Genomic DNA, 72,089 nt, shown 5'->3' with positions numbered 1-72,089 from the left:
ATCACCTTTTTTATGATCCCACTTGTGTTCGCAGTTTATTTGATCCATCATTTCTATTTTTAATCCTGCTAACTCATCAATTAAATCTAACTCTTCATCACTTGATTCTTTTTCTTCATCATATTAATTTCATCTGTCTCTATAATTGAATATATTGATTCATCGTCCATTATATCATCATCACAGACTAAAATATTTTATTCACACTATCTATTATTTGAACTATTTTCTTGTTCTTCTTGCTTATTGGAAGTACCTTTTCTTGTCTTTGTTAGGACATGTTTTGCTTAAGTGATATGGCGAGCTTACAAATAAAGCATCTACATGTATTATCATAATTTTTTCTAGGACTATATCTTTTACATTCCTTTTATGGAGGAATAGGAGCTCTATTGTCTGATCATCTAAGAAAATAACGTCTCTTTGTCTTTACATTTCCTTTCTTATAATTCTTAGGATATTTCTTGTTTCTAGATCTCTCTTCTCCATATGTCAATGGTATTTGGACTATTTTATTGCAAAAATTATAATCTGATTGCTTCATTGATCTTTGGGCTTGTATGTTCGTGCATATTTTTCTTAGCTGTTTGAAAACAAATGTTATAGTTTGAGAGATATTATATTTTTTACCAATAGTTTCCTTTTTATATTCTTCGAATATCATAGAACCTAAAGGCTCTGGTAATTTATTAAAATAATATCCAGAAGGATACTATCCGTGCGCGATGGAGGACAGCGCAAAAGGAATATACCGTCACTATACTATAGCCAGGACAATTATTCTATGTCCAGCTGTCCAGGCAACAGTAAGAAGGGATAATTGAAGACTTCGTCTCGAAGGCTCCTTCAGATGATAAGGCTCGCTCCTTCAGATGATAAGCATGAAGGACGCTCCCTTCGTGCTATAAAGCGGGACGCCGGGTGCATTCATTCATCATCGAAAGCTCAAGGAGAAAATCACCGAAGCCTCGGACACGCACTCTCATCCACCACCCACTCCACCAACTCTCCACTCACACATACACCATGAAGACATGATTTCAGAAGTACTCTGAGAATCATCCACCATTAGTAGCAATCACCCATCACCACTGTATCACTCAACCTTTGTAAATTAGAGAATAAAGGAGGTCACAGTGATTTTTCTACGCTTGTAAGGTAATCCCTAAGGCTTGTGCTAAGTACTTGGGGTTTCCCAAAAGGGAAAGCCGTATGTAAGCTTGCTCTGTAGAAATGAATTAAGCTTTTCTGTTTTAATCTCTGCCTTCCTTCAAGCTCGTTCATATGGGATGATGTCTCTATGCTAGGGACCCTAGAGGAGAAGCCTCTGCGTGTGTTGTTCTCATGTTAGCCCTGGTAGCGGCGTTTGTAGAGAACCCTGTGTGCGTAGAGAAATGTTCCCTTCGGCTGGAACTGTCTGGGGAGACGATAGAGCCTGAGTCCTGTGTGTGCGTGGCTGTGGATAGCGAGGGAGTAGACCGAGTTAGCCTAGTTCTGAAGCGAGCTAGTGATGCATACGGTGAGTACCGAGTAGGACTGTCACAAGCATAGTCGCATGACCGGTTGAACTGTTGGTCTCGCCAGCCTGCAAAAGATCCTTAGAAATATCCATCCGCATACGCATATTCACTAAGCACTAGCTTAACTAATCGCGAAAGCGACATATCAATATTTATATTCGCTAATCACTCGTTCACTCATCCAACATCCATAAAATATTCGCGCGTGAAAGCGACGTCACGCCATACTTGTAGAGGCCTCGTGCCTTGAATAGTAAAGTGGTTGAGCTGCTCTCGTGCACTGTTCATAATCCGAATTTGAATAGTAACCATGAATTTGAATAGTGAACGCCGAATTTGAATAGTGCTATGAATAGTAACTCAAGATCTCAGAATTTGAATTTCAAATCCGTTCGAGTTCTTGTCAGAAGGTACCCCCGATCCTAGTGCCTTAGACACGCACTCTCATCCACCACCCACTCCACCAACTCTCCACCCACACATACACCATGAAGACATGATCTCAGAACGACTCTGAGAATCTTCCACCATTAGTAGTAATCACTTATCACCACTGTATCACTCCACCTTTGCAAATTAGAGAATAAAGAAGGTCCCCGTGATCTTCCTGTGCTTATAAGGTAATCCCTAAGGTTTATGCTAAGTGCTTGGGGTTTCCTGAAAGGGAAAGCCGTATGTAAGCTTGCTCTGTGGAAATGAATTAAGCTTTCCTGTTTAAATCCCTGCCTTCCTTCAAACTTGTTCATATGGGGCGATGTCTCTATGCTAGGGACCCTAGAGGAGAAGCCTCTACGTGTGTTGTTCTCGGGTTAGCACTGGTAGTGGCGTTTGTAGAGAACCCTGTGTGTGCAGAGAAGTATTCCCTTTGGGTGGAACTACCTGGAGAGATGATAGAGCCTAAGTCCTGTGTGTATACGTGGCTAGAGATAGCGAGGGGGTAGACCAGGTTAGCCTGCTTCTGAAGCAAGCTAGTGATGCATACGGTGAGTACCGAGTAGGACTGTCACAAGCATATTCGCACGATCGACTGAATTGTTGGTCTCGCCAGCCTACAAAAGATCCTTAGAAATATCCATCCGCATACGCATATTCACTAAGCACTAGCTTAACTAATCGCAAAAGCGACATATCAATATTTATATTCGCTAATCACTCGCTCACTCATCTAGCATCCATAAAATAATCGCGCGTGAAAGCGACGTCACGCCATACTTGTAGAGGCCTCGTGCCTTGAATAGTAAAGTGGTTAGGCAGCTCAACCACTTTACTGTTCAAGGCACGAGGCCTCTGCAAGTATGGCGTGACGTCGCTTTCACACGCAAATATTTTATGGATGCTGGATGGGTGAGTGAGTGATTAGTGAATATAAATATTTATATGTCGCTTTCACGATTAGTTAAGCTAGTGCTTAGTGAATATGCATATGCGGATAGATATTTCTAAGGATCTTTTGCAGGCTAGCGAGACCAACAGTTCAGCCGGTTGTGTGACTATGCTTGTGACAGTCCTACTCGGTACTCACCGTATGCATCACTAGCTTGCTTCAGAACCAGGCTAGCCCAGTCTACTCCCTCGCTATGCCTAGCCATGCACACACAGGACTCAGGCTCTATCATCTTCCTAGGCTGTTCCACCTGAGGGGAACACTTCTCTACGTACACAGGGTTCTCTACAAACGCCGCTACATGGGCTAACACGACAACAACACACGCAGAGGCTTCTCCTCTAGGGTCCCTAGCATGGAGACATCGTCCCATATGAACGAGCTTGAAGGAAGGCAGGGATTAAAACATGAAAGGTTAATTCATTTCCATAGAGCAAGCTTACATACGGCTTTCCCTTTCGGGAAACCCCAAGCACTTAGCACAAACCTTAGAGATTACCTTACAAACGTATGAAGATCACGGAGACCTCCTTTATTCTCTAATTTATAAAGGTAGAGTGATATAGTGGTGACAGATGATTACTACTAATGGTGGAAGATTCTTAGAGTTATTCTGAGATCATGTCTTCATGGTGTATGTGTGGGTGGAGAGTTGGTGGAGTGGGTGGTGGATGAGAGTGCATGTCTGAGGCTTTGGTGTGATGTCTTTCTAATTGAGCTTTTGATGATGAATGAATGCGCCCGGCATCCCGCTTTATAGCACAAAGGGAATGTTTTTCATGCTTTTCGTCTGAAGGAGTGAGCCTTATCGTCTGAAGGAGCCTTCGATGTGAAGTCTTCAATTATCTCTTCGTACTATTGCCTAGATAGCTAGACTGAGAATAATCATCCTAGCTACAGTAGAGTGACTGTATATTCCTTTTGCGCTGTCCTCCATCGCGCACGGTGGATATTCTTTGGTATGTTCTTTGGTATGGTCTTCCACGCCTGAATGATTGATGTTACAAATATCAAATCAAAGATAGGCATGTAGTATTCAATCATGGCTGTAGTGTTATCTCTTCCCCCAGCCAAATTGTTGATAACACCTTATCTACATAGGGAATATATTACTTGTATAGATATATTGATATTGAACTAAGTCTATATTGACTCTTTAATATTTTCTTCGTTGTCCACTTCTTCAGGTTGCCATATTTCATATCAGGACAACAATTCACGATATTCTTTTTGTAATTGACATTCTTTGCCATAACTAGGCTTTATTAGCCTACCAACTTCTCTCTGTATTATACTATATCTTCTATAGTATTCTTGTAAGAATACTTTTATTATTTTATTTTGATACATCATATAATATTCAGAAGCAAATTTGGTATTTCATCATATTGAAATCTAATATTTTAGTCTTTGTCCATGACCACGGATATCTAACATCTCATCATCATTTTCATCATAGTTTGATATCTGTATATTCATTTTTGACTCATAGTCCTTCTTAATATTTGTTTCATAGTCTTTAGCTGCTGGCTCTAAGTAATAGTTTACTCCCAGAATAGCTCCTGCATATGAAAGAGCTTGATCAATGTCTAAATATTTTTTTCAAGACACTCCTCCATCTTTTTCTTTTTCTATCTGCTGAGCTATAACTTCTTCAAATGATATATAAATTCCTAGTGTTTTTCCCCTATATATAACATATATGGGTTTTTTCTCTATATTGCTAGATGGTTCTTTTGGTTGTATTTTCTCATTAATCATATGAAAATATTCAGCCAAACTATTTAATATTGCTAGCATGTAACCTTTATCTTCTCTTTTATTGTTATATTGAAACCAGAAATTATCTAGAATGCATTCTTGTATGTCATCTAGAATAATATGGTCTCGAGGCTTGAATTTATACGTATTTGGTGGGAAAATTCTTAGCTTATTATTAGTTCTAAAACTAAAACATTCACCCCCAATAGGGCTTATTCCTCTCTTCATTCCTGTAAAATAGAAGATCGTGAAAATATATCAGGCAATGTATTATCTTTACTTTTTATATGCTCAAATATTACTTTATAACCATTTCCCGTAATAATATCTTCAAATAAAACTAATCGCCTAGTTGAACTCTTCTTACTATTGACTTTATTATAGTATCTGCATATAGCTTCATAGTCTGTCCTAACTGTGAACTCTTTAAATCATAGATATAATCTAAAAGCATTTATTGTATTTATAATAGCTAAAATTTCCCTATCTGTATTATTTATTGCTTTTAGCTTGTATTTTTCTGAAGCATACCTATATATTTGTTCTTCTAACTTTGGAGAGTACTTGTGTGTTTTTGCTTTAATATTGCACCCCATCCTAACTTAGACGTATCTGTCTCTATAATGAAAAAATTATCATCTAAAGATAACTTTAGGGGTTTTAAATCTTTGACCTTTTTTTAATAGTTCTTACTAACTTTATATCTTCCGAATTAAAATATTTTTGCCTATTTTTTCTTAATTTTGCATACAATGGACCAGCTAACTTAGCTAATTGACTATTCCTAAGAATTGTTGTAGGGTTTTCTTATCATTCATGACATCTGGAAATTCTAAGATTTTCTTTACAATATGATCTTGTAAATAGATTTTTCCCTCTCCTATTTTATGACCTAAAAAATTTATCTTTTTCTTACATATCTCCATTTTCCTTTTAGACAATATTAACTCATGCTGTTCTACCTTTCTAAAGAAGGTTTCTAGATGAGCTATATGCTTTTTACAGGATTCTGAGAAAACTAATAAGTCATCAATGTAAACTAATATGAATTTTTGATTTTCATTAAAAATATTTTGCATTTTTCTTTGAAATAAAGTAGGGGCATTTTTTAATCCTAAGGGCATTACTAGCCAGTCAAAGTATCCTTGAGGATATGTGAAAGCGGTCCATTCTATTGATTCTTCTGTTATTTTTTACTTGCCAAAATCTAGTTTTTAAATCAAATTTTGAGAAATATTTACTACCTTGTATTCTATTTATCCATTCTGGCTTATTTGGGATATTATAAGCATCATCTATGGTATTATCATTTAGTCTTTTATAATTAATAACTATTTTTGACTTTCCTCTTGCTATTTCAGCATGATTTTTAACTATAAATGAAGTTGATCTATGAGGACTTCGGCTTTCTCTTATAGCTCCTAATTTTAGTAATTCTTCAGTATGCATCTTAAATTCTTCTATATCTTTAGGTGTTGCTTCTATAGGACTTGTCTTCATTATATAATCAGGATTTATTATGTTAATTTTACATATTATACCATTCTTGTCCCAATGCTTCATTGGTATTTCTTTGATTATCTGAATATCTTCCAATCTTGTTACAATTTTATCTATATCATTTTTAGATTTTATATCTCTATACCAATTTCGTGCTAATGATTGAAGACTGATGCATTCTATGCATGAATTTGCTATATAAAATTCTTCTATATTTTCACCTAGCTCTTCATCTACATAATTATCAGGGACATTTTCATTAGATTCTTGGAGTTCTAAATTGGTCTTTTCTGAAGTAGAATTTATAGTCTTTCGTACTTCTGTTATATATGGAATGTTGTCTTGGTAAGGAATAAATGTTATTCCTTGCTCATGTATGATAGTTGTTTGTAAAGAGAATTGTAGAAATCTTAATCCTAATATCATATCATCATGTATCATAGATAGATCTCTTATTGTAATTTCATCCATTATATATTTTATGTTATTTATTTGTACTTCAACATCATAAGCTAGTTGATTATAAACCTTTTTTATCCCAGACATATCAGTAGATATTTCTGCTTTATCTTGATCTATTGTATGAACTATTTCTGGACACTTTACAAAATATTTATCATGTATAATATTTTTTGTACAATCGGTGTCTACTAACGCTAATATTTTATAAGATATATTAGGTATTAATTTTACTTTTATAGGTACTCTTATTCCTATAATTTCTTTAAATCTACCAAAGTTTATTATGGCTTCTTTTAATTGTATCGCTTTATCATTTTTTCTATTTATCATTGCTTGATCCTTTAACTCAGTAAGACCTCTATGATTATCTTCTATCTTATTAACTTCATTGAGTTCTATTTTACTCTTTAGCTCTTCTAGTTCTGCTTCTAAGCTATTTACTCTGTTCTCTAAATTTCTGACTCTACTTGCTAATAATTTATCATCTGATTCTAGTTCTACTTCTTGTCTCCATTTTTTGTTAGTAATTCTTAGACATGAAGCACATGCTTGCTTTAAACATTTAATACATGTAAGTCTATTTTCTTAACTGGGGTAGAATATACAAAAAGCACATTTTATATTATAATAACCTCTTCCTTTTATCCAATAATGTTCACAGTCTTCTTGATTCATTAATTCTATTTTTGTTTCTTTTGAACTATTAATATCTTTAGATATTATATCTAATCCTTCTATAGCATTATCAAGATTGAGTAACTCTTCATCATCTAAAGAGTCTATAAAATCTTGGTAACTTTGAGTATTATTTTCTTCTTCTTCATAACTTTCTAATAAAATTTTATTATTAATCTCCCATTACTCTTCTTCACTGGTAATGTATTCAATATTATTTGTCTACACAACTTCTTTAACTTTATGAGTCTCTTTGTCTTTAGTTTTTAACTCATCTTCATGTTTCTTTATCACAACAGGTGTTGTAAAATATTTATTCTTTAGTTCTCTATCTTTCTTGATATTATCAAGTCTACATATTTCTCGTCTAAAGTATAATTTTTTTTCTCTTATGGCAAACCATTCACATAGCATAGATGTATTATATTCTTCAGGAATCTAACTTAATTTTTTCTCATAATATTGAATCTGACTATCTAAATTGTCCATTATAAGTAAAGTATTGGACTGAGGCTGTACTAACAAACTTTTTTAAACTTGACAATATAAGTAAATCTCTTAAATTCAAAATTTAAAAACCAGGCTCTGATGCCACTAGGATCAGGGGGTACCTTCTGATGAGAACTCGGACGGATTCGAAATTCGAATTCTAAGATCTTGAGTTACTATTTATAGCACTATTTAAATTCGGCGTTCACTATTCAAATTCACGGTTACTATTCAAATTCGGATTATGAACAATGCACGAGAGCAGCTCAACCACTTTACTATTTAAGGCACGAGGCCTCTGCAAGTATGGTGTGACGTCGCTTTCACGCGCAAATATTTTATGGATGCTAGATGAGTGAGCGAGTGATTAGTGAATATAAATATTGATATGTCGCTTTCGTGATTAGTTATGCTAGTGCTTAGAGAATATGCGTATGCGGATGATTATTTCTAAGGATCTTTTGCAGGCTGGCGAGACCAACAGTTCAGCTGATCGTGCGACTATGCTTATGATAGTTCTACTCGGTACTCACCGTATGCATCACTAGCTCGCTTTAGAACCAGGCTAGCCTGGTCTACTCCCTCGCTATCCCTAACCACGCACACACAGGACTCAGGCTCTATCGTCTCCCCAGGTAGTTCCACTCGAAGGGAACACTTCTCTGCGCACACAGGGTTCTCTATAAATGCCGCTACAAGGGCTAACACCAGAACGACACATGCAGAGGCTTCTCTTCTAGGGTCCCTAGCATAGAGACATCGCCCCATATAAATAAGCTTGAAGGAAGGCAGAGATTAAAGCAGGAAAGCTTAATTCATTTCCACAGAGCAAGCTTACATATGGCTTTTCCTTTTGGAAAACCCCAAGCACTTAGCACAAACCTTAGGGATTACCTTACAAGCGTAGGAAGATCACGGGAACCTTCTTTATTCTCTAATTTACAAAGGTGGAGTGATACAGTGGTGATGGATGATTACTACTAATGATGGATGATTCATAGAGTCTTTCTGAGATCATGTCTTCATGGTGTATGTGTGGGTGGAGAGTTGGTGGAATGGGTGGTGGATGAGAGTGCGTGTCTAAGGCTTTGGTGTGATGTCTGCTCTATTCTTTGGTGATTTTCTGATTGAGCTTTCGATGATGAATGAATGCGCCCGGTGTCCCGCTTTATAGCACGAAGGGAATGCCCTTCATGCTTATCGTTTGAAGGAGCGAGCCTTATCGTCTGAAGGAGCCTTCGAGGTGAAGTCTTCAATAATCTCTTTGTACTATTGCCTAGATAGCTGGACTGAGAATAATTGTCCTGGCTGTAGTAGAGTGACTGTATATTCCTTTTGCGCTATCCTCCATCGCGCACGGTGGATATTCTTTGGTATGTTCTTGACTCAGGCTCTATCGTCTCCCCAGGCAGTTCCATCCGAAGCGAACACTTCTCTACGCACATAGGGTTCTCTACAAATGCCACTATGAGGGCTAACACAAGAACAACACATGCAGAGGCTTCTCCTCTAGGGTCCCTAGCATAGAGATATCGCCCCATATGAACGAGCTTGAAGGAAGGCAGGGATTAAAATAGGAAAGCTTAATTCATTTTCACAGAGCAAGCTTACATACGGCTTTCCCTTTCGGGAAACCCCATACACTTAGCACAAACCTTAGGGATTACCTTACAAGCGCAGGAAGATCACGGGGACCTTTATTCTCAAATTTACAAAGGTGGAGTGATACAGTGGTGATGGATGATTACTACTAATGGTGGAAGATTCTTAGAGTTGTTCTGAGATCATGTCTTCATGGTGTATGTGTGGGTGGAGAGTTAGTGGAGTGGGTGGTGGATGAGAGTGCGTGTCTGAGGCTTTGGTGTGATGTCTTTCTGATTGAGCTTTCGATGATGAATGAATGCGCCCGGTGTCCCGCTTTATAGCACGAAGGGAATGTCTTTCATGCTTATCGTCTGAAGGAGCGAGCCTTATCGTCTGAAGGAGCCTTCGAGGTGAAGTCTTCAATTATCTCTTCGTACTATTGCCTAGACAGCTAGACTGAGAATAATTGTCCTAGCTATAGTAGAGTGACTATATATTCCTTTTGCGCTGTCCTCCATCGCGCACAGTGGATATTCTTTGGTATGTTCTTTGATATGGTCTTCCACGCCCGAATGATTGATATTGCAAACATCAAATCAAAGATAGGCATGACCAACAGTTCAGCCGGTCGTATGACTATGCTTGTGACAGTCCTACTCGGTACTCACCATATTCATTACTAGCTTGCTTTAGAACTAGGCTGGCCTGGTCTACTCCCTCGCTATCCCCAACCATGCACACACAGGACTCAGGCTCTATCGTCTCTCTAGGCAGTTCCACCCGAAGGAAACACTTCTCTACGCACACAGAGTTCTCTACAAACACCACTACTAGGGCTAACATGAGAACAACACACGCAGAGGCTTCTCCTCTAGGGTTCCTAGCATAGAGACATCGCCCCATATGAACGAGCTTGAAGGAAGGCAGGGATTAAAATAGGAAAGCTTAATTCTGTTGCCTAGACAGCTATACGGCGATGCCTCAGACATGCACTCTCATCCACCACCCACTCCACCAACTCTCCACCCACACATACACCATGAAGACATGATCTTAGAAAGACTTTGAGAATCATCCACCATTAGTAGTAATTATCCATCACCACTATATCACTCCACCTTTGTAAATTAGAGAATAAAGGAGGTCCTCGTGATCTTCCTACGCTTGTAAGGTAATCCCTAAGGTATGTGCTAAGTGCTTGGAGTTTCCTAAAAGGGAAAGCCGTAAGTAAGCTTGCTCTATGGAAATGAATTAAGCTTTCCTGTTTTAATCCGTGCTTTCTTTCAAGCTCGTTCATATGGGACGATGTCTCTATGCTAGGGACCCTAGAGGAGAAGCCTTTGCGTGTGTTGTTCTCGTGTTAACCTTGGTAGCGGTGTTTGTAGAGAACCCTATGTGCATAGAAAAGTGTTCTCTTCGGGTGGAACTGCCTGGGGAGGCGATAGAGCCTGAGTCCTGTGTGTATACGTGGCTGGGGATAGCAAGGGAGTAGACCGGGTTAGCTTGGTTCTGAAGTGAGCCAGTGATGCATGCGGTGAGTACCGAGTAGGACTGTCACAAGCATAGTCGCATGACCGACTGAACTTTTGGCCTCGCCAGCCTACAAAAGATCCTTAGAAATAATCATCCGCATACGCATATTCACTAAGCACTAGCTTAACTAATCGCGAAAGCGACATATCAATATTTATATTCACTAATCACTCGCTCACTCATCAAACATCCATAAAATAATCGCGCGTGAAAGCGACGCCATGCCATACTTGTAGAGGCCTCGTGCCTTAAATAGTAAAGTGGTTGAGCCACCCTCGTGCACTGTTCATATCCCGAATTTGAATAGTAACCACAAATTTGAATAGTGAATGCCGAATTTGAATAGTGCTATGAATAGTAACTTGAGATCTTAGAATTTGAATTTCGAATCCGTTCGAGTTCTCGATAGAACGTACCCCTTGATCCTAGTGGTACTTTAGACGAGAAATATATGGACTTGATAATATCAAGAAAGATAGAGAACTAAAAAATAAATATTTTACAACACCTGTTGTGATAAAGAAACTGGAAGATAAGTTAAAAACTAAAGACAAAGAGTCTCATAAAGTTAAAGAAGTTGTGCAAACAAATAATATTGAATACATTACCAGTGAAGAAGAGCAATGGGAGATTAATAATAAGTTTTTATTAGAAAGTTATGAAGAAGAAGAAAATAATGCTCAAAGTTACCAAGATTTTATAGACTCTTTAGATGATAAAGAGTTACTCAATCTTGATAATGCTATAGAAGGGTTAGATGTAATATCTGAAGATATTAATAGTTCAAAAGAAACAAAAATAGAATTAATGAATCAAGAAGACTGTGAACATGATTGGATAAAAGGAAGAGGTGATTATAATATAAAATGTGCTTTTTGTATATTCTACCCCAGTCAAGAAAATAGATTACATGTATTAAATGTTTAAAGCAAGCATGTGCTTCATGTCTAAGGATTACTAACCAAAAATGGAGACAAGAAGTAGAACTAGAATCAGATGATAAATTATTAGCAAGTAGAGTCAGAAATTTAGAGAACAGAGTAAATAGCTTAGAAGCAGAACTAGAAGAGCTAAAGAGTAAAATAGAACTTAATGAAGCTAATAAGATAGAAGATAATCATAGAGGTCTTACTGAGTTAAAGGATCAAGCAATGATAAATAGAAAAAATGATAAAGCGATACAATTAAAAGAAGCCATAATAAACTTTGGTAGCAAATATATAGTAAGATTACCATTAAAGAAATTATAGAAATAAGAATACCTATAAAAGTAAAATTAACGCCTAATATATCTTATAAAATATTAGCGTTAGTAGACACCGGTTGTACAAAAAATATTATACATGATAAATATTTTGTAAAATGTCCAGAAATAGTTCATACAATAGATCAAGATAAAGCAGAAATATCTACTGATATGTTTGGAATAAAAAAGGTTCATAATCAACTAGCTTATGATGTTGAAGTACAAATAAATAACACAAAATATATAGTGGATGAAATTACAATAAGAGATCTATCTATGATACATGATGATATGATATTAGGATTAAGATTTCTACAATTCTCTTTACAAACAACTATCATACATGAGCAAGGAATAACATTTATTCCTTACCAAGACAACATTCCATATATAACAGAAGTAAGAAAGACTATAAATTCTACTTCAGGAAAGACCAATTTACAACTCCATGGATCTGATGAAAATGTCCCTGATAATTATATAGATAAAGAGCTAGGTGAAAATATAGAAGAGTTTCATATAGCAAACTCATGCATAGAATGTATCAGTTTGCAATCATTAGCACCAAATTGGTATAGAGATATAAAATCTAAAAAGGATATAGATAAAATTATAACAAGATTGGAAGATATTCAGATAATCGGAGAAATACCAATGAAGCATTAGGACAAGAATGGTATATTATGTAAAATTAACATAATAAATCATGACTATATAATTAAGACAAATCCTATAGAAGCAACACCTAAAGATATAGAAGAATTTAAGATGCATATTGAAGAATTACTAAAATTAGGAGCTATAAGAGAAAGTTGAAGTCCTCATAGATCAGCTTCATTTATAGTTAGAAATCATGCTAAAATAGCCAGAGCAAAGTCAAAATGGTTATCAATTATAAAAGACTAAATGATAATACTATAGATGATGCTTATAATATCCCAAATAAGCAAGAATGGATAAATAGAATACAAGGTAGTAAATATTTCTCAAATTTTGATTTAAAAGCTGGGTTTTGACAAGTAAAAATGACAGAAGAATCAATAGAATGGACCAATTTGACATGTCCTCAAGGACACTTTGAATGGCTAGTAATGCACTTAGGATTAAAAAATGCCTCTGCTTTATTTCAAAGAAAAATACAAAATATTTTTAATGAAAATCAAGAATTCATATTAGTTTACATTAATGACTTATTAGTTTCTCAAAATCCTATAAAGAACATATAGCTCATCTAGAAACCTTCTTTAGAAAGGTAGAACGGCATGGGTTAATATTATTTAAAAGGAAAATAGAGATATCTAAGGAAAAGATAAATTTTTTAGGTCATGAAATAGGAGAGGGAAAAATCTATTTACAAGATCATATTGCAAAGAAAATCTTAGAATTTTCAGATGTCATGAATGATAAGAAAACCCTGCAGCAATTCTTAGGAATAGTCAATTATGCTAAAAATTATATTGAAAATTTAGCTAAGTTAGCTGGTCCATTATATGCAAAATTAAGAAAAAATGGGCAAAAATATTTTAATTCTGAAGATATAAAGTTAGTAAGAACTATTAAAGAAAAAGTCAAAGATTTAAAACCCCTAGAGTTACCTTTAGATGATAATTTTTTCATTATAGAGACAGATGCATTTAAGTTAGGATGGGGTGCAATATTAAAGCAAAAACCACACAAGTACTCTCCAAAGTTAGAAGAACAAATATGTAGGTATGCTTCAGGAAAATACAAGCTAAAAGCAATAAACAATACGGATAGGGAAATTTTAGCTGTTATAAATACAATAAATGCTTTTAGATTATATCTAGGATTTAAAGAGTTCACAGTTAGGACAGACTATGAAGTTATATGCAGATACTACAATAAAATCAATAGTAAGAAAAGTTCAACTAGATGATGAGTCTTATTTGAAGATATTATTACGGGAAATGGTTATAAAGTACTATTTGAGCATATAAAAGGCAAAGATAATACATTGCCTGATATATTTTTACGATCTTCTATTTTGCAAGAATGAAGAGAGGAACAGGCCCTATTGGGAGTGAATGTTTCAGCTTTGGAACTGATAATAAGCTAAGAATTTTCCCACCAAATACGTATAAATTTAAGCCTCGAGACCATATTATTCTAGATGACATACAAGAATGCATTCTAGATAATTTCTGGTTTCAATATAACAATAAAAGAGAAGATAAAGGTTATATGCTAGCAATATTAAATAGTCTGGCTGAATATTTCCATATAATTAATGGGAAAATACAACCAAAAGAACCATCTGGCAATATGGAGAAAAACCCATATATGTTATATATAGGGGAAAAACACCCGGAATTTATATATCATTTGAAGAAGTTATAGCTTAGCAAATAGAAAAAGAAAAAGATAGAGGAGCGTCTTGGAAAAAATATTTAGATATTGATCAAGCTCTTTCATATGCAAGAACTATTCTGGGAGTAAACTATTACTTAGAGCCAGCAGCTAAAGACTATATCCAAAAATATAGGAAGGCCAATAAAATAAAACCAATATGGGCAGGGCCAAATATAAGAGAAGAAGGATCGTCTAGACCGCATACATATAAAGATGCGGTAAAAAAAGATATAGATCCATTGAATGAAGAATATGTTAATACTAAGATGAAAGAAAAATTGGAGTCAATAACTCTTCAATGAAAGAAAGACATAAAGGAAGAAATCTTACAAGAAGTAAGAGGTGAAATAGATGAAAAAATTGAAAATATAATAAAAGACTATGAAGCAAATATTAAGAAGGATTATGAGTCAAAAATGAATATACAGATATCAGACTATGATGAAAATGATGACGAGATATTGGATATCCATGGTCACCGTGATTGAATACTGCATGCCTATCTTTGATTTGATATTTGCAACATCAATCATTCGGGCGTGGAAGACCATATCAAAGAATATCCAGAAGGATACTATCCGTGCGCGATGGAGGACAGCGCAAAAGGAATATACAGTCACTCTACTATGGCCAGGACAATTATTCTCCGTCCAGCTGTCTAGGCAACAGTAAGAAGGGATAATTGAAGACTTCGTCTCAAAGGCTCCTTCAGACGATAAGGCTCGCTCCTTCAGATGATAAGCATGAAGGACGCTCCCTTCGTGCTATAAAGCGGGACGCCGGGCGTATTCATTCATCATCGAAAGCTCAAGGAGAAAATCACCGAAGCCTCAGACACGCACTCTCATCCACCACCCACTCCACCAACTCCCCACCCACACATACACCATGAAGACATGATCTCAGAAAGACTCTGAGAATCATCCACCATTAGTAGTAATCATCCATCACCACTGTATCACTCCACCTTTGTAAATTAGAGAATAAAAGAGGTCCCCGTGATCTTTCTGCGCTTGTAAGGTAACCCCTAAGGTTTGTGCTAAGTGCTTGGGGTTTCTCGAAAGGAAAAGCCGTATGTAAGCTTGCTTTGTTGAAATGAATTAAGCTTTCTTGTTTGAATCCCTGCCTTCCTTCAAGCTCGTTCATATGGGGCGATGTCTCTATGCTAGGGACCCTAGAGGGGAAGCCTCTGCGTGTGTTGTTCTCGTGTTAGCCCTAGTAGCGGCATTTGTAGAGAACCCTGTGTGCGCAGAGAAGTGTTCCCTTCGGGTGGAACTGTCTGGGGGAGACGATAGAGCCTGAGTCCTATGTGTGCGTGGTTGTAGATAGCGAGGGAGTAGACCGGGTTGTAGATAGTGAATGCCGAATTTGAATAGTGCTATAAATAGTAACTCGAGATCTCAGAATTCGAATTTCGAATCGGTTCGAGTTCTCGATAGAATGTACCCCTGTGTGTATATATATATATATATATATATATATATATATATATATATATATATATATATATGCAGTTGGTTCGTTCGTTGGTTTCAGTCAGAGCTTATTAGCCAGTCAAGAGTGTTTTCCTCTCGTAAGAAACCCGCAGTAACCGGGTTTATCAGCTCAGAAACTAACTAGCGAACAGGTCGAGGAAAGGAAGATGCTCCTAGCAGCTGACTGGTGGCTAGTTGTGGTTGCGGCGATTGGCCAATAGTGAAATTGTTCCAATTTTCACGCTCCATAGTCAATATATACAAGGACACGATTGGTGCAGGCAACATTTTGCGTTTGGACGAAATATATTTTTTCCCTCTCACAATCATTCCCTTAAATTTAGTTTTCGGTTTAGAGAAATGGTTTTTTCTATACACATGCACAGATCTTGAAATTTTTGCCTTGCTGTCAGATGAAAAAAATGGCAAAGTCATTTACTTATATATTATAAAAAAGAAAAGATGTCAAAAGCATCGTCCGAGGCTGAGTCACGTCGTTCCAGAACATTGTTTGGTGAGCTTGTCAAGTCAGGGGTCAGTATAATGGACTTTTGTTCAATTCTCGATCACAAATACTCCGTCTAAACATGTGTAGATTTATCTATAAAAAATATGTCATCCCAAAAATGAAAGAGTTACATGTTATAAAATGATTTTTATTATAAAACATATTAATACCAATCTTGTGTTGCTAATTTGTAGTAGAATTTTTTAGTGGTTAAAGCTTTATGTACGGATGACAGGTTCGACAATGTTCAACAAGTGGGTAGTGTCTGAAATTCTAGAAGACAAAGACATGACGAAAACCGGCGGGCCCCGTGCGGCCGTGCCTGCCTGCTTGTGCTAGCCGGCCGCACAGTGGAAGTGGGTAGTGTGGGTGTGGCGGTAGATGACTTTAAGATTCCATCGAAATAATTTTGGAACGTGCTAATGCACTCCATAAAAATAAATTTTGAACGTAATACTTCATCAAAATAATATAATACTCATGGGACCGGGAATCTGATGACCCTAGCAGGTCGGTAGGTGAGGTGGTTAGTGCTGTACTGCTAGTGCCACCGGACGCGGGCTGTGCTCGTCCGATCCGCTCCGCGATGAACCTGTCCGTGTTCACGTCCTAGTGAATCAGTCGACGTGTCCAGGTTCACGAGGGTACCTGTGATTGACTAGGATCCACTGGGAAAGGTCTGGCGTAACTGATGGGCTCGTGGGTCACTTTCGGCTTTGCTTAGAAGTCGAGTGGTCATCACATAAAAATCACGACCGCGTGACAGCCATCAGCGTGTGCGGGCCCAGCAAGGACACATGGCACACAGCTATTGGACATGACATATTAAACAGTACTCCATCCGTCTCAAATTATAAGTCCCTTTGACTTTCCAAGCGACTTAAAATTTGGAACAGATAGAGTACTCCATCCATTCCAAAATAAGTGTCGTGCCGATCAAACTTTCTTAAGTTTGACTAAATTTATAAAAAAAACTAAAAACATTTGTATCTTTAAATAAGTTTGTTATGAAAATAGATTCAACGATAATCTAATGATACTAATTATGTATTATAAATATTAATATTTTAAAGGTAACCTGTTTATTATAAATGGTAGGAATTTGCTTAATAAAATAAAATAGGTATAAATTCATAAATATAGTTGAAAAGAAACTTGAAACAACATGCACCAGATATGCTCCCTCAGTTCTAAGTGCTTGTTACCGTGACCATATACCAAAGGAAATCAAATTTTTCAAAATTTTCTTTGTTAATAACTCAATCTGGGTATTCCCACACAATATTAGCTTTTCTGCATTATTCTATTTAAAATGTTTCCTGTTGATTTAGTTAGTATATTGTATTGTGGATGTGACACTTTACTTGTTGGTACATTGATGTTTTATGGTTTATCATTTAATTATTTTTTCAATAATGATATCAATTAATTATTGGGTCACCGAAACTGATTCAGATTATGTTTTTGATATTGTCAAGATTGTTTGTTGCTTCTCGGAGGCAGCGGTAGCGGCGGCTCCAAGCTCTATGTCGTTGGGTCTGCCAGGGCAGGCTATCAGCTGCTGCTCGAGGAGCTTAACGCGCAGCTCATCGACATCAGGCTGCTCAAGGATGCATGGGATGCCATCACGCCTGATCTGTACAACGGGGAGGACAAAAACGGATTCATTAAAAAGCTGACACTAAGGTTCAAGGACCCGGAGAACACCTGTAGATACTTCTAATTATTCCCCGGTTGGATTGATTAACTCCTTACCACAATTTAATGAACCAACAGCGTGTCTAGCATCAAATTGTTTGTGTGAAAATAAGAATTGTATCATCAAGATGGAAAGAATAGAGTTCATTCAGCCCAATCTGTTAGCACACTTTTGATTTGTTGGTCTCCAAAATTTTAAGCCAATGATGATATTTTACAGTATTGTCAAGAGTTTTTCGATAATAATATTTAAATTCTATTTTGCATTTGCCCAAATGTTGCCGTAGAGCTAGCACAGCCAATAGCATATGTTTCTCATGTTTTGACTGACATTTTGTACACAAGTGAGCTTATGGGATGCCGAAAGAAGAAGCTATATTGGCATTGGCAAAGGCCATCTGAGTGTTGTTAGTTCTTTTGCCTTCTCAAAGAAAACAAAAACTTTTTTTTTTTTAGTGGTGGCAGGTTTGGTTCATTTTAGTTTTGTTATTTTTTTCTAGATATCACCGTAGCGTTAGCACGGGCAATATTATAGTCAAAATAATATAATACTCATGGGACCGGGAATCTGATGACCCTAGCAGGTCGGTAGGTGAGGTGGTTAGTGCTGTACTGCTAGTGCCACCGGACGCGGGCTGTGCTCGTCCGATCCGCTCCGCGATGAACCTGTCCGTGTTCACGTCCTAGTGAATCAGTCGACGTGTCCAGGTTCACGAGGGTACCTGTGATTGACTAGGATCCACTGGGAAAGGTCTGGCGCAACTGATGGGCTCGTGGGTCACTTTCGGCTTTGCTTAGAAGTCGAATGGTCATCACATAAAAATCACGACCGCGTGACAGCCATCAGCGTGTGCGGGCCCAGCAAGGACACATGGCACACAGCTATTGGACATGACATATTAAACAGTACTCCATCCGTCTCAAATTATAAGTCCCTTTGACTTTCCAAGCGACTTAAAATTTGGAATAGATAGAGTACTCCATCCATTCCAAAATAAGTGTCGTGTCGATCAAACTTTCTTAAGTTTGACTAAATTTATAAAAAAAACTAAAAACATTTGTATCTTTAAATAAGTTTGTTATGAAAATAGATTCAACGATAATCTAATGATACTAATTATGTATTATAAATATTAATATTTCTTGTATATGTTTGGTCAAAGTTAAAAACATTTGACTGCTCGAGAAACGAAAACGACACCTGTTTTGGAACAGGGGTACTTTTTCCATCCCAAAATAAATTAATTTCTACAAATGTTCTAAGTCAAAAAATTTATGTTTAATTGACTTTGCAGAAAAAACTAATATTTATAACACAAATTAGTATAGCCACATACAAAATGCAATATATTTTTATGCTCCATCTCTCCCAAAAAAAATTTGATAGATTCAAAAAATATACCAAAAATTTGATGCTCTTGGTATTGGATATGCGCTTTTCTCTGCATGCCTCCTTGCAACACACTTTAATTGGAAAACTTAATCGTTACATCTCTTATTTTTAGGAAATTTCCTGTAACAAAACAGGAGTACTAGAGTCATTTCTCTCCTCTACTAATTCGTCTAAGAATTCCTTGAACATCAAAATTTTTTTAGACGGAGGGAGTACTATATACTATATTTTTTAGTGTCATAGATTTAGTACTCTTTCATATAAAATTGGCCAAACTGAAAAATGACTTAGAACAACTCTAGAAAGTTGATTTAATTCGAGAGCTGAGGGAGTAGCCGAATAGTAGCACTGTAACAGAGCCAATTCTAGGGCGCATGTGAGTTTGGTGGACAATTGGCGTGCAGTTCTTGGCTATGGCGTCATAAACACTCCAATTAGCGGCGTGTGAGAGTTTTAGAGCAATTTCAACCGAACTCCTAACTGAAGCCCCATCCTATTTCAAGAGACCAAAACATAAAATTTGCTCTCCAACTGAACCCCTATCTGGACCTTGACGGATGAGAGGCTCTGATTCTCTTGTGAACCCCCAGACGTAGGAGCGCCTCATCCTATCCCTCCTTGTTTTTTCTCTTCCCACAAAGCTGACAAGTGAGGCCGATGAGTAAGGTCCATGACAATCTAATGTGAAGTGAGAAAAAATTAGGAGATCGGTTGAAGTGTTTTGAGAAGTATGAGGTGAAACATGGATGAGATCATTCGAGAGATAGGGGGGCAAAATTTGAGCTAGGTTAGAATAATTTGAAATGGCCAAAGTATTAGGTTTTTATTGCTATTTGGAAAACTCTCACCCAATGAAGTTTTCGTTGCTGTTGGGCCTCAGTCTCACCTAACGTCGTGTCGGAGGAAAAAGACTTGCTTGCAGTACCCAAAAAAAAAAAGAGGCAACACGTACATACGGATCTACCTGCAGGTGAGTGGGTGGGTGGGTGCATCAGCCACTCAGCCGTTAGTTCCTGTGCTTTACTTGCAGTTGCAGTAGTACTGGTAGTAATTTGGTGACGATAAGATGGCATGCATCCCACCTTGACGAACTGTGATGGAGCTCACAAAAAAAAGGGAGGACCCGTAGGAAAGAGGATAAACCGTTCGTTCGTATAACAGTCGACTTTTGAGCTAGCTCTAAGTATTTTTTTTATATTTTAATAGAAGAGAGAAAAACTAGTTCTTATCAAGAGTTACTCTCACTCATATTCCAAGTTCATGTGAGATGTTTACGTGGGCTTAATCATACTCAAAATCATTACTAAAGTTAATATTATTAGAGATGTTAGCTTAGATGTAGTAACTGGCTCTTAGTATTGCAGATGCCCTACTACTACTCCGTACTTGAGTGGCGTGGCCTCTGCACCGACGGCCTGCTGGTCGCACCTGACGCAGACGAAGCACGCGGCGGACAGCGGTATGTCCGTATAGTCGTATAGAGGTGACAACAGATTTGGATCATAAAAAAAAAAGATAAATTAGGATATTTATTTTTTCACGAACGTGTGACACGTATTTCATTAAGACGAAACAAAATAAGCTTACAACAAGGTACGGTAATCAACAGTTACCGAAACCTTCCTCGCCATACACCCTGACTCAATCATCACTCGACTCAATGGCGTCCCAAGCACTGCAACTCATAAGGCCTCGATTAGCGACTGAATATGATTGTAACCTGCACGCACCCAAATATTTGCTTCCTCTATAATTTTGTGCAGCAGCTGCTGAGAAGTGGAACTCCGCCTTCCAAACGTTCTGGCCCTGTTCGCTTGGCTGGTAAGCCAGGCTGAAAAGTACTGTTGGCTGATTTGTTGTGAGAGAAAAACATTATTTGTTCGCTGAAAAAATACGGCTCATAAGACAAACGAACATGGCCTCTGTTATTTCGTTCCTTCCGTAACATCCACCCAACAAGCAGGAACAAAGCTATCAAATCCTCTTTGCAATCCTTTCGGGATCAACTTCCTTAGACTGTCTTCAACAATACGACTCAAAATAGGAGAGCTATTTATGGTATGCGTCGTCCTAAATAAAAATGTCACGCCCCTAAAAGCTTCCTTCTCCAACAACGAACGCAGAAGGAAAGGCCAGAACACGGACGGTTTCGTTCGCGCGTAGGTCCATGAAATTTTCGCGGGAAACGGAGGGGATGGTATCGTGCGTAATGCGGGCTTGGCTCCATGGCGGGATTATCTTGCCGCCCCAGCTTGCGTGTGAGAAGGGAGTCAAACTGGCAGCAAGGTAGCCGCCAGCGATCAACCGCCGGCACAAGGCCGGGCGTTGGCGCAACTGAGTCAATCAGGCAAACTTATTTCTAGTGATTTGGTTGTTCGATGTCACCTCCACTTTTAGGGCTCGTGGGTTTCACCCCCAATCCAAGTGGAGTTGGAGAGGATGAAAGGGGATTGGGAGGGATTTTGACTTTTTCTAGGGTTGAGATGGAGATTGAGATTGGTACAATGGCGAGTACGGTCTTTGACTCAATTGCGATTTCACATATCCACGCGTTGTATGTACTTCTACAGCTATTTCTACAGCTATCTCGGATTGACGTTGTAATTTTACAGCTACTCTGCTTGTCGTGTTTGTGTGCTACAGCTATCTTAGATTGACGTTGCACTTCTATAGCTATTCTAGGGTATCAAATCCCTCTCAATCTCCTCCAATCCATTTGGATGGAGAGTAAAATGAACCCTTAATTTGTGGCCAATTTGTCCCTAAATCAGCTTGGCTTTAGACCTGGACTGCAGTTGCGTTGCCATGGCATGGAATTATGTCAAAATTTTAATGTTCGGGACAACCGCAACATACTCCAGGGATGATGAGATCATGGCTACGGTGGTCGTCCTCACCGAGATGCCACAAAAGCGCCCTTGGGGAGGTTCGGTGCTAGGCCACAAGACTTACAAGCGTGATTGAATTGCAGCAGACCGGCAACTGAATCAGGACTACTTTGTTGAACGTCCACTTTACAATGAGGAACATTTTAGAAGGAGGTACAATCTTTGGCCTAGTTTCCATTTGTATGACACATTGAATTAATTTGATAAACAATTCTAATTTTGTGCTGTAGGTTCCGCATGAGACGGGAATTGTTCCTTCGGATAGTGGATGAGGTCACTACCAAGAATACCTTATTCAAACAGAGGAGAAATGCTGCTAGACAGTTAGGATTCTCTGCTCTTCACAAGTGCACGGTGGCTGTAAAGATGCTAGCATATGGAAGCCTAACTGATGAGTTGGATGATCATTTGAAAATGGGAGAGAGTACTGTCCTGGAGACCCTGAAGGAATTTGTTATGACTATGATCGAGGTGTTCGGCAAAGAATTTCTTCGTCCTCTCAGGAAGTGAGGAGATAGAGCACATATTAAGCATCAGTTTGGCTAGAGGTTTCCTAGGAATGATAGGCAACATCGATTGCATGCGCTGGGAATGGTCTAACTGCCCTGACTGGTTGGCAAGGCATGTACAGAGGGCACAAAGGCAAGCCAACTCTAATACTTGAGGCGGTGGCGACCGAGGATCTTCGGATTTGGCATGCTTACTTTGGTTTACTAGGGTCTCACAATGACATTAATGTTTTGCATCGTTCCAATGTTTTTGATGATTTGGCTAACGGGAGGGCACCCTCTGTTGAGTTCCATGTCAACGTCAACATATATTCCCTTGGATACTACCTAGCAGATGATATCTATCCTGATTGGGCTACACTAGTGAAAAGCATTCATTTGCTAGTTAGCAACAAGCAAAAGGTATTTTCAGAGCATGCAGGAGTCATGTCGAAAGGACGTGGAGAGAGATTTTGGTGTCCTACAGGCTAAGTGGAAAATCTTGCATAGGCTAAGCTCGTTTATGGAATAAAAAAGTACTTAATTCTATCATGCGTGCTTGTGTCATACTTCACAACATGGTAGTTGAATATGAGCACGGGGTTCAGCTACCTAATATCCACCCATCAAAATGGCCTGGAGTGGCTAACCCACCAATTAACCAGGATAGAGAAATCTCAAGAATTGAGAAACTTGTTGATGTTCAAAACATCATTTAGGACAGAGAGACAGTAGCTCAGCTTCAAAACAACCTGATGGAACACATGTGGACGCTTTACGACCAATGCTCTAGTCCTTTTGGTCCTAATAACAGGAACTAAAGTATTTACCTGTACGTTTAGTTTTTTTGTTGCCGTCTCTGTATGTAGCTGTAGGTTTAGCTGCAGGCAGCCTACTAATAAGGCCTTTGTATTTTGGTGGCAGCCGACACATGTAGATATTTTGTTACTTGTTGATAAGAAATATATGATATCTGTAGTGGAATTCTACTGGAGTTCTATAATTATTTCAGTGGCGTGCATCTTCAACCTAGAAGTATTTTCAAAACAAAAGGTAGGTAACTGACATAGCTTTTCCAACATAGGAAACAAGTAGCCCTGCCTACCATCAATCAGGTAATGTAGACTCTGTAATTCAGATTATAATCTCAGAGCGTCTGCCTATTTGGTACTTCAGAATATATCAGTACTGACATATCATGGTCTATTATAATACATCTTGATCTTGTGTTATTGTTCTGAAGCCCTAGCATTCCTTTAACAGTTCTGAGTAATACTGCAAATAGGCAAGAGTATGACAAGAAAGGCATTCTATATGTTCAGGATTAGAATGTGGTGGTAAGCATTAAGCAACTATTCTTTTCTATTGTTATCTTGTCATACAACACTACAGACAGGCAAAATCAGATTGCCTATACATAGCAGTTCACAACACTACAGATAATACATCAGTTCAACAGATAATAGAAAAGTTGCACACAATACATTTATTCAACTCTAGTTCAACTGAAGTTTAACACACGCTCCTTAGTCTTCATTGTTCGAGGGGCTGATGAATCCTCTGCGCTCCATGATTTGCCGTTGTATGCCAAGATAATAGTTATTCAGATAAAGGGGGACCTTCTCAATGTCAACCGACATAATACTAGACTCAGCTGATATCAGGTGAGCCTCTGACTCCTTCTCTCTAATCGCATTTTCCTTCTTTTCTGCTGCACACTCATCTTCATATGCTTCTTCTGAAGGTTGAAAAGATCCCTTTGAATTTTAATTTTTTTCATCCTTTCTACTAAGGATTTCAGTCATTTGCTGGTCTTGCTTCTGTTCGGTCTTCTCTGATTTCTCCTGCAACCGCTGGAGGACTTCAACAGCCGTACTAGATGACAATGTCTCTGTGAAGCTCTTTGATCTACGCCTCTTCGCACTATCCCTACCCTCAGGACATGATGTGTCTATATTCTCATTCCTAGATTCTGCATGGCCAGCCACAATATGGCCTTGAGTTGGAGGAGATGACATTCCATCCGGTGATGTAGAGTTGTTTAGCTCAAGAAACTTATTGTTCCATTTGGCCTCATTGCGAAATGTTTTCCAGCAATGCATGATGGTAAAAGGTTCTATCCTCTCATACATTTGTACAGCATCATCAATCTGCACATATGAATATAGACTAAACCGATTCAAAAAATAAACATATGGAAATTAGAGAGATGGAGGACAACATGAGTGGAAGTATACCCGATCCTACTCATTTTTTCCACTCTCATTCAGCCTATCAATAGCTTCTTTGTGCCCACAGAACTTGTTCATCGCTTTCTGAATCAATGCCCACCTATGCTGAATCGTAATCTGGCTACGGTTGGACCCTTCAGGCTTATGCTTATTGAAATAATCATGCATCCTCTTGTAATAACCACCTGAAGTATGATTTACACCTACATGTTATGCCACCATGTTATTTGGGCATCAAAGGGTCAAAGATTTCTTAAAAGACGTTGCAAACTATTACCAGTAATAGGGTCTTTGCTAATATTCAGAAATACCGAACACACCACCAAGTCCTCCTCTTTGGTGAATGCAGTTCCTCTCCTGGACACGTTGTTCTTCTTTTAGGCCCTCTGTGATTTCAATGATGGAGGGTCCTGAGAGCCATGGGTGTTGTCAATGGAGAACCCCTGACTAAGTTGCCCATTCATAGGTGGGCAAGGACCTCTGGAGGAAGCCATGCATGTTGAACTAGTGATGAAAAGAACTATTAATCATTGATGTATTGATATGTAAATAGAACAAACCATCATGCATGGCTGCAATAAACCTGGGGGTTTGGAGGAACATCCAAAGATTGCAAAGCAGCAGAATAACCAAAAGCCCACTGATCTGCCCTAAAGATTTCTCCAGATTCGTCAACACGACCACTTGTGCCACTAAAAATGTTATCCATTGTCCTAATTCAAAGAGATTCAATAATGGTGATGCACAACAAGAAGCAAAAGAATATATCAGCACAGACGATGCATTTGGTTCTTCCATCCATAGGCAATTTGGTCCCTATCTAAAACCACCAGCAACATATATGCCACGGGGAAGTAGTCAACAAGACAAGTCTTCTACTGTATTTAATATTGTTTAATTTAAGATGGCTCATAGAGTAACATAGACAGTACTAGTTTGTCCTATTTAAATCCCAATTGTCTCATATGTTAGCTAATAATCCACCACAAATAGAGTTATGCTATGATAAAATGAAGGCCTAATATGAGAAGTCTAATCTAGAGTTTATGTTTCACTAAAATGCAACTGAGAACACCCAAAAAAAAGTGGACAACAAAATAAAACTGGAATGCAGTACACACAATTGCTAAGTTCATGGTGAAATCATAAGATGAGCACCATTATTCTATTCCCATTGCCAGGTCGTATGCATATGCCAGTCCAATTGATCAAGCGGCTTTGGCTGATCGAGTGGAATATCGCCGATTTGTAGCTCTACTCATTCTCAAAATAGGTTGATGCAAATAAGCCTTCTATCGTGAATGCAGTCACAATTTTTTTTGTCTTGCTTACTATTACTTCATATATTACTAAACATGGGTCGTTTTGTATTTAAAGTAGTGCATCATTTGTTCATTCGTTCAGGCATGGTGAATTGGATATACATACACACTACCCTATAGCTGGCTACAAAATAACTTATTCTGTAACCACTTTAAGTTACGATAATTACTATGTTAATTTACGAGATTATAGTAACACCATACTAAGTGGTTTACTATAATGTTATGATAAATATCTTCATGTGTTATAGTAAACCCAACTATCATAAATATGTATTGACATTATCGTAAATTAGTATATAAAATTATCATAAATGGAGGTGGCTACAGAATAACTTATTTATAGCTGGCTATATATATATATATATATATATATATATATATATATATATATATATATATAGGGAGAGGCTATTCAGTAGCCGGCTACAAAATAAGTTATTCTGTAGCCACCTCCATTTACTATAATTTTATATACTAATTTACCATAATATAAATACATGTTTACGATAGTTGGGTTACTATAACACATGGGGATATTTACCATAACGTTATATTAAACCACTTAGTAAGGAGTTACTATAATCTCGTAAAATAACATAGTAATTATCGTAACTCAAAGTGGCTACAGAATAAGTTATTCTATAGCCAGCTACAGGACAGTAGCTCTCTCTCTCTCTCTCTCTCTCTCTCTATATATATATATATATATATATATATATATATATATATATATATATATATATATATATATATATATATATATATATATATATATATATATATATATATATATATATAAGACATCATACAATATTTTTTTTCCAATGCCAAATCTACCACTACCATCTGCCCGGTAATGAGTCATGGGTGAACACATACTGCCACTACAGTCCTGGGCTATTATGTATACTCGCAGATTTGTGATTTCCAACTGTACTACCACACAGCTCACAATTCAATCCATCTCGGTCATGAGAATCAGATGACGCGAAGAACTTTACACAGAAGAGCAAACATGCACAGACAGAGAGACCGCGGTGGTGGCATTGGCATTGCATTGCTTACTAGGAAGTTGTGGTAGACGAAAGTCCTGGGCTCCCATGGGATGACCTCGGTCCACTGCACGCTGCGCTCTCGCAGCCCCTCCCTGCTCGCAACCAACCAACAACAGCGACGATCAGGATCAGCAGCGGATCGAGCCAAATCTGAACAAGCGACAACAGATGGGGGAGGAAATGCAGGGACACAAACAAAACCAGCTCCTATCCGCCTAGGAGCTGGCCGGCCGGCGGCAGCCGAAATGTGGAGCGAGCGAGCGGCAGCGGCTGCGCCGCTGGGGCGGGGAATCGTCGTCGCGGCGCGGGCTGGCCAGGGCTCCGCGGCGAGTGGCGAGCCTGGAGGACGCGGCGGTGAGGCGGAGGGATCCATACCTGCGAAGCCTAGCTCGGTGCAGATCCCGCCGACGGCGACTCGCCGGGTGCGCTTTCCTCTTCTTTCCCCTCCCGCGAAACGGTTGTGCGGGTGTGGTAGAGATATGGGTCGAGGAGAGAGACGGACGCTTATTTGGCTTCCCACTCGACACCGACGCAAATTAGGTCTTCGGTTTTCCTACTCCGTTGAACCGTGTTTTTTTCACCTAAACCAACGTGAACGAGATATATTTAGGTTTAGGTGCCGTAGCGGGTAGACTGTTGGAGACCGTCTTAGCAGCCACCGCTCCAGGCAACCTGCATCCCGGACGCTGACAACCCCATCTCTAGGTGTAGCAGTCCGATCACTGTCACCCAAACCTCCTTACCGAACACGCAAGCCAACACAAGTGGTCCAGTGTTTCAGATTGCTGATCACAGAATATGCAGTTGCCGCAGTTTTGCAGACCATGCCTTCTATCTGGTGTCCAGCATCGCCCATGCAACACTAGCCAGAAAAAAGTATTTCACCCTCGGCGGAGCACTCGTCTTCCACAACAGCACCGATAAACATCGCCCCATAAGCCGAGGTAGCCGAGTACAGCTGATCTGATGAACTCCACGCCCGCGGTCATCTCCCATACCAGAATGTAGTAATCGAGCAGCACCTGAATTGTCAGTCAAGGCGCCGTTGATGTCGGACACCCAAGCCCTTCCTAACAAAGCTGACGCAACCGTTCGCCTGTGTTGATCACCGCGAATAGAGCTGGCGCTAAATGACGAGGCTTGTTTAGTTCCTTCTATAAAGTTTACTACATATCCCATCGAATGTTTGGACAAATGTATTGGGTATTAAATATAGACTAAACAAATAACTAATTGTATAGTTTGCAATTAATTTGCGAGACGAATCTTTTAACCCTAATTAGTCTATGATTTGACAATGTGGTACTACAGTAACATATGTGCTAATGATAGGTTAATTAGGCTTAATAAATTCGTCTCGCAGATTACCGACGGATTCTGTAATTTATTTTTTTATTAATATCTGAACACACGTGATACCCTTATATGACACCAACATCCCAAAATTTTACACCCTCAATTTAAACAAGGTCTGAATGGACCTTCCATGCAACCATCTATCAGTCCAGAACAAGGTCAGGCTCCCACCACCCCATGGAAAATAGCCTTTACAGTTTTTCCGTGGAGGACGGCAGGTCACACCACGTTCTACGCGAGTCAGTACGCCGGAGCCATTCCCAACGCACTCTGAAGGCAACACCTGGTCTCCGAAGATCGAGCACGCCAAGTCCACCGAGCTCCTCAGACCTGCAGCTGCAGACGACTTCCCAGGCAACCCGTCGCTGACCGCCTTTCCACCGAATCCGATCCGGACCAGATGAACGCCCGTCGCCTCTTGTCAATAGCTTCTATAGCCCAAGCCGAAAGGCAAACCACGATAGATAGTGTACCGAGATTGTAGGCAACGTCGATCTGACAAGCGTCGTTCTCCCCGATAGATAGGTTCCCTTTCCATGCCGGGATCCTTCTGGCCACGTCATCAATAAGGAACTGTTCGTCGCTACGTCTTAGCTTGTAAATGGACAATGGAACGTCCAACTACTTGCACGGGAATTCTCCAATCCTGCACATCATCACCTGTTGGACGACCGCCAAGTCTTGATCAGAACAATGAATGCGTCGAGCCTCGCTACATTTTTTTTAACATTGAGTTAGTTCACGCTAACTTCAGTTGGCGTGTGATATTACGAGATACTAGCGCCCGGACGTCCGGTACTAGGTCCGTCCTGTAGTTTCCCGCGCTCGCACCGTCAATTCATGCCCATGCCTGTAAAAAAAACCTAGCACACCCCCTGCCTGCGCCTAGGTTTCATGTGCCCATGCGGGGCCCGCGCCGCTAGACCGCCAGCGTCCCATCCGTTTCTCACGCGCATTGCAACATGTACAACATCCAATATACTTTTGAAACATCCAGATACAATACTTGCAACATATGTCTAAAGACAAATGAAACACTTACGAATACACATTAAAAACACTTTTAAACCATTTCAAACATACGCAATATCCAGATAAAACACTTACAGCATTTGTGTGAAACGTATGCAACATCCAGATAAACACACTTGCAACAATACATCCAAAAACACAGATGAAACAAAAGGAACATACATTTACAACATACATGTACAACCAATACAACAAATGTAACATTCTGATCTACTTTTGCGACATTCATCTGAAACAATTGCGAAACATCCGAAACACTTGAAACATGCGCTTGCAAAATGCATTTTCAACACATCGCAACATCTCCTTACTACTTGAGAAATGGAGGCTCACCGGCGTGTGGAGTTTACCAGAGGCAGCCGTGCTGTCGCCAGCATCGACCAGATGGACTCCACCTACTAGGAGGTCGACGGGGACCCCTTCGTGGCCGCTGGTATTGTGGGCTCGACACACAGCCCCCTGCAGCCAGGTGCCGCAATCCCCACCACCATCGAATCTCTCGCGCGTGCAGTGGATCTGGTGGAAGGAGCAGCGAGGCAGAGTGGGGCAGAGGTGCGCGGCACGCGATGCGGGCAAGCGGCCACCCCGCCGGGGGGTTGCGCCGCATGGCTGGGGCACCGTTGGGCCGGCAGTGCGCAGCGCGCGGAGGTGGCCGCGCTTTGGGCTATGTCGGGAGAGAGAGAGAGAGAGCGTCGATGATTTCTTTTCTTTTCTTTTTTGATGCAGGCAAGCGGCGCGAGTCGATTGGTCCGTTTGTCCGAACTGCGGGTCTAATTATTACCGTTATCCTAGTTTGTGGGTATTCAATAAAGAGGTCCGCAGCAGGAGCCACATTTTGTTAACACTGTGTGCTTGGCCAGTGTGACAATGAAATCCAAATGGATATTTTGTTTGGCCATAGCTGGACTAAGTACATACGTGCAGCCGGCCACGGTTATGTTACCCGAAATTTGAATAAGCAAATGAATGGAGCTTAGTGTACACCCTGAGTCCCCTGAGCTATCGTCCCCCTCCAAGGTTTCTTGCGGTTGCGGTGAGGATCTTTGTTTGCAAAGCAGAAAGTGATGAGCTTGGGTTTCAAAAACGTCATCTCTTTAGAAGATCCACCAGATGTCTTCCCAATTGGTAATTGGTGCGCACTCGATGGAGACTCTGCGGGTCACGTTCAGAGCAGCCTGTTGAGGTAAATCGTCGACAGCGGAGTACTTCACGTCCGGGTACAGCTCGCAGGCGTCCGCCGCCGACGATGAGTCGATCTTGAACTTATGTTCCCCCTTGATGTACACCGCATGCCCAATTGACAGTAGGATGTCCAGCGGGATTGGAAGTTATGCAGAATTGTTAACCCCATGGTTATCAATTATCATATCACAGTTCAGTTCACAGTTAGAACAAGTGTTTTTGTAGAAAACCGTTGGGCCATAGATGAGTGTGATTGGTGTCCACCTATTTAGATAGATGTTTGAGGATTTATCAATAGGACATATATAGACGTCATTGACATATTCTAATTAGAATATATAGATTTAATTGTCTTGTAAAATGTATGAAATATAATTTTCAAAGTAGATTTACACGTATGATTTTTATGTTTACAGACTGATTATTTAAAAGCTATTGATGGCAAAGTCCATAAGTTAATTAAAATACTCCCTGTTCCGAATTATAAATCATTTTAATTTCATTCTAAGTCAAATAACTTTCTCTAGGTTTGATAAAGTTAATTAAAACACACACAAACATATACGCATTTTTGACACAGACGCGGGGGGGGGGGGGGGGGGGGGGGGGGGGGGGTGGCACTTCCCACCGCATTCATTCATCAGGAACAATAAATGACTGTTGTTGTTGGGTTATTTGGCCAAGAAGACCCGCAAGACGTTCGGTTACAACATAAAACGTAGTAATTCATTAAATGTATTATGATAGTGTATATATTTGAACAATATAAAATTTATTTTATTTTCTACGAGCTTAGTTAAAGTTAGAAAAATTGACTTAGTATATAACTAAAACAATTTACTGGTTTAAAATAAAGAGAATACAATTTATTAGGGTAAAGTATATTCTTCAACCTTTCAACTTGCACAATAGTCTAATTTTCAATGTTCAACTAAGAAATATTGAAATGGATCCCCTCCAACTATCAAAACAGGATAAATTTGGTCTTCTTGCTAGGTTTGAAAGGTGGTATTTATTTTTCTAAAATGATAAAAATCTGATTTGCTATACAAAATCTTAAACAATTTATTTTAAATCAGAAAAATTTTAAATTTATCTACATGTTTATCCATATATACAGTTGTTTGGAATTGATTTATTTTTGTTCCTCTTGCTTATATCCATGTTCATTATTTATTTAAAACAAATAAGATCCAAATAACTCTAGAAAAGCAACAATAATAACTAACATTTTTTTTATAAAACTTGTCCTAGTTTCATATTTTTATGATTTAAAATAAACTAATTATGAATTTTTAGAGATAAACCAACAATTTTATGATTCTTAGAAAATAGAGAACCACCTTTGAAACCAACCATAAGACTAAATTTGTTTGGTTTTGAGAGTTAAAGGGTAACTGTTATTCAGTTTCACAGTTTAATGTTAAAAATCCAATTTAAAGTATGAAAATGTACTTAATCAGAAATGATAGGCATATTTAACTGTATATATGAAAAGTTAAAATTTTAGTAAAACTATATGCAAGTTTAGAACATGAAACATATATCACTAGATTTGCATTCCAGGTGCCTCTCAGATGATATTAATTTAGCAATGGACTACATATTATAAGAGAAACCAAGGGTCAAAATCTAATTTATATGACTTTTTCATTGGTACTACTACCATTTCTGGACGGAGGGTGTCAGCAAGCAAGCAAAGGTGTCAGAGTCCGAGTGTCTGACCTTAGATCTGCTTGAGGACGGCGTCCTCGGCGAGATACACCCGCTCGAACGTCTTGCCGGTCTTCTTCTCCCAGAGCGCCAGTAGCTCGTTGTGCGACAGCGTGTTGGCCGGCGGCTTGACGTACAGCGTCTTGTTCTCGGCGCGCGGGTCGTCGGCCGCCAGCACCGTGTAGGTTCCGATGTCCCCCTCGTCGACGAACGACACTTCGGTGTCTCCGTCGCCGAGGATGACGGCCTTGTCGACGGGTGGTGCTTGGGCCAGCACCTGCCCGATGCCGGGCAGCCCGTAGCCGAAGAGTAGCCCGTCCACAAGTACGTGTAGGCGACGCCCGCAGCCTCGACGGCGCGGCGGATCGCCGCCTTGGTCGTGATGAACATGGACCTGGTCGGCTCCTCGGCGTCCGAGCGGTCCGCGTCAAGTCCGAACTCCGACGTGATGAACCTCTATAGCCGTGCATGGCGCAGCCGTTGGTCAGACAAAGAGACAAACTATGATCTAGCTAGATAGTGGCTGAGTTTTCTTATTATCACCAACGAAAACGTTGAATTCGCGAAATTCTGTCTGGAATTTTGGGGGGAAACTACAGTGTTGTACCTTGACGTTGCCGGCCTCCTTGATGGCGTCGATGAGCCTTGTCTGGTCAGCGATCTGCGGCGCCCCGACCGTGGAGATGACCACGTCCGCAGCCTTGACGGCGCTGAGCAGGCTAGCCTGGTCGTGCAGGTCGCCCTTGACGAGCGTGACGCCGGCGTCCTGGAAGCTCTTGAGAAGCGCCGCTTGGCAAGGTCGGAGGGGGCGGTGTCCCTGACCTGCGCGAAGGTGAGGTGGCCCTGCCGTGCGCTCGCCGCCACAGCGTGCCTTCCCAGGTGTCCTGTGGCGCTGACCACCAGGATCTTGCTCTTCTCCGACGCCATCCTGGATGACTCCTAAGCTGGACTGGCTGACGGCAGGCCCGGGACGTGGCCCATCCCATCGAGCGGTGGAGGGTGAAGGAGATAGGGCAGGGACTGACCGACCGAGGCTGCTGGTCCCTTCCCTTGGCAATGATTGCCCGGCGTCACAAGTTACACGTAGTCGTGGGACCAAATGACGAGCGCCTTCACTTTCTGTTTTTTTTTTCACTTTTCCTGCGCTTCAGATGCCTGAAAACTGACTGAGATTCAGGCGACAGTTCCGTGCATGCACCATGCGCCACATTCGGCTTCCCAGCAAGCGAGGCTACACGCCCCACACAGTCAGTCACGTCTCACGTGTTCCACTCCAAGAGCTGCCACTGCCAATACGTAGCAGTGAATTGTAAATTGCTCGCTTAAATGTGCGGCAGCGAGGACGCTGATCCGTCTCGGTGCATGGGTTAGGGATTGTCTGTTGCAAAGTTTATGATTTGTTAATTGTTTTTATGTCAAATATACCAAAATTTTGTCTTGTCTAGTTATAGAAAATAATTGTTAATTGTCTTTGTGCCAATAGATAAGATTTTGTCTGGTTTATAGTTTTATCTAATGTGTTTTATTAATTATCATAATCGGAAATTGCATATTACGTTTATAGAAGTTGTAAGAAACTAAAACTGTAATTTTAATATAACAATATATGCAATAATCGTTGCCTGAAAGGAAGCTAAAATTCAGGACATATGAAATTTAGCACGTCCCTTTTTTATATAATTGGTGCCTTAATTATCTGTTCTGATTGGAATATATATCCACTTGTCGTTTAATTGACTGTGCACCTGGGCGCCATAGTGCCCTGCCTCAAGGTCCACAGTGAACACTTGGGGTGTATTTGGTTGCCAAATAGAGTTTGCATCATATATTCGAGTAAGAGGATGCAGGGTAGGTGAAACCATATTTCAGAGAAAGATGGTGTTTGGTCAGGTTGCATGAGATGCCAAAAAAAAAACTAGAAAGTTGTTTGCTTAACTGCATAAGTAGATGCAACTTGTATCACCTGTGAGACTGACGTGTGGACCCTACACCCCATCCCCGCATCCACCGGGCCTTGGCTGACCAGTGAAGCTCAATTTGGGCAGCTCCCAGAGCCAGGATCCCACCATATAGGGCGTGATTGGTTGCAGAGCAAGCCTCGAGCCAGGATGGCTAGGCTGTGCAGGACCAAAGAAGCCGTGTTGAGCTCGTGCAAGTGGTCGTGTTTGGTTGTCTTTGTTGTTGGTTCGGTACAAGATGAGGTCATGTTTGGTTGCATGCATGCATCAAAGTTTTGGATGTCTGACACATGAGCCCCTGCACCATGCGTGAATCAAGCCGTCCTGTATGGAGAGAGAAGTGAAAATTGAGAAGACGGAGACGTGCAGGATAGAGGAGGGCAGATGAACGAAAGGATGCAGGCGAAAGGTGCGAGCAGGAGAATCAAACACGGCCGCAATGCACCGAGTAATACCGGATGGGCCTTCGAATGACATGAGCGGGGCAACCAATCACGCCCATAGTGCATGAGCCAAGCAGGGCTCGAAAGTGGAAACAGGGATCCAAACAACCTTCTTTTGAAGCGTATACGGTTGAGCTCATGCATGGATGGTGGGAGCTAGGTAACCAAACACACCCTTGGCATCTTTCTAGCCAGTGCAAATGTGGAAGTGGAACAACGAACTTATCCAAAATCATGCCGGCGTCTTGTGTGCTTTGACTGAAGCCTAACCGGCACGTAGAGTGGATTCAAGGAAAAAATTTATCGATAAAATTCTGAGAAAACTGAAAATCATGTTTATCGCTGAGCTTCGGTAATACATTTATCACTGAAATTCCAATTTTTAGTCCACCTATATGAAAGTGTGGTATTCTCTTGTATCAATATTTTTATGTGCTAGTTCTTGATATTAAATGCCTAGACCATTTATGCAATTTTCTAGAGAAATTGAACGTTTTATTTATTTTCACTTTGACCGATAAACTTTACGCTAAATCCATTTATCAGTCACCTCCGGTATTTTCTTTTCCTATGAATAAACTGGACTGGAAGGCCATTGTTCCTATGAATAAACACCTTGTATGGTAGTTTTTGTATTAGGGGAAGATAAATAATATGCTGGAGATGTTCAGACAAGCTGCCGCAGTCCCAAACATGGGAAAGTAGTTAAAAGTAGCTTTGCTGGCATCATCACCCACGATCACACACACGCTCACCACATCCAAGGAAAGCGTCACCGGAACATGCTGACGCATGATCTTTGTGCACTCCATATACATCTCTAAAGTCCGCACGGTTTACATGCATTCAGAGCAACCTGTTGAGGTAGTCGTCGACGGTGGTGTACTTCACGTCCGGGTACAACTCGTTAGCGTCCACCTCTGACGATGGGTCCATCTCGAACTTGGTGTGTTCCCCCTTGATGTGCGTGGCGTGCCCGAGCGACAAATAAATGATGTCCAGCGGAACCGGAACTGAGGCCTCTGCGGATCGGAAATCGGATCAGATCAGTCCATCATCATCATACTAATTCAGAGCCCGATCGAACGAAGCAATGTTTTTGGAAAGCGCTTGCTAGCTAGGCTACCTTGGATCCGCCTGAGGACGGCGTCCTCGGGGAGATGCACTCGCTGGAACGTCTTGCCGGTCTTCGTCTCCCACAGCGCCAGCAGCTGGTTGTGCGACAGCGTGTTGGTCGGCGGCCCGATGCGCAGCGTCTTGTTCTCGGCGCGCGGGTCGTCGGCGGCCAGCACCGTGTAGGTCGCGATGTCCGCCTCGTCGACGAACACCACCTTGGTGTCGCCGTCGCCGAGGACGAGGGCCTTGTCGGCGGGGGGTGCCTGGGCGACGACGACCTGGCCGATGCTGGGCAGCCCGTAGCCGAAGAAGTAGCCGACCAGCACGTACGTGTAGGGGACGCCCGCGGCCTCGACGGCGCGGCGGATGGCCGCCTTGTTCGTGATGAACATGGACCTCGCCGGCTCCACGGCGTCCGAGCGGTCCGCGTCCAGGCCGAACTCCGACGGGATGAACCTCTGCGTGCGTGTATGTGTATTGATGGCCATGCAACATGCATCGATCAGATCAGACAAACAACAAACTAGCTAGTTGATCGCCCTGGGCATGTATGCAGACCCGGGGCATGCATGTTCAGGTACCTTGACGTTGCCGGCCTCCTTGATGGCGGCGACGAGCCTTGTCTGGTCGGCGATCTGCGGCGCCCCGACCGTGGAGATAACCACGTCCGCAGCCTTGACGGCGCTCACCAGGCTAGCCTGGTCGTCCAGGTCGCCCTCGAGGAGCGTCACGCCGGCGTCCTGGAAGCTCTTGAGCAGCGTCGCCTTGGCGGGGTCGGAGGGGGCCGTGTCCCTGACGAGCGCCAAGGTGGGGTGTCCCAGCCGCGCGCTCGCCGCCACGACGTGCCTGCCCAGGTACCCCGTTCCGCCGACCACCAGGATCCTGCTCTTCCCTGCGGACGCCATATATGGATCTACCGATTGCTTGGACTGATAACCCAGCCGTTGCAATGCTTGCTCGATGTGAGAGCTGCATGCTGATGCCGTGTAACTGAGCGTATATATACGCGTCACTTGGTCAAATCGTCGTTACTTTGTCAAATCATCGTCACTTCGTCGAATAGTCGTCACTCGTGAGATCAAACGGCCAAGTGACGTCACTCGTGAGATCAAATGGCAAGAGAGCTCATGTTTTTATTTTTGCGTTCATGTTTTTATTTATATCTTCCTGCTGTGACTGCAATCCCATGGATTTTGCGTTCATGTTTTTATTTATATCTTTGTTCTTTGTTTCCATCTCGGCAAAATCTGCCATTTTCCCTATGCTGTGTGTACTTGTCTCTCTGTAAAGTCGATCCAATTTTTTTTCCTAACGGCAAGCGCCTTTGATTTCCACTTTTTTTACTGTCCTTTTGGTCAGAGGTAAAAAAAAATGCTGAAACTTGCCCTTTGATCTGCTACAGCAACGGCCGATTCTTTACAGGATCAAGAAAGATGCGACAAGCTCAATGTTGATTCAAACACAGGCACTTGCTGAACCAGACACTGCCTGCTCCTTCTCTTCACACAGGCACAATTTCAGGGCTTCAACCAAACAACACTATGAAACCAGAGCATGCCTGACCAGGCAATTTTACCAACTATAACTGGCATGTCACAGGCAGCTTAAATGTCCAAGCAACTTGCCCAGGGCTACCAAACAGGCCCCAATAACAAAATAGCAGTACGGCCAGCAAGACGCTGGCTTATCATTTCCAAACACAGAGCAGCCGGTGAGACAGTGACCGGTCACTTGCATCCAAAGTCTCCTACCTATATTAAATTAAATAAGGCGGTTGAGGTACTCATCGACGGTGGTGTAGGCGACGTCAGGGTAAAGCTGGGTGGCCTCCACGCCAACAGCCGGGTTGATGTCGAAGTTGGCCTGCTCGCCCCTGACGAAGGTGGAGAGCCCCAGGGACAGCAGTATGTTCAGAGGGAACGCCACTTCTGCATTCAGGCATCCATCCAAACTTAACAAGGCTCCAGAACGATATGCGTATGGGAGGCAGCAGGTGTACTAGAGATGAGAAGATGCGCGTACGAAATACGCCAACGATGATAACCAGTACCTTTGATCCACTTCAGAATGTCCTCCTCTGGGACGTGCTCCTTCTGCAAGGTCCTGCTGGTCTTCTTCTCCCACATCGAGATGAGCTCGTTGTGGGACACCACGTTCGCAGGAGGCCTCATGTACAGGATCTTGTTCAGGGTCCTTGGATCCTCGACTGCCTTCATCGTGTAGGCAGCAATGTCATTTTCCACCACGAACACAGCTGCATCATCATGTGACCGTCAAGGATCCAGGCAGTAATATGAAATAGGAGTAGGTCGGATGGGCACATGCCCTGATGGCCCTTAGTTACCTTTGGCACTGCCGTCTCCTAGGACAGTGATCTTGGTGGCTGGAGGACCAGCACCAATGGCCGTGACATCACCAATGCTTGGAAGGTAGGTCTCTGCAAAGCAATTGCAGCTGATGTAGGTGTGAGGTATCCCCTCCGCCTCAATCAGACGCCGGAGGTTGGCTTTCACAGCATACAGTGACGCCGCCGGATCCACAGTGTGCAGGCGGTCCACGTCGGAGCCAAACTCAGATGGCACAAACCTCTGTAAAACAGATTCTTCAGTGATTTGCAGACATCAAAAGGGTACAGATTTGGAGGCGAACAATCCAGTAATAAAAGCTTAATACTGACCTTGACATTGCCTGCCTCCTTGATCGCAGCAATGATCCTCGTTTGCTCGCCGACTTGGCGGGGGCCCACTGCTGAGATGACTATATCGACAGACTTAACAGCCTTAACCAGGCTTCCATGGTCTAATACATCTCCCTGGCATACACATAGAGGAAAGATGAAAAACCTCAAGCGAGCCTGTACTTTCAGAGTGACTTGAGCCACTATGAACAGGTCCAACAACGCATAAAATGCATCTGCTCTATTGAAGTAGTTCTGGCAATATACTTGAACGTTCATATTGCGAAAGCACATCACATCCCAGCTCATAAGTTATTCTACAAGTAGTTAACTACAAATAAGAATTACTAAGCACATCAACAGAGCTCAATAAAATTTTAGTATTATTTTTAGATGTCAAAATCACTATCATAGTATTATTTAGCAAACAGGGAAAGAAAAAATGGTGCAAAGTAGCACATAGCGGATAGAGATGATTACTGGTACCTTGATGAGAGCAGCACCGGAATCGGCAAAGCTCTTGATGAGCTGCGCCTTAGCTGGGTCAGATGGTGCAGAATCCCTGGTGAGGACAGCAGTTGGGTGGCCAAGCCGGACGCTTGCAGTAACAATATGCTTGCCAATGTGGCCTGTGCCACCAATGATGAGGATCCTGCTCTTCTCCATCTCCTGGTTCTCCTATGGAGACGTGTTTCAGCTCCAAATTCGACTAGTTGCCCACAGTTGCAAGCTGCATGCAGGGACTCCTTGGTTGTGGTCTCAGGTTAAGAGAGGAAATAGAGTTTTGTAGCTCTTACTCCAAAAGAAACCTTCTTAAATAAATGATTAACAAGTTTCAACCACCCTCCACCTAACATTTAGTTCTTCCCATCTTCATTCCAAATACCACACAACAGAATAAGACATTAACACAGAAGGAATTCATTGAAAAAGTCACTGACTCTTCTTCACTGTTTTTTTGTCTGCAAAGATACTTTTGTACCCTGAGCAACCTCAGGGATCACTATAACTCGAAACAAAAGTAACAGTATAAACTATACCATTCAGGTAAATAAAGGAAAACTGTGTAAACAGAAAACTCCAAAGTGTCTTTGCAAGGGATCAGTTATGTCAAACTCTGTAAGTCTGTCTGCTGCAATTTCACAGAGATTCCTAAGTGCCTATCAGAACAATTACAGAGCGAGTCAAAACTGCCTATGAATTTTGCTCAATCAAGCTAATTCTATATATGTCTGTTTGTTTGTTTGGGGCAGGCACTACTGCACTAGGCAGAGCATCACCACCTTGCTTAGTGCTAGGCATTCCAACTAGGCACTATTCCCAATTTCGTCCATTGATCTCTCATTTTTTTACATATTTTTCTCTATTTTTTGTTCATTAATAAGTTACTAAATGTACAAAGGCCTAGGCACCAATGTTATCAAGTCGTCTGACTAATCACGATTAGTCGGGCTGATCGGTGCCATGGCGATCAGCTATGCACTACAATTAGTCACGATTAATCGTGATTAGTCAAGATTTTAGTCAGGCTGATTGGTGCCATGGCGACTAGGATCAGTTAGACGATTTGATAACATTGCTAGGCACTAGGTGGCTCCTGGCCACCCGCTTAGTTTCTAGCGCTTCATGAATGCTCCTGCATAACCATAACCATTCTAGTTTGACCTAGATGAGACCAAATGGTGTAATGCAAACTTGCAGATGCTATCAATTTCAAATTGACAGATGAAGGTTTCAGCAATCAGAACAGAAGCCAAAAGTACAATTCTACTAAACATTAAAATGTCCGTGAGTTACCATGGTTAAGAATGCAAGCAAGAGTCACGTTATATCAGTTACAACAAACAAACGCCATTACAAGATAAGAAAATTCAAAGTTGAATGACAGGTGAAATTATTTTAGTATTTAGTCTAAATAGCATACGTTCATACTGAACTATCACTTGAGATTGTCAGCACATGATTGGTGCAAAGGAAAAAAAAAACACACAAGAAAACTCACATATTCTATATTCTGTGAATCAAATCGTCATGGAGACATGAATACACAGATCTGCCAATCCTTGAGGGGGAACAAAACAGATGTAACCATATTAATCAATATGCCAAGGCAGCAATCGATCAAAATTGGCTTTAGGCTTCAACTAGAAATTTCAGGAATTTTATAGATAACATAAGTTGCCTAATGGACAAGAGATCAAATTTACAGCAAGTTAATGCTGCAAAACAATAACCCCTATTATGAGCCTTTCAGTTCAAATCGCTAGTCAAACTGGACAAAGCATAATTGACCAACTTCCAAATATGAGATCAACAATCAATTAAAACACGCAGAACTGTTTCAAAGTTAAACAGTCAATGAAAACATAATGAACTGTTTCAGTGTGCACATTATCAATAAAATGTTAAATTTCGTATGTATAATTTGTTATGTCCTTTTTTCTCTTAGGTATAATTGGCAATTCTAATAACAGGGTATAACATGAAATCCAGAGCATTTCAAGTAACAATTCAAATGGTAATATCATTGCTTGAGCCTCATGGCCATGGCATATAAATTGGATGTTATACAGAACAAAACTGTGGAGTCTAGCATACTAGCCAAAAGAGCCCAACCTTAATCAAATTGAAGCCCAAAATACAACAGTAGGAACAACCTCACCGGCCACAAATTCCCATACATCTCCAATGAGTAGTACATCTCCAATGAGTAAGTATTCTCCTAACTAATCTCCAGAATGCTTCTTTTGCTTCTTCTTTGTATGTTCTACCTGCTCTAGAGCATTATCATAAACATCACCTCTACCCCTCTTCTTTTTCTTCTTCTTCTCTATGTCTAGATCACCATCAGCGATCGTCTTCTCCTCCTTCACAACCTCAGTGCGGCCTTCCTCTTGTCCATGCTTCTTTTTCTTCCTTTCCCTCTCTGTTCTGGCAACTCTCTGTTCTGCTGCACTGTCATTGACTATTTTCTCTTCCACCTCATTCACATCCTCTTCCAGTTTCACATGATCCTTCTCCTTTTTCTTCTTGCTCTTCTTCTTTTCACTCACCAGCTCTTCTTCCACCACGAAACTAGGCTCCTGCTTCACATCGACGATGATTTCCTTATTCGGATGCTTCTTCTTCCTCCTCTTCTCAGTGGCAATTTCTGGTGACGGGGGGATGTGCGAGTCAGCACGGGCAACCGCTCTATCCTCCGGGGGATTCTCATTCTTCTTCTTGCCCTTCTTCTTACAGGAGGCAAGATCTAGGTCCGCCCCCGCGGCAGAATCGCGGTGGGAACCATAAGCGGCAACCGCCATGTCCCCTTCGCTCTCCTGGTCTTGGTGCCTTCTTTCGCCCTCCACCGGATCCTCATAGTCGTGGGCATCGAAGTTGGCGGCACCCTGCTGGTGCCTGCCGTCGAGTTCTTCGCGGAAGTAGATGAGCTGTACTGTGGCGTCGGTCACGGTGCGGAGGTAGGTATCGCAGTCGGAGGAGGGTCGGTGGGAAGCGGCAGACTTGGAGAACCAGAGGAGGGTGCGGGCAGCCTTGTCGAGGGAACAGGGCTCGGAGGAGACGACGCCGCCGGTTATAGCCCTCATCGCCCCCGCCGCCGGCAAGACGAGTGTGGGAGTTGGGGTTAGGGTTTTAGGACGAGGAGAATTCGGCAGGCCGCCTCCTTTCCTCAGTTCGGCTGCTGCTGATCAGGATTTAGGAAACTCTGGACTAGACTTTGGCGCGCCGAACCGGCCCATTAGTCAGCTCAGAGAGCCCAAGGATTACACTTAATTGAACCCAACAAATGTTAACATTTGCATTGGGCCTGTATTTAGGTATGCCAAAAAAATACGTTCTACCTCCCTGAATGAGTTTTTTTTTTCTCAAACTTCAAAACCAGACACTTTATCTTTGAACTTTCAAAACCTTTCAAATTACCTCAGTGTGGTTTTGAAGATGGTTTTATCTTTCCTTTAAGTTAAAAACGGTAAATACTTGATAGTGTTTTTAAAACACAGAAAAATATCTCTAAACTTTCAAAAAAATTTCAAAAAAATCCTTAAAATACAATTATTATAGCTCATGAAAATATCTCTAGACACTTCAAAAAACGTATTTAGCTCTACAAAAGTGGAATAATATCCGAAAAATCATAGAAATTCCCAAAGCGTTATAATCAATGTATTTGTACATGTGTATGTAACACATGACACTCAAGCTACATATATGCAAGTTACCCAACTCTAAAGGGTGTGAGGTGTTTTTTTCCCAATCTTTATCACTAATAATTTCAAGAAAAAAAATACAATTATTATACAGGCCATTCAGGCTACATATATGCAAGTCATCCAACCCGAAATGGTGTGAGGTGTTTTTTCTCAATCTCTATCACTGATAATTTCAAAGAAAAAAACAATACGGTTATTGTTCGTGGGTTCCAATTTTTCCTGACAAGTAACATTTGGAGATTCCTTAAAGAGATCAGACCATGTGCACAGAGATTCGGTTGCTTGATTCGCTCATTTTGGAATCTTGTTAAGTTTTACAGGCATCATTCAGCACGAATTTTTGCGAACTCACATCCATGATTAATTGATTATACATATAACAGATAAAATTATCGATGCTAACCAGGTCCTGTTAAGTTTTATAGGCATCATTCAGCACGATTTTTGCGAACTCACATCCATGATTAATTGATTATACATATAACAGATAAAATTATCGATGCTAACCAGGTCCAACTCTCTGTTTTGATGGATGCTTAACTAATAATTGTTCGTCACTGCTCGATGGCCATGCGCGCGCCAGCCATGGATGAGAAGCCTGATCATTTTTTGGGCGCAGCAGCAGAGCCACTCTTGCCCCCGGCTTCCTAGCCGTCCTTCTTCTTGGCCTTGGTGGACAGCTTGAGGTTCACCCCCGGGTCGCCGCCGTTGCAGGAGCTCTGCAGCAGCAGCGAGTTGTTGGTTACCTGCACGTTGCTGTTGACGAACGCCGTCAGCCCTTTGCCGCCCCCAGCCTGCTCCTTCCCGCTGCCGTCGAGCTTGTGGCCGCGGCGCTCCTTGCCGCCCGCCGCGTCCCCCTTGCCGTCGGCCAAGGCGCTGCTGGCTACCTTCATGGACGCGCCCTTGTTCTCGCCGGCCAGCGTGATGATGGTCGTTCCCGCCGCCGCCGAGCCAGCGCGCTCGTGGCCGCCGCCAGTCGACGGCGCCGAAGAGCTGAGCTTCTGCACCATGTCGGCGACGCCCGCCTTGAGCTCCTTGTGCAGCTGGCTGCCTTCCTTCTCTTTATCCTTCTCCTTCTTCTCTTTGTGATCCTTGTCCTTCTTATCTTTCTCCTTCACCTGCTCCTTCTCCTTCTCTTTATCCTTTTTCTTCTCCTTGGCTTTTTCTTTCTCTGGGGCCTTGGTTTGTGTCTTGGATGCTACAAGCGGTTCTTGGATGATTTTCTCTTGCGGAACGGTGATGTCTTTTTGCTTTGGAACATCATGCGCAATAGGATTAGGACGAATAGGAGAAGGTGGCTTGTTCTCTCTGGCAACCGGTACCGGTGCCGGCTCCGGCACTGGAGCATTGGGCTCTCGAAAGGGCGAGAGTGGCGGAGCGCGGGAAGGCGACGGGGACGGCCTGCTGGACAGCCGCGTCGGCTGCGGCTGGGGCGCCGGTGGAGCGGGGCCACCACTGCCAGCGCCTCTGGACCCCGGCGTCGCCGCCTGTTGCGGGTGCGACGGCGACGCTGTTGCTGTTGCAGGAGGCGGCGATGGCTGCTGCGGTGCCGGGCGAGATTCCCGCCTCGACAGCTGCGGGCGGACGGCCGGCCGTGGAGCAGGGGCAGGCGCGGGCGGCGGCGCGGTCCAGTACGGGAACCAGTACCGCTGCGCCGGCGGCTGCTGGTCGTCGTCAGCCATGCTGCCTGAAGCCCGGTGCCCCGGTGGTGCTGGACGATCCGCTTTGGTCAGGACTCAGGAGACGTTCGAGAGAGCGCGGTGATCTTGGCTGCGTTGCAAAATGCAGTGCCGCGCGCTCTGCATTTATAGTTAGGGAAGGATTCACTGGGAGAAAAAGCATACGCAACACACAATTCATCCTCGCAACACACACTTCATCAAGGCATCGCGATGCAATTCCGGCATCTGATTCTGCGTCCTCTTTCAGTCTCCTGCGTCCGCTGGCGCTTGCTCGTTGATCACGACAAGAAGGGCTACGTGTGTGTTCCTTGCTTTTGAGGTCCTCTCACTGTGCGGTTAACCTGCTGCCAACGCTTGGAATATATGTCAGCGTTGGCGAATAAAGAACATTCCTCCGCTGAAGTTGTATCCTTTTTTTTTTCTCACCGGATTTTCACCTCTGTGTAGAAGAAAGCAAAGATGTGCAGTTCAGGGCATGCTTTAACGGGAATGGAATTCGTTTGCTTTATGCCAGCAGATGCTACGCAGTACTGTGACATTTTTTTTCTTTGATTTGACGAAAAGCTGAGGGGAGTTTCCCACGCAGAAGTAAAAGGTTTTTGGTTCGGGCGTTGGTTGAAAATTTTTCAACACGAAGATCATGAAAAAAAAATATTATATTAAGCCACCAATCTATCTAGGTGACAGTCAGTCGTTTTGGCCACTCCTAACAACTGAATTTTACCCATGCACTAACACTGTCTTTTAGCTATATTTACATTGTCGTATTACTATATTCACAATGATTTCTTCATTACACTGTCTTTTAGCTATATTTACGCTGTCTTATTACTATATTCATAATGATTTCTTCTGTGTAATTTGTTGGACAGAGTGCTGTAATTTAAGGATAACACAACTTATACTTCTATGGGTCGCATATCTCAAATAAATATATACCAAAATTTTCAGAAAAAATTATAAATTATTTTATGGATTGCAGATACCAGACAAATATATTTCAAATTGTTCAAAAATTATTCACAAATACCAAAACAATTTTTCCTAAATTGCAGTGGGCTTCATTTAGCTGCAGCTAAGACACTGATGGGCCCAGAAAATGGCCGGCCAGCCAGCCCAAAAGCCCCAAACCGTGTAAACATAGCCCTGGGCAAATTTAATCGAGAACCGAGAACCGAACCGAAAGAACCGGAATCGAAACCGAAAGAACCGAAACCGAAAAATCCGGTTTCTTATTCGGTTCCTGATATTGAGAAACCAAAATAACCGAAGAAAATTCGGTTCCTACTCTCGGTTAACCGAATTAACTGAAAGAACTGAATTACATGAATTATACTTCACTTACTTATATTTTGTAGGATTATGTTTGGTTTATGTGTAGTGTTTTATATTTGAACCGCTATATATTTGTGTTACTATATTGCTATTGTTTTCTTATACATTGTTATTATTAAAAATGAATATAGTGTTGCATAAATATACCTTAGAACACGGATATTTATTGTTGTCTTGAGGTCTTTTAAAAAATTCGGTTAGTTCGGTTAGAACCGAAACCGAACCGAAATAACCGAGAACCGAAATGCTCGATTCCTAAATATTTTTTGAACCGATCGGTTCCCGTTTTCTAGGAACCGAATTTCATCAATAACCGACGGAACTGAACCAAAACCGAACCAAGAACCGAACGCCCACCCTGATGTAAACATGATACTCATCTCTCCCTCTCGTCTATCGTGTCTCGTCCGGTCCCAGAACGGCGGCCGCGGCGCCTGGTCCCCGGAGCGGCTTGATTCTCCCCCAAGCGGTGGCCACGATGACGGGGTGGTGCGGTGCAGCTCTCCCCCAAGCAGCTGGCCCTCCTCGTCGCCGGCCGCTGGCCGCCGGGGCCGCGAGCTCCGAGGCTGGCCACGCCTGCTGCCTCGCCTGCTCGTCGGCCGCGCCCCCTGCTGGCTGTCTGTGCAAGATCGGATGGCCCAAAAATCGGTTGTTGGGAGGGGCTAAATCAACCGGTTGAGGTTTAGCAATTCTTGACACTATAGTCTACTTTGATCTTGGCAACATGCTGTTTAAGCTATAATGAGATAAGCAAACATGATTTTACTTATAACATCATCAAAGCAATCATAAATAAAGAATACGGAAACACAAAATTTACATAATTTAAGTATGCAGTTCAAAATAAAAATCACGGGTGAGCTACTAGCCTACTACCACTCCAAAGATCAATATATGCCCTGTTCGTTTGGCTGATAAGCCATGGCTGAAAGTACTATTGGCTGATTTGTTGTGAGAGAAAAATATTGTTCGTTGGCTGAAAAAGTACGGTTTATAAGCCAAGCAAACCGGACGATAATATGTCTTTAAAACAGCGGTAATTAACAGTTAGTTATTACAAACATTCTGTCTTTAACCTATTACCATGGCCATATAATGGTAATTTTAGATTACTATTGACATCACATAACAAATCCACATTTTTAACAAAATATCCAAAACACCATCGGAATACTATGATCTTATTATCAGGTAACAAGCTGCTTTGTGAAACAATTTTCCAGCTTGGAAGAGACAAATCACTTTGTTTACAAACACCAAACGCACAAGCCTCTAGGGTAGGATACGATTTGTATTGTTTGGCGAATTCATGGTCCAAGTAATTAGATAGTAATGACTATGGATCACTTCATACTACTACATTTCCTTGGCCTGGTATAGGGTGTAGTTGATTAAAAAATAAATATACCTCAAGAGTAGGGATGAAAACGGATCAGATACGGACGGATATCACCGATATTACATTTGTTTTCATATTTCTGTCCGGATTCGGATTCGAATACGGATAGTGTCAACTATGTCGGATAGGATACGATTGGATATCGACATCATAAATATGCGATTTGAGTATTCGGATACGGATACGGTATCGGATGTTGGATATCCGGACTCGGATACGGACAGATCTCAACCCCTCTAAACGGATTCGGTTTCGAATACGGTCGGAAAATATCCATACCGTTTTCATCCCTACTCAAGAGCATTGCACCTGCTAGTGGGTGCATCTCTTCACACTGATGTACCAAGGTGTCACTATGACTCAACCTATAAAAATTTTAAAAATAAACCTCGGTACAACTATATTGTGACATATAAATCTTTGTCAACTTCGGCTTCCTTTTTGAAAGCACTTAGCAGAGTACAAAGATAGGAACTCAAAATTTAGCACATTTTATCATGTAATTAGAGCTCTATGGGTCTGCTTGATTCAGTTGTGAGATTTGAGCTATGGAAAAACTGTTGTGAGTTATATGCTATGAAAAAAGCTGTAAAATGTTTGGTTAAAACATAAAATCTATTCCTTCTCTTTATCTTCCTTGAAACACCTGTAAAACTTCTCTCTGTTTCCACTCATTTGAAAAAGCAGAAAGCAAAAGCCAACGGGAGAGTCCAAGGTGTTGTGAAAATTTCTCTACATGAAAACATCTGGTTCTACAAAAGCAACTTTTGATTCTATCCATTTAGTTGGCGTTTTGGTTGGTGTTATGCTTTTTAGCAACAGAAGCACTTTTCAGAAGTTGAACAAAAACACAACCTAGGTCATCGGGCGGATCAAAGGAAAATCTGGACCTTCACAAAAGGGCACACCGCCTGCAACTCCCCTTAGTGCTCGTATGGGTTTCTTATTGTAGATTCTCTGGAGTTTCTTAGTGTAGATTATTGTTCTTTCTCCGATCCAATGAGTTTTCACATAGTGAGGTGTGCAACCCAACGTCTTTTGGGCTTTTGCCCCTCCATGTACATAATTCGTGTACATATGACTCTTTTCATATTAACTGAAAAGAAGAGCTCTTGTGGCTTATGTTCAAAAGAACTAGAGCTCTAAGTTATCAGCTTATCATGTAGTTCAATCACAGTGACACATCATATTGCACAGTTTTTATTAGAAATTAGATTGCACTTTTGACACCCTGTTGATTCATTTTATGATTGAATTTTGTAAAATGTTGTTCACCTGCTTAAACCTACAACTGATGTTGTACAGACAAGTGAACCAAATTGAAGCCCCTGCAGTGCTACTTAGAGCCTTCGCTTCAATGTTATAGTGAGTTAGAGCACCAAAATTAGTATTCAGCAGTTTGGTACTCCCTGTGAAGCAAAGGTGTAACTTAAGTGCAATCATTTGAATACCTGAACTCTAGGACATATATGAAGCTAATAGTAGAATGACCTCCTAATTGCTTTATTAGTTAAGAATTCACACAAAAAATTGAATGATCCTGGTCCAATATATGTAACTTGATTTCTATCTAATTTGAGAATAGAATACCTCTCCAATGGTCCTTTTCCAATATTTCTATTTATATTGTTCAAAGCCTAGCAAAAGACAACAACTTAATAGTCTAATATGTACAGAGAAAGCAACTCATAAAAAAATAGAATGGTCACAACCACTGCTGTGGAAACAAATTTGAACCCACTATCTTGTAACACTTACTCAAAAGAACATTAATTCCTCTTATACCGAAAGCACAAACTTTAAATAGGTTCCATGAATCATGATTCATATGTATAGCAAATAAAGGATGGATAACGTGTTGGTTGTTATTATGGAAAGTTTCTCAAACTAGGATGATTGGATGTGTGAAGGACTTGGTACATTTCATACACATCTAGTATAATACCCTCACATTGGAATAAAAAAATGGTTGGTTAACTGACCTCAAGATATACACTCTTGCTTGTATTTATTCAAAGCATAGTAAGTCAAGACAACTTCATGTGTTCTAATCACCAAACATTGGTGCGATTCTCCATAAATAAAGAAAACAAACATGCCATGGTGATTTTCTAAGGAAAGGAGTAAAATAGTTCAGTCTAACCTGATTTCTCATAACCAGTTTCTAAATTTGCATACTCCACTAAATAAAATAGATACAGGAGAAGCCTAATTCAGAAATAAAAATTGTTTGTTGCAATTAACAGGTAATGTAACAAAATAGTGTTTGTTCTAGCAAATTTAGTATTTGCATACTCCACTGAAGAAGATCTAGAAATCCCATGCGTAGAACTCGTAACCATCAATCGGCTTTTTGTTGCAGCATCCCGCTGTGGCCGACATTGGTACATCTGGTTTTAAGAATAAAACTGAATACAAATCACATGCATGCCAAGAACGGTTTATTCATATAATGATGATATTACCAGTGATACGTTACAGTGTTTATTACAAAAATCAATAACTTTATTACAAAATAACCCAACGGTCTAAAACAAAAATACATCACAAAGACTTTTGCGAAGCAGGGTCTTCCATCTTCCATAGGCAGCCGATCGGGGGTACACAAACCTAGCTCAATCACCGTCTACGTAAAACTCCACCTTTAAGTTTGAACAATTGGGTGGGGTAGCAAGGGGCACAAAAAGAAAAGGTGAGTACATTGAAATGTAGTACTTGCATGAAAGGATGACTTGAGGCTTGAAACAAGGAAAGGCTTATGATGTTTGACACCAGCGCTTAAGTGTCCCATTCTAATTTATCTTAAATCTTTCACACCTAATTACTAGGTGAAACCACCATATACTTGTAGAACCAAAACGCATGAACATAAAAGATAGTGATAGAAACATTGCTTCAAAGCCGTGGTCAATCAAAGAAGCACGAAGAAAAATGATAAATGTTTAAGATGGTCCTCAAAACCCTATAGTGAAAACTAATGGTAAGTGGGACCTTGATGTGGAGTATTATAAAAAAAACTTATTTGGTATTGAAGATTGGTTAATGTTGGTATTTATTAACGCAAATAGAATATAAAGGATTCTGCACGCGCACAGAATACCATTATAGCATTTTACTGGGAGTATTCCAGGTATTGTTATTTATATTTTTACCACAGGAAAACAATGGAGTAAAGATTTATTGAGTAACAAAGGAGTATCTGCTAATCAATATACAAGCATAACTAGAATAGGGGTGAATGTAATGATAGGAATAAAGCATAATGGCACTCAGGAGATAGATCACTAAGATAATGTAAACTAGTCAACCCAGGAGAACAACGGGTGAGGTAGATTCCTATGATATTCTTATTACATGGTCAAAGTATATATATACACCCAACTATAGCTAAGACTAACTCTACTCTTGTGTACTTCGGGACGCCGCTTAGACAGTAGAGAACCATAAAGGATAACTCTACTGACGCAACTATGGTCCTATAATTTAAGAACCTGCTCAACTCGGTATGGACTACAAAGGATAGACAGGGCTTTCACCTCCCGCTGCTACCACACAACCAGAGAATAGGGTGTACTCACAAGTAGAGCATCATATAAGCATCATGCTTATTGAAAGTGCAATCAAGCCCTAATTGTGGGTTTTGGTGATAATGAGCACGCAATTAGAGGATTAATGAGATTTATTGAGATGACAAGTAGGGAATATATGATAGAGGATGTTATACGAAATGGAGGTGCCCCCAATTACAAATGTCGATGGCTTCAAACTCAAAGGAGGTTTAAATTCTTTTATATTTTGAATCTGAGTATAAAAAAGCCGTGCTATAAAGGTGGACACAATGTTTGAGCTAACATGTACTACCAAGTGCTCTATCTTACACCTACATCCTCAATTACTCAGCCAAGACAACCAACACTTCACTCTTACTCTTGTTGTCTTGCTTTGTGCGGTAGTGCCACACCTAGAGAGAGGCACTGTCGCTGAGCGGCACTGCCACACTTGAGCCATGGCACAACCATAACTTAAGTGATCGTTGGGGGTATTTATACCTTCCCCTTCCTCTCCAATGTCTCTCTTCTCTCTCTGAACCATTCAGTTCGCCCAAGAACAGAAAAATGATCATCTCTCTCTCTCCATTGGTGACCTTAAGCTCCCAAGCTTCTCCATTGATTTCCCCATCAATCCTTGAGAGAAAAAGGTGCCAAACTCGATTAGAGAGTAGATCCACTAATTCCCAAAGCCTAAAGAGCACTTGGTTCATGTTTTGGCCGGTGGTTGTGTTTGTTACTCTTGGAGCTTGGCTCCTAGCCAGCTAGAGCATCACCCATGGTGCTTGCCAACTTATGTGGCAGCATCAAGAGGTTTGTAACCATCTCTTGCAGCTAGTAAACTCACTCCTCATCTCAAGAGGTATCTCTCTGGACTTGAGAACGAGGAAGGGTTGCAAAGCCCTAGCCTTAGTGGCAACCTCAACAACATGGACTTAGGCAAGCCTTGGTGGTGAGCTGAACCATAGGATAAATCATTGTGTCACATTGTGCTTGATTTACTTCACTTGCATTTCACATTGTTGTTCAGGTAGATTCTAGGGTTTGTGACTGATCAACTTGTGTGTGGAGTTTCTACCACTTCTAGCTCTTGATTTGTGAACCTCATACCAGCAGGAAGCTAAGGAATTTCTCTAATCTAAGTTTCTATTTACTGATTTTGAACTGTGACTCATAGTTGTCTGCAGGTGCGGTAGTGCCGCTGTTATAGCCCAGCAATGTCGCTGTCCGCGTGAGGTATGGAGCCTGGAGGAGGTACTAGTGGCGTGAAGCTAGTGGACATTGATACGAAGGATGTGGAGCTGCATGACACCGACAACAGCGAGCTAAGTGCTTCTACAGCAAGCAATACCACACTCCCACAACTTGAGGCTACCGATGTCGAGAAAGCTCAAATGATGAAGAAAGAAGAAAAAGGAAGAAAGCTAGAAAAGCAAAAAGAGAAGCAAGAGAAAAGAAGAAGGAGCAGCAAAGGCTTGAAGATAAGAAGCAAAGAAAAGAAGAAAGAAAGCTCAAGAGAGAAGCAAGAAGAAAAAGAAGAGAAGCTAGGAAGAAGAAGAGAAGGCAACCAATGCATCATCAAGTGACATCTTAAGTAGTTCCGAAGATGGAGATGGTGATGAGTCCTACCAAGTGTCAAAGGGGGCAAGAAGGAAAAGAAAGGAAAGGGCAAAGTCGACTCCAACAACAAATATGCCCCATATCCTTTAACTATTCCTCTATGCCTATGACTAACCTTGATCGGAAGTCTTTCATCAATGTGCCCATGGGCAAGTTACCTTATTTTGATGGGACTAACTTTGCCAAGTGGAAGCACTAGATGAGAGCCTATCTTATAGGTCTTCACCCCGGCATTTGGGAGATTGTTTGCAATGGATTTGAGCCATCGGTTGATCCCAAGAATCCAACACTAGATGAAATGAGAATTATTCATCTCAGTGGTCAAGCCACAAGTGTGTTGCTTAGTGCTTTGGATGGTGATGAGTACAATAGAGTCATTGGTGTTGATGTTGCCAAGTAAATATGGGATACTTTGCACCTTGCACATGAAGGGGTTGACAAAGTAAGGAAGGCAAGAATTGATTTGTTGATGGCAAAACTCAACTGGTTCATAATCATGGATGGAGAAGGGCCACAAGAGATATTTGATAGATTGATGACTATGGTGGGCAAGATTAGAGGCTATGGTTGTGACGAGCTAGATGATCATAAGGTTGTGAAGATCATGTTGGCAGCTTACTCACCTAGAAATGAGACCGTAGTGACTCTAATTAGAGACAAGAAGTTTGAGTACTTCACACCAAATGATGTACTTGGGAGGATCTTGACATTTGACATGCAAAGAGAAGAAGCAAATGAGAGGAAGAGGCTTAGTGAGTTACAAGCAAAGCTAGATGGCATAAAGATCAAGGATGTAGCTCTCAAGGACAACAAATCAAGCAAGCATGGCTCTACAAGCAAGTCCAAGATCAACAACCAAGCTTCAACAAGCAAGCCCAAAGCAAGCAAGCAAGTCCAAGAGCAAGTAGAGACTATATCATCCTCAAGTGAGAGTGAAAATGATGATGATCAATATGAGAAGTGGATGATGTTGCTCTCTTTATGAAGAGATTTCATAAGGGGCTAAAGAAGCAAGGCTACAAAGTAGTGAAAAGAAAGTTTCCAAACAAGAAGAAGAGGACATGCTACAATTGTGGTAGTACCGATAACTTTATTGCCAAGTGTCCATATGAGATCAAAGATAACAAGTACAAGAAGGATAAGAAAGAGGACAAGGCCGATCATAGAAAGAGCAAGAAGTACATGGGAGAGGCTCACATTGGGCATGAATAGGATTCAACTAGAGAGAGCACAAGTGAAGAGGATGAGAAGGTTACAACCGTTGCTATTCACAAGTCATCCCCTACACTAAGGCTCTTCAACAACATGTCTGATGATGACTGCTACTCCCCTCATATTTGTCTCATGGCAAAGGGTGAGAAGGTAAAACCAAAATCCAAGTCTCCACCGCCACCTCCTAGTGATATTGGTGATAGCTCTAGTGATGAAGAAATAAACATGATAACTAAAAATTTGGATGGAAAGACTAAATTATTCATCACTAAACTAATGGAGGAGTTAGAGAGTGTCCAAGCCGAGCTAGAATCTACAGAGGAAACCCTTATCAAACAAGAGGATCTCTACATTGCTAGCAAGGAAGCTCTTGCATTAGAGAGAAGTGAGGTGGAATCATTGTGCAAGGCTTTGGACAAAGAGCAAGAGGACCATGCTATCACAAAGAAAGCAAATAAAGTACTCAAAAAAAGTTTTGTGACTTGGATAAAAAGCACAAAGAACTTGAGTTGCAATATGGTGTTCTTTGGGAAAGCAACTCACATCCCTCTAAGGCAAAGGAAGCCTCAACTCCCTCCACTAGTCAAGGTTGTGGAAAATATTATAATCTTGATTTGAATGTCTATTCCACTAACCTTGTAAACATGAAGGCTATGAAAAAGGAGATTGCTAGGCTCAATGAAATCATTGGAAAATGGTGCATGGGTAAGGCCCAATCCAATGACAAGAAGAAGGATGAATCAAAAGGGCCACAATTCAAGCAAGGAAGGCATCCCCTCAATCAAGCATGGGCTCAACCACACAAGAGGAGCTAAGACAAATGGAATAAGGATAGTGAATGGCTATGAGTGTGTGCAGTTTGAGAGGAAGGGTAGAATTGGTGTAGAGCAGCCTGCACAGACCGCGACAGTGCCGCGGTGAAGGGTGACAGTGTCGTGCTCTGGAAAAATGGAAAGGCTACCAATTTTGTTTCTGATCAGACTAAGACCAAGAAAAAGGTGTTCCAACAGAAATTGGTTCAGCAGAAGCCAAAGGAATCAGTGTGGGGCACTATGAACAAATATGCTTATCAACCAAGGGCCCATGCACCTCAACAAATCTTGACCTCATGCTTGTTTTGAAGAACAATAGCAGTGAAAAAGTGGTTGCTAAATATGTTGGAAAGGAAACCAACATATATAGGAATACTTCTATTTGGGTTTCTAAGTTTCTTGTGACTAACATGCAATGCCCCAATTCTAGTTGGGGACCTAAATCGAGCACCTAAACTTGTTTTGCAGGCATATTCCTCTGGTGGATCAAGTTGGGTGCTTGATAGTGGATGTACAAATTATATAACCAAAGAAATGAGTATGTTCTCATCATATTCCCCAAAGACACAATCAAATGAAAATATTATCTTTGGAGATGATTTAAAGGGGGATGTGATTAGTCTCGGTAAAGTTGCTATAACCCTTGAGCATTCAATTACAAATGTATTACATGTTGATTCATTAAGTTATAATTTGTTGTCTGTTTCTCAATTGTGTGAGATGGGCTACAATTGTCTCTTTATGGATAAGGGTGTGGAAGTCTTTAGAAGGGATGATTCCTCTATTGTCTTTATGGGTCGATTAAAGAATAAGCTTTACCTAGTTGATTTTAGCAAAAGCAAAGCTAATCTTAAGACTTGTTTAGTGGCAAAATCTAGCATGGGTTGGCTTTGGTATCGTCGACTAGCCCATGTTGGGATGAGGAACTTGGCCAAACTTCTAAAAGATGAACACATCCTTGGACTAACAAATGTTCAGTTTGAGAAAGATAGGATTTGTAGCGTTTGTCAAGCCAAAAAGCAAGTTGGCATGCCTCACCCACCAAGAAGCATCATGACCACCAAGCAACCACTAGAGCTAATACACATGGACCTCTTTGGACTGGTCACCTACCTAAGTCTCGGGGGTAACAAATATGGTCTTGTTATTGTTGATGACTATTCCTGTTTCACTTAGGTATTTTTCTTGTATGACAAGTGCCAAGTTCAAGAAAAGGTGAAGATATTTGTTAGAAGAGCACAAAAAGAAGTTTAGTCTCCAAATTAAGAAAGTGAGAAGTGACAATAGGACTGAATTCAAGAATACTCTAGTTGAGGAGTTTCTTGATGAAGAGGACATCAAGCTTGAGTTTTCAACTCTATACACCTATCAATAAAATGGTGTAGTTGAGAGGAAGAACCAAACACTCATTGACATGGCACGGACAATGCTAGATGAGTACAAGATGCCAGACATCTTTTGGTGTGACGCCGTCAACACCACTTGCCATGCCATCAACCGCCTCTACCTACACAAGAAGTTGAAGAAGACTTCATATGAGCTTCTAACCGGTAACAAGCCTAAGGTGTCAAACTTTAGAGTATTTGGGTGCAAGTGTTTCATACTTAACAAGAAACTCAAAACCTCTAAATTTGCACCTAAAGTTGATGAAGGTTTTTTTCTTGGTTATGGATCAAATAAGCATGCCTACCACGTCTTAAACAAAACCTCCAGGAGAGTTAAGATTGCGGTAGATTGACATTTGATGAATCTAATGGCTCTTAAGTAGAGCAAGTTGATTCAAGTGTTGTAGGAAAGGAGGATCCACCATGTGAAGCAATCAAGCAATTGGCTATTGGTGATATTAGACCACAAGAAGATGAAGTCACCGAGGTGGAGATTCGTCAAGTTACTGCTACACCAATTTCCACTAACGTACCTGATGCTAAATAGCAGCAGACCCTGGCTGTAACTTCTACCCACGGTAGTGCCACGCCTAAGAGCGGCAGTGCCACACCTGACCAGTCAGTAGCAGCTGATTCAACTCCAGTCTATGGACAAAACCTACAACCCATCAATAAGAAGAAGATGAAGGTCTAGAAAGATGAACAAGGAGCAATTGAGCACCCAAGGCTCAAGCAAACCATTCAACGGGATCACCTCATTGACAACATACTTGGGAGTCTTTGAAAGGGGGTATTGACTCATTCACATTTAGCAAATTTTTGTCAATATTACTCGTTTGTTTCCTCTTTGGAGCCCCTCAAGGTAGAAAAAGCACTTGAAGATGAAGATTGGGTGATGGCTATGCAAGAAGAGCTCAACAAATTCGAAAGGAATCAAGTGTGGACCTTGGTGGAGAGACCCAATACCAATGTCGTTGGCACCAAGTGGGCTTTCCGCAACAACCAAGATGAGAATAGAGTGGTGATAAGAAACAAGGCAAGATTGGTTGCTCAAGGATTCACTTAAGTAGAGGGCTTGGACTTTGAAGAAACATATGCACCGGTGGCAAGACTTGAAGCAATTTAGATGCTTCTAACCTTTGTCGCTCATCATGACTTCAAGCTATATCAAATGGATGTCAAGAGTGTATTCCTCAACGGCCCTATTCAAGAACTTGTCTATGTTGAGCAACCACCGGGTTTTGAAGATCCCAAGTTTCCAAACCATGTCTATAAACTCCAAAAGGCGCTCTATGGGCTTAAGCAAGCACCAAGAGCATGGTATGAATGCCTTAAGGAATTCTTGCTCAAACAAGACTTTGAAATAGGTAAAGCTGATCCTACCCTTTTCACTCGCAAAGTTGGTAAAGATATATTTATGTGCCAAATATATGTCGATGACATAATATTTGGCAGTACTAATCATACTTTTTGAGAAATTTAGTAGGATAATGACCAAAATATTTGAGATGTCCATGATGGGTGAATTGAAGTTCTTCCTCGGATTTCAAATCAAGCAAGTGAAGGATGGAACTTTCATTAGCCAAATGAAGTACACCCTTGATATGCTCAAGAAGTTTGACATGGTGAATGACAAACCTATCAAAACTCCCATGCCAACCAATGAACATCTTGATCTCAATGATGAAGGGAAAGCTATAGATACCAAGGTATATCGTTCCATGATTGGCTCTCTACTTTATTTGTGCGCATCTAGGCCCGATATTATACTTAGTGTGTGCATGTGTGCTAGATTTCAAGCTAACCCAAAAGAATGTCACTTAGTGGCTGTTAAGAGAATCTTGAGATATTTAGTACACACTCCTAACTTTTGCTTGTGGTATCCTAAGGGCTCTAAGTTTGATCTACTTAGGTATTTAGATTCCGATTACGCCGATTACAAGGTAGATCGAAAAAAGTACTTCGAGGACACGTCAATTCCTTGGACGATCCCTAGTGTCTTGGAGATCTAAAAAGCAAAATTGTGTAGCCCTTTCCACTGCTAAGGCCGAGTATGTTGCAGCTGGTGCATGTTGTGCTCAACTACTTTGGATGAGGCAAACCCTTCAAGATTTTGGATGTCGTTTTACCAAAATTCCACTCTTGTGTGACAATGAAAGTGCCATAAAGCTAGCAAACAATCCTGTAAGTCACTCAAGAACCAAGCACATAGACATCCAACATTATTTCTTGATAGACCACGAAGCCAAAGGAGATATCAAAATTCACCATGTGGGCATCGAAAAGCAACTAGCCGATATTTTCACTAAGTCTCTTGATGAGTCAAGGTTTTGTGATTTGCGTAGTGAGCTAAATATACTTGATTCTTGTAATGTGGTGAGATATAGCACACCTTTGATTGATCAACTAGCATGCATAGGACAAAATATTTGCCAAAAAGTTTAAATATTATGCTTCAAAAGGATTTATTAAAAGAAACAAGTGCATTATGATCATTGTTTGTATTGATTATCTACTGTTGATCATAGCATGCTTGAGATATGTGTCTATATCCTATATATAGAGCTATTTGGTTAGTAGCTAAATCATGTTGTTTTGGGGAGTGCGGCTGTGCCATGCCTACCCTACAGCAGTGCCACACTTTGAATTCCAATTGGAATCCGGCCCACAACGGTCAGTTACTGGGGGGCCCACTTCTTCCATCTTATCCCTCTAGCCCTGGGTAACTCCCTCTCTCTCTCTCTCTCCCTATTTTCACCCTAACATGCTGCCTCTCTTCCTCTCAGACATACGCGTTGTCTACACCATCATCGTGCCCTCTGGGCGTGTCCCAACGGTGCCACAGCTGCTGCTGGAGCTCCCCTATTTTGCCGACCACCATTGAGGCTTCTAGGTGGAGTCATTTCATCTCTTTCCTCCCCAATCCATGACAACCAAAGGCATAACCCTAGAACCATCTCGATCTATGCAATTGAGATCTTTAGGCTATGGATATTGCTTTCTGGTAGTAGTGTGGATGGATTGGAAGTTGGATTGAGGATTAACTTGAATCAATATGGAGATTCATTGGTGGAGTGGAATCTGCCCTTGTGGCTATACCGCATGCAGATGCGGCAGTACCACAGGCTATAGTCTGATTCTCTCAAGTTTGTAGCTCCACTTGATCTATAACTCTCGATATTGATTGGATTTAGTCACCAATCCCCATACCTTTCATTCACAACACTATCTTGCATATTATTATGCCTAGCTCCATATGTTGATAGAACTACATTTGTTGAGATTGTGTCATGGGCTAGAAGTTAGATTAGTAAACAAGGAGTAAGATGAAGTCCCGGAGAAACAGCTAGTGGGGCAGTGTTGCTCCCAGGCGTGGTAGTGCCGCATGCCTAGGGACATTGCAATACCAGCTGCATCCCTCACTTGCACTTTGACTCTTCTTGATTACTTAACTTGTTTTATAGGCTGACTTCTACACACCATTAAAATAGTTTCTTATTTCGCTCTATCATTATGCACAGATGGCCTCCGGAGGTGAAGATGACTGGAGAGGGAAGAGGAAAATGACTGAGGTGTGAGACAAGGACCCTCCTCATCATGGTCATGGGAGGACAGCTGGTGGCAGTAGCTATGCAACAGCTAGAGGAACTGCAAGAGATAGGGGCAAGAGGGACCAGATAATCTAGGAGGAGAACTTGGAGAGGGCCGGCTATACCATTCCTCCTGGTGCTTGACTAGACACTCCTCCTTACCTTGAGGAGTTTGACAGAGCCTATATCACCAAGTATACTAAGGAGGTGATTGTGAGGCGTCCAGTTGACACCCGTGCTCATCCCGTGCTCAATTATGCGGGAAAGCAGAAGATGGTAGAAGAAGCATGTGAGAACAATTCCTATGAGCGGCCAAAGGGTTTGGGGTGGACTATAGATTTTGGAATGAGTTTCATTCCAACTTTTATACCTCTGTGATCTTCAACTCCAAGAAGTTCAAGATTGTCAAGATGTAATATGTTGACTGGGAGGAAATGAAGGAGAAAAATGGGCCTAAATTCAATAGAGTAATTAGGGCTTGTGAGAACTTTGGCCTCTTTGATCTCATGAGTTTCAGGTTTATTTGGAATGAGGAAGTGCTAGCCTAGTTCTATGCTACCTTCTTCTATGACATCTATATCGATGAGATACACTAGATGACTGAGAGATGGCACTATCGTGTTGACTTTGTGACATTCAGCTGGATCCTTGGCTTTAGTGAGGAGGAGCAAGGCTTCACTTATATCCATGATGAGCCTAGGGCAGAGATCAGAGACATTGCCTACATGTGGATTGATAGGGGAAGTGCAGATGGTAAAGTTAGTGGCTTGCAAAGCTACTACTACATCTTGAACAACCTAATTAGTCACACCATAAATCCCAAGAATGGAGCAGCTTCAGATCTTAATGGCTATGTGAGGAATGTTCTTGCTAGGTTTGCTCCTAGAGGTGATAGGTACAATGTCCCTCATTTCCTATGGGATGAGCTGAGGATTGCCATGGATGATAGGAGAAAGGGGCTGCCCTACGCTCCCTATCTCATGTTCATGATTGAAAGGGTCACTAGCTACAAGTTGACAAGGATGGTCTCCACACCATCTACAAGATTGAGGAGACCCAAGCCTTAGGTGCTAGCAAGGTAGTGAGATGCTCTTCCTTAGTTGAGGACATACCCGAGTCCTCCTGCTCTAGGTCCCACAAAGGTAAGAAGATGGAGAAGTTTAGGAAATGGATCAAGGTCATTTTCACTACTTGCACCTATACAGCGAGGATTGCATATGAGGACTGGCTGGAGAACCATGAGGTCAACTAGGAGGCTAGAGAGTGAGCAGGGTAGCCACCCCTTCCTCTAGTTGAGTCACCGACAAGGTTTGATGACCTCCATAGCCTCTCTAACATGGATTTAGAGAGTGGTGAGGAGGATGAGCAGCAAGAACAGCCAGAGCTTGATCCTCACACAACTTTGGCATCGACCTTGCAATCCTTGAGGAGGAGCACCAGACACTAGTGCCACACTTTGACCACCCATCACCAAGGGAGGGCGGTGGTGTCCTCTAATGACGATGATGGCAATCTTGGTGTTACTGCCGATGGTAGTAGGGCTGCTGGTGGAGATGATGTTGATTGAGAGGGTATGCAAGAAGATGAGGAGTGAGTTCATTGGTCTTTCTTCTTTTCTTCTCTTTTTGGTGCTTTATGCCAAAGGGGGAGAAAATTAGAGGGGTCAACAACTTTTTGATGCCAAGGATAGGTTGCTGTAGCAGGAGCTTCATGTTCTATCCATTGAGAGTAGTCTTCATAAGGTGGGAGTTTGAGAGTCACTCTAAACTCTATTTATGTAATAATGCTACCTAAGTACTCTATGTGTATGGGATATGGACATGTATTGATCAATGTTGTAGCTTGTCATTTAACTATGCTAGAATGTACCTCTTTATATTTGTTACATACTGTGTGGTGCTTGATTTCACCTATGCTATTACAGCTAGTGCGGCAGTGCCGCACCCAGGCCCGATAGTGTCGCTCTACGGCAGGGCTATAGCTATGGAGCGGTAGTGCCGCACCTAACTATCACAGCTATCTTGTTGTGCATAAACTATCATTTGCATCACATTTATTTATCTATCATGGTGTGCAGGACCCCACAAGAACATGGATGTAGGGGGAGCCCCATCACTTTCACTAAAATGTGAATCTTGGCTTCTAATGCCAATTTGAGAATTCAATTCTCCATTTACACATTTAGGGGGAGGCTCTATATCCATGGCTTGAAAATCTCAGTTGTATTTTATATCTTTTGTAAGCTCTAATTGAGTTGTCATCAATCACCAAAAAGGGGGAGATTAAAAGTACAATCAAGCCCTAATTATGGGTTTTGGTGATAATGACCACACAATTAGAGGACTAATGAGATTTATCGAGAATACAAGCAGGGAGTATATAATCGAGGATGTTATACAAAACGGAGGTGCTCCCAATTACAAATGTCGATGGCTTTAAACTCAAAGGAGGTTTAAATTCTTTTATATTTTGACTTTGAGTATAGAAAAAGTTGTACTATAAAGGAGGACACAATGCTTGAGCTAACATATGCTACCAAGTGCTCTATATTACACCTACATCCTTAGTTACTCAGCCAAGACAGCCAGCACTTCACTCTTACCCTTGCTGCCTTGCTTTGTGCGGCTATGCCACACCTGGGGAGAGGCACTGCACACTTGAGCCACAGCACTGCCATGACTTAAGTGACTGTTGGGGGCTGGGGGCTATTTATACCTTCCCCTTCCGCTCCAACGTCTCTCTTCTCTCTCTGAACCATTCAGTTCACCCAAGAATAGAAAAGTGTTCATCTCTCTCTCCTCCATTGGTGAACTTGTGCTCCCAAGCTTCTCCATTGATTTCCCCATCAATCATTGATAGAAAAAGGTGCCAAACTTAATTAGAGAGTAGATCCACTGATTCCCAAAGCCTAAAGAGCACTTGGTTCACGTTTTGGCCAACGGTTGTGTTTGTTACTCTTGGAGCTTGGCTCATAGCCGGCTAGAGCGTCGCCCGTGGAGCTTGCCAACTTGTGTGGTAGCTCTAGGAGGTTTGTAACTATCTCTTGAAGCTAGTAAACTCATCCCTTATCTCAAGAGGCAACTCTCTTGACTTGAGAATGAGGAAGGGTTGCAAAGCCCTAGCCTTAGTGGGAACCTCAACAACATAGATTTAGGCAAGCCTTGGTGGCGAGCTAAACCATGGGATAAATCATTGTCACCTTGTTCTTGATTTACTTCACTTGCATTTCACATTGTTGTTGAGGTAGATTCTAGGGTTTGTGGCTGATCTACTTATGTGTGGAGTTCCTACCACTTCTACCTCTCAATCTATGAACCTCATATCTGTAGGAAGCTAAGGAATTTCTTTGATCCAAGTTTCCATTCACTGATTTTGAACTACGACTCAAAGTTGTCTGTAGGTGTGGTAGTGCCACTGTTATAGCCTAGCAGTGCCGCTGTCTAGCAATGCCGCGAAGTCAGAGCGGCAGTGCCATGGGTGAAATTTGACATCTACTTGAGTTTTGTTTTAAACAGGCCTATTCACCCCCCCTCTAGGCTAACCAGGGATCCTATACTTACATGAGACTCGGCTACTTAGCCTAATCGGTAAACTAGCATGCTAAGCGCTCTATGAACCCGCACACAAAAGTAATGATAACCTTAACTAGGCAAGATATATATTCAAAGTAAGCATAGCCATATAGATAGGAATATGATAACATGATAATAAGTCTTACAAGATGTAGAAGTGAAGATATAAAGCTTTGCCGAGCCTTCAAGACTAGATCTGGAACTTGAGCATAAGCCCAACACAACCCTCACTCTCGAGCTACTAATCTACTACATTGGAAAGTTCTAGACCTAATCTTCCTAGTGTGTGTTGATCTGAATGAGAGATATGAATTATGGTTTCCAAGATGTCTCCAGGGAGGGGGGCAGGGGCTGCTATATATAGGTGGTAGCAACAATTCTAGACCCTCAGATCAAACCAACTTAAAAGAACAACATAGATGCAATCCCTCAGGCAGTGGAAAATCAACGTACGAAGGAGAGCCTAACATGTGGGGCCCACATGCTGGCCGACCTAGGGGCTATCAGCCTCTCAGCTTGATCTTTGGTGGTTTACCTTTTGGATGATTCTAGATCCTTCCTAAGTTGTTTTCATCATGTATAAACATGATTTGATCTGATGATTGGGTCCACCTTGATAGGTTTTTGATTAAATCCTCCCACAAACACAGATTCACCAAAACTTGTGGAATTTATTAGTTTATACCCCTAGACCTATGTTTGGTGATGGAATTAAGTAAATATGTAGGTTATATTGATGGTTTATAAATAATGTTAATGACCATCAACAAGCACCCCCACACTTAACCTTTGCTAGTCCCTGAGCAAAGCCAAACTCAGTAATGGATCAGGAGTTGCTACAATGCTTTTCATGTCTCAAAAGTACACAGGTGTTCAATCAAGAATTCTCCTCCGGATTAGAATAAACTGATCTGACTTTCAAACTTACCCATATTACCTTCAACCATGGGGCTTCTTAGCCTTCACTTGGGTCTTGAGCAATTAAAAGACAGAATGATCAAGTCAAGCACTATATCTCAAGTTCTTTGTTCCACCATTGTTTTAGAGTTTTTATAAGTTTTCAAAATAAAACTCAGAGATTTCATTGTATGACACTCTTAAGTCTCTCAATATATGTGGTATTTATGGATCCTCACCAAGGCATAACTTATTGGGCCTTTTCTCTTCCTACCACTAAGGCATTATGTGGAGTTCATAGGTAGGGAGAAAGCTAGAGCATACTTGCAATGCATATATTATAAAGTCAAACAATGGATCCAAAGAGAGTTGAGTCATACAATCAAATCAAGATGTGCATGTGTGTAGATATATGAGGTGGATATATGTGGTGGCTAACCTAATTCTACTTTTCTCCTTGAAAACATATCTCTCTTTTGAGACTTGGAAACATTTTTGCAAGAGAACATGGGCTATCTTATTCATCTCTCCTTTTTTCAGGTGGGCATCTAAGTACCCATTGTTTTTTAATATCTCAGACACTTGTCTATTTTTTCCAATTCTTTTCTTTTCTTTTTCTTTTTTTATGAATAACTTTTGCATAGCCTATGCCTCTTCTTTGCAACAAAACTTTTGAGAGATAGCAACAAGAACTTTGGAGCATTTATTTGGTGGATGGAAAAACCTATCAAGCATGTTTTTGTGTTCACTCCTAGTGTAGGAGTAAAACATTTTGGGTGGATCTAAATGAAAGGCATGTTTTTGCACCTACCCCCAGTGTAGAAGTAGTGCATATTTGGGAGGTGTGTGTGTGATCTTGATTTTAAGAGCATGACAAACCTCTCATAAGGGTCAACAAAGCTTGATAAAACTCAATGCAAAACAAACAGCATATATGTCAAAGTTTTCCTAACCTAAATATATATGACATTGGTAGGAATTTTAGCTTTGTCATATAGGAACTCATCATGATTGATTTTTTTCAAAAGAAAATACTCTAAAACTTAGTTTCACTTTTGAATCTAGATAAAAATGAGATTAAGTAAATATGAAGGTTAAGTTTTTGGTTTATGAATGATGTTAACGACCATCAATAGTTAATAATAAAAATGAGAGAGCAACTCTAACAGCTTGGCTAAAATTAGTAGCCAAATTCCATTGTTTAGCCATTTTATAAAATAGAAAAACTCCTAAAAAAGAATAGGTCCACATCAACCTTGTATTTTACAAAGACAAAAAGTGAGTGCTCATGGTTGGATTTCTATGGCCACCAAAAATCAAGGGATAGCCATCTTCCTATTTTACAATTTCAGATAACACATCTGTTGGAGCCTACTTTTTGTTATACAAATTCTAAAATAGCCTTCACAATAAGAATAGCCAAAACGGTGGAGTTGCTCTTAGAGAAGTTATTTTTGGGTCATATGTTAGCGCCCCTATCCTATGTGTGTTTTTCTTCCATGTTTTACAATAAATTTTGAAATATTATTAAATTTGACTTAATGGGGCTTGTGAGAAAAATTGAGCAAAGGGATTTGTCGGGGACCTAATACCGGGGTACCCCAGAAGGCGGAACCGATAACCACCAAACGTGAAAAACTTCCGGACGCATAAAGGCGTCATGTCATCCCTTGTTCGAGTAACAGGAGTTCGGTTCCGCCTCGCCCAACACCTTTGGGACGGGCTCGGTCTCGCCCGAGGGCCGAGGGATAAACTCTGTCTCGCCCGACGCCTTGAGGGCGGGCTCGGTCTCGCCCGAGGGCTAAGGGATGAGTTCCGTCTCGCCTGATCCCGGAGGGGCAGGGTCAGCCTCACCCGACGCCTTTGTGGGATAACCCTGTCTCGCCCAAAGGCTCAAAGCCAAACTCCGTCTCGCCCAACGCTTATAGGGCGGACTCGGTCCCGCCTGAGGGCTAAGGGATGGATTCCGCCTCGCCCGATCCCAGAGGGATAGGGTTAGTCTTGCCCAAGAGATAGGGATTGATCTCCGCCTCACCCAATGGCCCAGAACGAGCCTCGCCCTGATCGATATCTATCCCTCATAATGATGGGTACAGGACGAGACAAGACATTCGGGTCAACCATGGCTCCAACGACCATACCCTGCGCCCTGGTAGGAAAAGGACTACCAGGGAACGACAGGACTGATGGTTTAGACCCTTCCGGGCGCTGCAGAGCCCAAAAGGTATTACAGGTGTGTACGCCTCACCCTGTAGAGTTGTAGGCGCCGCCTTCAGCTCTGGGACACGGAACCCAACGAAGATATACGACAACCGCTACGCTCCAAGGACGGATTTGCTATCTCCACGGACGACGGGTTTTCCGTCACCACGCTGTGGACCTGAGGGAGCGGCGCCCGCTTCCCGACCCCTCAGGTCCTCCCAGTCAGAAGGCCTTGGCCACAGTGCCACACCGGACCCCGACCCCGAACTCTCCCAACAAGGAATCATGGGAACCAGAAGGCGCACGGAGCGAGGCTGGGAGAGGCTCATAAGTCAAAACCACCATACTACAGCCCATACCCTGCGCAGGGCAGCGTTCTGTGACTAACCTGACATCCTACAGAGACATCGACAATATTGTAAGCACTTATCTTCCTTCGCACTCATCAGAATGGGGGACCTGATCGGATAGACGTAAGCCACAAGACTAAGTAGAATACGCATCCTGGAGTCCTCACCCTTGTAAAGCCAGCCCCTTCATCTATAAAAGGGGATGCGCATCCTCCATCAAAGGGGCGGAAAAAATAGGACCGAACAATAGAACGCACTCATACACACGAGCAGCTACGAAGCTCTCGACCACCTTTCAATCCTTCGATCAGAGACTTGGGACCAGTCCCTCTCTCGGCAGTTTGTATCCCTTACTACAGACCGTTCATGGTGCTAATAACACAAGCAGCAACAAACTGGACGTAGGGACATTTCGCCCGAACCAGTATAAATCCTGTGTCCTTTAGCGCACCATCCGAGCCTAACGCGCATTACTATAAATTTACTTGCCGGTGCTTGTACGAAACACCGACAGTTGGCGCGCCAGGTAGGGGCTTTGCGCGTTCCAAATCAGGTCTCGGATGGCCACCCACGCAATCACCTGGGCCCTAGGCGCACACCTGCGTTTCGGCGACCTGGATTTCATCATCACATTAGGAGGAGAGCTGGCGCTGACTCACTCAGCCGCTCTGTCTCCCCCTTCCATCAACCTGAACCATCTCAGGCTTGAGGGTCCACCGGGCGACTCCCGGGGAGACCCGTCACCCAAGGAGGCCTCTCACAACGCCACCATGTGTCCAGAAGGGTCCGTATGGAGCGCCCCGACAGTGTTTCCGTTCGGTCTCCGCAACGTTGCGGCAACCGCTGGCCGCCTTCTGGCGCTACGTGTGGTTCAACCACCCACGGACATCGAGTTCATGGGGGCGATTGAGCAGGATACAGAGACCCTCTACGAGCTCCTCAACGAGGAGCCCATATCGCTCTCCAGCTCAGATTCCAGTAGGGGGAGTCACCACCCTTCCCGGGAATGCTACATAACGCAGACCCCCGAGGGTCACGTCGAAAGTGCCTCCAGGGAAGAGGCCACCCCTACAAACAATCCTGATAGTAGATCCGGGGAGGAGGGGACAACCCCATCTCACTTAAGGATGGAGCAGCTAAAGGCTCATCAATAGGAAATCAATGAGGCCGGGCAAGGGCTCGCACAGGAATACGCGGACATCAATCGCGAGATTGAACGCCGCAAAGACGGGGGGCGCGCGCGCCACAGCCCGCACCGTACATCAAAGGATCCTCACCGACGATGGGGCCTTTCCTCACTTTGCTCGAGCCAGCCAGAACATCGCCGCAGCAACCGCCTTGCTGCATGGCCTCCCAGAGGCCGCGACGTCCGAGGATCGACGCGCTCATCGGGAGATTCGCACGTTGCTCGAGCGTGCAGCAGCGCAGCAGGCAGAAAGTTCGTTGTCTCGACGACGCGAACCCGACACTAGCCAGCGCGCGCCCTCAGTGCGTCCCACCAAAGACGCATCCGTACACCAAACACCGCCAGCCGGCGGGCAGCCCTCCGTTGTCCCTGTACATCAACGCCTCGGCCGTGGCCGCGACGTACGTAGCATCATCGACGCCCAGAGACGTGCCCACGGCGACGATGGAGAAGCAGCGCGCCGCGGCTATCATCCCTGACGTGGCGGGCGCTACGACAGCAACGAGGACCGAAACCCGAGCCCCGTTCTGCCAGGCCCTCAGGCCTTTGGCCGGCACATCCTCAACGCTGCGTTCCCCCTAAGGTATCGACCGCCTACTAACATTCCTAAATATTCTGGCGAAACAAATCCCGGGCTTTGGCTCGAAGACTATCGGCTTGCATGTCAGGCTGGTGGTGCGAGTGATGATAATTTTATTATTCGCAATCTCCCGCTGTTCTTGGCCGACTCGGCACGAGCATGGCTGGAGCACCTACCGTCCAATGCTATTTAGAGTTGGGCGGATCTGACTGAGATCTTCGTGGGTAATTTCCAGGGCACATACAAATGCCCTGGAAACCCATGGGACCTCAAGAACTGCCGTCAGAAGGCCAATGAAACCCTCCGCGGGTACATCCGGTGCTTCTCCCGATAGTGCAACGAGCTCCCGAACGTCGCCGACGCCAACGTGATAGGAGCCTTTCTGTCCGGAACAACCTGCGAATCCCTGGTCCACAAGCTAGGACGCAGGGGCCCGCGAACTACCAAGGAACTTCTGGACATCGTCACCAGTCACGCCTCTGGAGAGGAGGCGGTCGGAGCCATCTTTGATCGCTCCGACGGAAAGACAAGGCGAGACGAGGACGCCAGCGAAGGCGCCTCCAACCGTCCCGCCAAAGGGAAAAATAAGAAGCAACGGCGCGACAACTCGCTCGTGGCCGCTGCCGACCGCAAAGGTGGCCGGAAGCCCGCGGAGGGCACTCCGAACCACTTCAAAAAAATGCTCGAGGGGCCATGCCCAAACCACGCCTTTCCGGCCAAGCACCTATACAAGGAATGCGGCCTTATGCGCAAATACTTGGCCGGGGGTCTGAACAAGGAGGAGTAAGGGAAGGAGCCTGTTCCCACCACTAACGACACGGAGGAGAAGGACGACACCTTCCCAACTCCGACCGGTGCCCTCATGATCTTCGGAGGATCAACGGCCTACGACTCCAGGCGCCACCAGAAGGTCGCACGTCGAGAGGTCTATACCGCTGGACCGGCTATACCAGCTTATCTCCGGTGGTCGGAATCCGCCATAACCTTCGACCGGACCGACCATCCAGATACCATCCCACACCCGGGAAGGTATCCGCTTGTCGTCGACCCGATTGTCGGTCCAAAGCGGCTCACCAAGGTACTGATGGATGGGGGGTAGCGGCCTCAACATCATGTACGCCAAGACGCTCGACGAGATGGGCGTCAACCGAACGCGCCTCCGCCCCGTCCGAGCACCTTTCCATGGCATCATGCCAGGAAGGCAAGCCGTGCCGCTAGGGCAGATTGACCTGCCCGTCACTTTTGGGGATCAATCCAATTACCGGACTGAGACCCTCACCTTCGATGTAGTGGGGTTCCCGGGGACTTTCCACGCCATATTGGGGCGACCATGTTACGCGAAGTTCATGGCCGTACCCAATTACACATACCTGAAGCTGAAGATGCCGGGCCCCCGTGGGGTCATCACCATCGGCACCTCCTTCTAGCGCGCTTACGAGTGCGAGGTCGAATGCTGTGGACACGCATCCGCGGTCATCGCATCTGAAGAGCTCGCCACCCTCAGGGAGGAGGTCATTGAAGGGACACCCGACGCAAAGAAGTCATCTGGATCGTTCGAATCAACAGAGGGCTCCAGGGATGTCCTCTTGGATCCCAGTAGCTCCGAGGGCAAAAAAGTCTGAATCGGGACCGTGCTCTCCTCCACATAGGAAAGCGCGCTCGTCGACTTCCTCCACGCCAACAGGGACATCTTTGCGTGGAAACCCTCGGATATGCCGGGGCATCCCGAGGGAGGTCGCTGAGCATACTCTCCAGATCCTCCCGGGCTCCAAGCCAGTAAAACAACGCCTGCGTCGCTTCGACGAGGAGAAACGTAGGGCCATCGGCGAGGAGATAGCCAAACTACTAGCCGCGGGATTCATTAAGGAAGTATACCACCCAGAGTGGTTAGCAAATCCTGTTCTTGTCCAGAAAAAGAGCGGGAAATGGAGAATGTGTGTTGATTATACTGGCCTCAACAAAGCGTGTCCAAAGGATCCTTTTCCTTTACCATGAATAGACCAAATAGTCGATTCCACCTCGGGGTGCAAAACCCTCTGTTTCCTTGATGCATACTCAGGCTACCATCAGATCGCGATGAAAGAGTCTGACTAGCTCGTGACGTCTTTTATCACGCCCTTCGGATCATTTTGCTACGTTTCAATGCCGTTTGGTTTGAAGAACACTGGGGCAACATACCAGCGCTGTATGCTTAGTTGCTTCGGAGACCTCATCGGGCGAATCGTTGAGGCCTATGTCGACGACATCGTAGTCAAATCCAAGCAGGCTGACCACCTCGTCGCCGACCTTGAACGCACCTTTGCGAAACTCCGGGCGAACGGCATCAAGCTCAATCCCGAAAAATGTGTTTTCAGGGTCCCAAGAGGCATGCTGCTCGGCTTCATCGTCTCCGAGCGTGGCATCAAAGCCAACCCTGAGAAGATATCAGCCATCACAAGGATGGGCCCGATCCAAAACATAAAGGGGGTTCAGCGGATTACCGGGTGCCTTGCCGCCCTCAGCCGATTCATTTCACGCCTCGGCGAACGAGGACTCCCCCTTTATCGACTCCTGAAGAAAACTGACCGCTTCGAGTGGACAGCCGAGGCTCAGGAAGCACTTGACATGGTTAAACGATTTTTAACTAAGCCGCCGGTCCTAGTTCCTCCATGCGATGGAGAATCTCTCCTACTATATATATCGGCCACCACCCAAGTGGTTAGCTCCGCCTTAATAGTAGAGCGAGAGGAAGAGGGGCACGCCTTCAGGGTGCAGCGCCCTGTATATTTCATCAGCGAGGTGTTATCCGACTCCAAAACCCGCTACTCCTAGATCCAGAAACTCCTCTACACCGTCCTCATCACCAAAAGGAAGCTACGCCACTACTTCGAGTCACACCCCGTGACAGTAGTAACGTCGTTCCCCCTCGGCGAGGTCGTTCGTAGCCATGACGCTACGGGAAGAACCGCAAAATGGGCACTCGAGCTGATGGATCAGGGCATTTCTTATGTCCCCCGAACGGCGATCAAATCTCAGGCACTAGCTGACTTCATCGCGGAGTGGACCGAGGTCCAGATGCCACCAGCAGCCGTCGACCAAGAGTACTAGATAATGTACTTTGACGGATCACTGATGAAGAAGGGTGCCGGAGCAGGACTAGTCTTTGTATCCCCTCTCGGGGTGCACATGAGGTATATGGTTCGGCTTCATTTTCCCTCATCAAACAATACTGCAGAATACGAAGCGCTCATCAACGGCCTACGAATCACCATCGAACTGGGCATCCGACGCCTCGACGTCAGGGGTGACTCTCAGCTGGTTGTCAACTAGGTCATGAAAGAGTTGGGCTGCCACGATGTCAAGATGGAGGCATACTGTCGAGAGGTCCGACGTCTGGAGGACAAATTTGACGGCCTCGAACTCAATCATATCCCCAGGCGCCTCAACGAAGTGGCCGACACACTCGC

At 42.5% G+C, this 72,089-nt stretch overlaps 4 protein-coding genes, 1 long non-coding RNA gene and 2 pseudogenes across 5 annotated transcripts; 1 reads left to right on the top strand and 6 right to left on the bottom strand.

The window, feature by feature from the left end:
- Positions 1–22,388: 22,388 nt before the first annotated feature.
- LOC136451805 (uncharacterized) lies at positions 22,389–23,961 on the top strand (annotated as a pseudogene).
- A 357-nt stretch (positions 23,962–24,318) lies between these two features.
- On the bottom strand, positions 24,319–28,800 carry LOC136449713 (uncharacterized). The gene is made up of 5 exons (XR_010758106.1): positions 27,961–28,800; positions 27,596–27,677; positions 25,483–25,918; positions 25,212–25,408; positions 24,319–25,124 (listed from the first exon to the last, which is right to left on the bottom strand). It is a non-coding gene; the product is annotated as an uncharacterized lncRNA (long non-coding RNA).
- A 1,344-nt stretch (positions 28,801–30,144) lies between these two features.
- Positions 30,145–33,832, bottom strand: LOC136449712 (isoflavone reductase homolog IRL-like; annotated as a pseudogene).
- A 2,058-nt stretch (positions 33,833–35,890) lies between these two features.
- LOC136449707 (isoflavone reductase homolog IRL-like) lies at positions 35,891–37,660 on the bottom strand. The gene is made up of 3 exons (XM_066449867.1): positions 36,967–37,660; positions 36,396–36,843; positions 35,891–36,291 (listed from the first exon to the last, which is right to left on the bottom strand). Exons 1-3 carry the CDS (start codon positions 37,288–37,290, stop codon positions 36,116–36,118), a joined length of 948 nt encoding a protein of 315 aa, XP_066305964.1. The 5' UTR covers positions 37,291–37,660; the 3' UTR covers positions 35,891–36,115.
- A 213-nt stretch (positions 37,661–37,873) lies between these two features.
- On the bottom strand, positions 37,874–39,849 carry LOC136449708 (isoflavone reductase homolog IRL-like). The gene is made up of 5 exons (XM_066449868.1): positions 39,549–39,849; positions 39,063–39,197; positions 38,730–38,973; positions 38,436–38,639; positions 37,874–38,313 (listed from the first exon to the last, which is right to left on the bottom strand). Exons 1-5 carry the CDS (start codon positions 39,726–39,728, stop codon positions 38,147–38,149), a joined length of 930 nt encoding a protein of 309 aa, XP_066305965.1. The 5' UTR covers positions 39,729–39,849; the 3' UTR covers positions 37,874–38,146.
- A 104-nt stretch (positions 39,850–39,953) lies between these two features.
- Positions 39,954–42,800, bottom strand: LOC136449709 (uncharacterized). Its single transcript, XM_066449869.1, has one exon. The coding sequence runs from the start codon at positions 42,647–42,649 to the stop codon at positions 41,789–41,791; it is 861 nt and encodes a 286-aa protein (XP_066305966.1). The 5' UTR covers positions 42,650–42,800; the 3' UTR covers positions 39,954–41,788.
- An 862-nt stretch (positions 42,801–43,662) lies between these two features.
- Positions 43,663–45,159, bottom strand: LOC136451804 (uncharacterized). Its single transcript, XM_066452485.1, has one exon. The coding sequence runs from the start codon at positions 44,953–44,955 to the stop codon at positions 43,921–43,923; it is 1,035 nt and encodes a 344-aa protein (XP_066308582.1). The 5' UTR covers positions 44,956–45,159; the 3' UTR covers positions 43,663–43,920.
- Between the last annotated feature and the right edge of the window lie 26,930 nt (positions 45,160–72,089).

The sequence above is a fragment of the Miscanthus floridulus genome, chromosome 5 (genome assembly GCF_019320115.1).
Source record: "Miscanthus floridulus cultivar M001 chromosome 5, ASM1932011v1, whole genome shotgun sequence".
Classification (NCBI taxonomy): Eukaryota; Viridiplantae; Streptophyta; class Magnoliopsida; order Poales; family Poaceae; genus Miscanthus; species Miscanthus floridulus.
Note: the sequence above shows the minus strand (reverse complement) of the source record. Positions and strands in the feature narration are given on the sequence as shown.

Bases quoted from the DNA above. Each gene is read 5' to 3' on its own strand.
- LOC136449707 (XM_066449867.1), bottom strand. From the start codon at position 37,290: ATGGCGTCCGCAGGGAAGAGCAGGATCCTGGTGGTCGGCGGAACGGGG. The intron at 36,844-36,966 runs GTACCTGAACAT...ACACGCACGCAG, and splicing joins AGGAGGCCGGCAACGTCAAG to AGGTTCATCCCGTCGGAGTT. The intron at 36,292-36,395 runs GTAGCCTAGCTA...TCCGATCCGCAG, and splicing joins CGTCCTCAGGCGGATCCAAG to AGGCCTCAGTTCCGGTTCCG.
- LOC136449708 (XM_066449868.1), bottom strand. From the start codon at position 39,728: ATGGAGAAGAGCAGGATCCTCATCATTGGTGGCACAGGCCACATTGGC. The intron at 38,974-39,062 runs GTCAGTATTAAG...TCTGTTTTACAG, and splicing joins AGGAGGCAGGCAATGTCAAG to AGGTTTGTGCCATCTGAGTT. The intron at 38,640-38,729 runs GTAACTAAGGGC...ATGATGATGCAG, and splicing joins AGGAGACGGCAGTGCCAAAG to CTGTGTTCGTGGTGGAAAAT.
- LOC136449709 (XM_066449869.1), bottom strand. From the start codon at position 42,649: ATGAGGGCTATAACCGGCGGCGTCGTCTCCTCCGAGCCCTGTTCCCTC.
- LOC136451804 (XM_066452485.1), bottom strand. From the start codon at position 44,955: ATGGCTGACGACGACCAGCAGCCGCCGGCGCAGCGGTACTGGTTCCCG.